Raw genomic sequence first — 72089 nt, forward strand, 5'->3', positions numbered from 1 at the left:
CTTTTTAGGAACTTTATGGTTAGTGTTTTTTTTATACCAATTAGTTAATAAGTTTTTGTGTTTACCAAACGATTCCAACAGCATATCAGAAGCATCATCATTAATAAGGTTTTCTTTCCTTAGTTGAGAAATTATTGTTTTTAATGATGCAATTTTTTTATTGGCTCGTCTCAGGTTTTGTTGTAGAACTTTCATTTTTTTGTTTTTAACTTCAACTTCATTCATTAATTTGCGAACTCCAAACTTCAAAAATTTTCGTTTTGGTGTATCTTGGTCAAAAATATTACTAGCAGCTAAGTAAGAAGACTTCCTATTTTTCTAAACAGAAATTATTAATAATTAATTGATACTTACTATGAATAGAAATTATTTACTATAATAAATTAATAAACTTACTTGAATCGTATAATCTTCAGAGTTAGTATTTGATTGCATAGTAACATCTAACTGCAATGACTCTTCACCAGATATTGACAGTTGTTTATGACCAATCTCGTTAGTAGGCAACTAAAATTAAATTAAAATGATTATATCAATATATCACATTAAAATCTTATTAAAATACTATGCATGTAATATAATTATAAGAAGAATTACTTTTACTGGAGAATTTTCATCTAATACGGACACTCCTTCACAACATATATCATTTCCATATACTAAAATAGGTTTATTTACATGGACATATTGTGTGGAATTTAAATTAGCTGCATTTGACTGCATAAAAACATCTAACTGCAATGGCTCTTCAGCAGATATTGATAGTTGTTCACAGCCAATCTCATTAATAGGCAACTAAAATTAAATTTGAATGATTATATCAATACCTCGCAAAATCATTAAAATGTTATTAAAACACAATACATATAATAAAATTAGAAGTAAAATTACTTGTACAGCTGGAGAATTTTCATCTAATACATCTGACAATGCTTCAAGAAAAAAAGAGCTTGACTGACCAAACGATTCCAACAGCATATCAGAAGCATCATCATTAATAAGGTTTTCTTTCCTTAGTTGAGAAATTATTGTTTTTAATGATGCAATTTTTTTATTGGCTCGTCTCAGGTTTTGTTGTAGAACTTTCATTTTTTTGTTTTTAACTTCAACTTCATTCATTAATTTGCGAACTCCAAACTTCAAAAATTTTCGTTTTGGTGTATCTTGGTCAAAAATATTACTAGCAGCTAAGTAAGAAGACTTCCTATTTTTCTAAACAGAAATTATTAATAATTAATTGATACTTACTATGAATAGAAATTATTTACTATAATAAATTAATAAACTTACTTGAATCGTATAATCTTCAGAGTTAGTATTTGATTGCATAGTAACATCTAACTGCAATGACTCTTCACCAGATATTGACAGTTGTTTATGACCAATCTCGTTAGTAGGCAACTAAAATTAAATTAAAATGATTATATCAATATATCACATTAAAATCTTATTAAAATACTATGCATGTAATATAATTATAAGAAGAATTACTTTTACTGGAGAATTTTCATCTAATACGGACACTCCTTCACAACATATATCATTTCCATATACTAAAATAGGTTTATTTACATGGACATATTGTGTGGAATTTAAATTAGCTGCATTTGACTGCATAAAAACATCTAACTGCAATGGCTCTTCAGCAGATATTGATAGTTGTTCACAGCCAATCTCATTAATAGGCAACTAAAATTAAATTTGAATGATTATATCAATACCTCGCAAAATCATTAAAATGTTATTAAAACACAATACATATAATAAAATTAGAAGTAAAATTACTTGTACAGCTGGAGAATTTTCATCTAATACATCTGACAATGCTTCAAGAAAAAAAGAGCTTGACTGACCAGTTTTAGATATTTCAGGATAGACATTTTTTGCCTGAAATAAAATAGAATACAATGTTTAACATATCAAAAATTTATTATATTCAAATCGAATATGCTTTTATTTTAATTAAGTGTTTAAGTAATATAATTATACATGAATTACTTTTATTATTCAATGCTATTAAAAACTTACGTTTATCACTCTGGATATTGTGATATTAGGAACAGCATTTTTGCATAGATGTCTAGTGTTTTTATGTACAAGGAACAAAGATTCATCAAAGTGACTTGAACACAATATACTATTTGTTGGCGCTGAAAATTTTATCGCGATATGCTAATGCGAGCGGTGCGCGGCAACGTGGAAGTTCTTATCGGTCTGTCCACTTTTTTCCGTCTTCCCCGAACACCACTCCTTCTTTTTGTGTTTTTAATTGTCAAATTATTATACCTGTGTATTATTTATTCTCTTTGTTTATATGTTCTCTGTGTTTTAATTAATGGTCGGTTATTGCCGTACGATTATTATCTTAAATACCATATGTTCCTATCAATTATTATTATTATTATTGTTATTATTATGCGGCCAACGCCCTAATTTTTATTATTATTAATATTGGCGTCTCGGTGTCTACGTGTTTTTTTCTTATGCCGTATATGGTTATGTTGATTTTCTCTAAGCCGCTACTGTAGCGTTGTTTTGTCGTGCTGAATTATGTAGTGTTTTCTTTTGTAAGTCGCATTGAGCGCAATCATCAATTATTATTATTATCTTCATATTGTTGTAAGATTTGGTTTATTCGTTGTCAATGCGATACGAAATTTCATTATATTTGTCTCGCCAGTAAGGCGTAAAATTCATTGGTGTTGTTTTTACTATTTTATTCATCACTCGATTTGTCGTGTGTGACTATCACTACTTCGACTCCTACTTAAGGTTAGTACGTACTCATATATATTGCATACCCGTCGATTACGACTTCGGACTGTTCACCGTTGCGTAAGACCGCCAGCACTAGCCGTGTTGCGTGGGAGGCCACCCAGGTTGACAAGGTCCTCAGCTTCCTCGAGTTCCTCGAGGCCATCTTCATCTAAGCATCGTGCTGTCCACACCCGCGTAAGACCGCCAGCACTCGCCGTGGTGTGTGGGAGGCCGCCCAGGCCGTCCAGACCAACGTCATTGCAAGCCAATCACCTCAAGACCTCATTAATTTAAGTTTAGTTTAAGTATTGTCCCTGACTTGTTGTGAGCTCTGTGGTCATTGCACCAGACCGGATCGACCACAGAGACCCCCGCCCATAACTAAACTGTCACATCCTCTTTCCATTGTACATTAGTTCCTGTCCACGTCGTCGTTGTTCGTAGTGCATTTCATATTGCCTATCCTAGAGAGTATAAGGCGACGGCTCTTTAGTTGCCTACCTACGCCCCTTAACAGAGTCTTATACTCTTCGCTCTCGGACGTTACCGAGTGGTCCTTCGGGTACCCCAACATTTGTTGGTCGCGTACACTATTGTTATTGATATTATCTACTTTTAAACAATTTTCAGCGACAAAATCATACCATTTCTCTCTTATTGTCTGATTAGTAGGAAACCTAAATAACATTTCAAAGTTTGATCAGTATACATTCAGTCATTTTCGAATCTGGCCACCCTTCAACTGAATAAAGAATAGGTAGGTGACTGTTTGGTTAAAAATTAAAGAGGTACTTACTTGTGGAATGTGATATTCTGCAATTTTGAAGCAGAATTTCTAGACCGCTTACATACAAAACAACTAGGCATTTTTTCGGAAATTTAAATTAAATTCAAAAGAATAAGAAAACTTGAATATAATTTAATACAACGGAAAACACTCGTGAAAATACTGAAAACAAAGTTATACAGAATACGCCGTCAAGTATTAAACATTTAATGCAGTCAGTGGCGTATTTACGGGGGGGGATCAAGGGGATCAATCCCCCCCCCATAGACTGTATACACACAATTAATTATAGTCGTTACTCGTTATAATTTGACGATTATTATTTAAAATAATATGATTTTTTTTTTTTTTTTTTATCAATAATTTATTACATTTGCAAGAATTAAAATATTATATTATTGTACAGTATTCTCATTGGTATCGCTGGTCACTGGTCTGTGGTCAGTGATTATACCGGGTGGCGGGTCATACTCTAGTATCATATGGTATTATGGTCTATGCGCTCTGTCGTTTCGATGCATGTAATCACAATTGTCTTATCATTATCATTATTTTATTTAATAAATTACAGTTTTGAGATTTTAATCTGAATTTTGATGACTATAACAATTTTTAAAAAAGTATTAGATTTAAAATATTAAAACCATGAAATCTTCAAAAATAACTAAATATTTCCATGACGATGAACCACTGCTTCAACATCAAGATAAATCTCTGGACACAACGAATGAACAAAATACTCTAATTGGACATGACATCGAGGTGGGTATAGTTTTATAATAAATTAGTTTATTTACTATTTACATGAACATGACATTGTTATGATTTATTTATTTTTGCTTATTTAATTTATTTTATCTCCATAATTATTATAATAGATGGAGAATGCTTATGCTGTTGATCCTTGTGCTAGTATTGATAATGAAAAAAAAAATATTTCTGAAATTAGTGACATTTTAGATATTGCTTTTTATTTAAACCGTCCATTAACAAATGAGGAAAAAGTATTGGTAAGAATTTTGATTTCTAATATTTGTATATGTTAGCAATCGAATTATGCATTATGCAGTTAATGATAACATTGATAACACCAACGTTGCGCCAAAATGGTTATCAATATTTGTTGAAGGGCAGCGCGGTCTAACGGAAAAAAATATCGGTGTTAGACTCCTCTTTTTCGGGGTCAATGACCGACAGTTTGACTTCAAATATGATAGGTAACGCCGCCTCTATATTACTCTATGATTACCACCGGGAGCACGCTCTTTTGCGACACTCTGTAGTTTTTTGCTTATTTCTTTCGCTAAAGTTAACGGTTTTTTGTGCGGTTTGGACCAAAAGCTTCGTCTGATTACAGTGCGTCTTTTGGTGTAAATCGCGAAAATCGGATAAGCAAATTTTGTGTAAGTACGACATTAAGTTAAATTAAATATACGGTGGTGAGCAGGACCATGCCCGTGTGTACACGAACCCGTTCACACGCCGCCGTATATATTATACACGGCCGCCCGAATTCCACGGATCTTTGTATCGCGATTTCTCCGTTTCTGTTAGAACTACAGCTTAGGTTGTGGTCTCTAACGATTCGTGTTGTCCATGCGAAGCCGTTGGTATCGGAATCTATGCGAAATTCGCAATATTTTGCAATATTGCAATATTTAATTTTTTGCCGATAGTGTCTAAACGGATTACTTCCCACGGAAAAAACCGGTATCACTGGATAGATCTCGCCAAGACGAATCTAGGGACACCTCAATCGGCACTGTGGACCATCCAACGGGTGAGTAATGATAATATTATTAACTCTATATTATATACGCGACTCTCGGCGGCGCCGCCGATGACCTAGTTTCCGCGCCGCACGAATTCCATTCTCGGGCGCGGTCAACGCGCACAACAACACAGCGCCTCCTGCACTCTGGCAGCCCGCGATTCACCGGTCCCGGCACCTCTGGCTGCCGTGGATCGTCGCAACAGTCCCGTGATAGCGCAGGGTCAATACGTCATTGCCAAATGCGACGGGCACAAGTACTTGATCAAAAAAAAGGTTAGGTTAGGTAAGGTTCCTCCCCATGGGATCCGCCTTGGCATGGCGGGGAGGCTTGCGGGCTCTTAATTGAGTCTTACTAAGCGATCCTGGTCCAAATTGGACTTACCAAAGAGCCTGACCTTAACTGGTCGGGCAGGTCTGGTCCACCTGCAAGCGCCTGCAAACGGACATATGTGAAGGTAACACTGACTTAAAATCCCCCTGGCGGCAGGGCTAAAACGTAAGGGAGAGCCACCCTTTCAAAAACTCTTTATGGAAGTGACTAACGGAAATATTGTTACCACCCAAGGGAATTCGGACCCCCAGTGGTCGGCAGCTGGGAGTGAGAAAGCGGGCTCCCGGGGGTCGTCATCCAACGACCGCAAGACTTCAGGGGTGGTCAGCCAGGCCCCTGATAGTCTTAAAGCTACTAGTGCTGAGACAGGCGTTTCCGGAACACGACAGAACCAGGCCCCGTGTGGGGAGCAGATCAGGAACACGGATACAGACATGGAGGTGGTCAACCGTACTGCCCCGAGGAAGGTAGTTGACATTGGGGCTCTCAGTGCAGAAGAGCTGCTAAGCGAGCTCCAGGGTTATATAAATTCAATGTGTGCCTTCGCACTGAACACAAGAAATGTTCACAAAGATTTTAAGGAGGCATTGGCGAACTCAAAAAGAATATTGCTGCAGTACGCCAGGGTGAGCAGGCAGGGGCGCAAGGAAGAACCCGAGGCTAAGGTGTACAAGCCGGCGCAAACGCAGACACATGGCCTTGACGATGACGATGCACGCAACGCAGGAAGCACAATTGTCTCAGTAGAGGTGGGAACCGACACTCCGTCGTGGGGCGAACTCCAGCTTGGAGGACAACAGTTACCCGTGAAGGAGACTTTGCCCCAATAGCGGCAGAAACCGATGGTCTCCAATCTGCAGCCGCAGCAATCGCAGCAGCAACGGAAACAGCAGAGGCAGCAGCAAGGGCAGGCACTACAGATGGTAACTGCAGTTTCAGGAGCAACAGATTACATAGCAGTAGACGCAGAAACTGCTGGCGTTACTGTCGCCCAAGGCTCTGATACGTTGCGGCCCAAAAGGCAACGGGGGTGAACACGGAAACATCTCAAAAAGGAGAAACAATCTCAGAACTCGGAGCAGAATCGGCCACTGCCACAGCGGCAGCAACAGCAGCAGCAGCAGGCACATCAGCCACAGCTAACTTAACCTGGAGCCATGTTATCCGTAGGGATCCCAAAAAAAATAAGGATATCCCATCTCCTTCAACTACATCAGAGCCCACAGCGGCTGACAGGATCACCATGCTTCGGCGCAGAGTTCCAAAGTCAGCGGCGATCACCATCGACCGTCCAACTGATGGAGGTCCACTCGCCACACTGATGAAGAAAGTGGCTAGCTCCATTGACCTGCAGTCGCTCGACGTTAGAGTCTTGACGACAAGGAAAACTAGAGCAGGAGGCATCCTTCTCGAAGTAGATGGAGCTGAGAAGGCAGTTCTTCTAGCAGAAAGGATCAGGGAAGAGACCGGGGATGCGGCTAAGGTCAGGCTGCCGGAACCTAGGGCACCAGTCCTTCTAAAAGGTATCCCGGAGTGGGCGGATGCCGAGAACGTCGTCACTGGACTAAGCCAGGCAGGCATTACTGGTGTTATGGGCGGAAATGTAACCATACGCAAAAATACCGGTGGTAGAGGTGAGTACGTGGCAAGCCTTAATCTGCCTCTGAAGGACGCCATCGCACTAGCAAAAAAGAAAGTCATCACTGTGGAGTGGACTAGATGCAGAGTCAAACTGCTTGAGAAAAGTCAACCCATCTGCTACCGCTGCCATGGCAAAGGTCACCTGGCTGCGGAATGCCTAAACGAGGCAAAGCCTCGTAGCTGCTTCAGGTGCAAGAGTGTCGACCACCTTGCCAAGGTTAGGTTAGGTTAGGTTACAACCCAAACAGTCATACTCACAGCTCCAGCAGCCGTCCTCCGCGTCCAGTCTCGGGGAAGAGGCTCTTCCGACAGTGGCAGCGGGAACTGTGCTGAGCTCATCGCCATGATGGAACTCAGCGTCATCCAGTGCAACCTCAACCATTGTAGTGCAGCTCATGACCTTATCATGCAGTACATGGTTGAGTAGAAGATCGACATTTCACTCATTAGCGAGCCTTATAGGGTGCCCAGCGAACCCAGCGCCTGGATCACGGGCACAGGGCCATGCAAAGCAGCCATCTATACTGCTGGTAACGGGCTGACCGTCGCCAACGTGCTGCGAGACGCAGATTTCGTCTCAGCCCGCATAAACGGCGTGCAGATATTCTGCTGCTACGCGTCACCCAACCGGCCGCTGGAGGACTTCAAAGACCTGCTCCATCGGCTTGAAGACTGCGTTAGGGCAGTGCAACCGGGTGTCCCTATCCTAGTCACCGGTGACTTCAACGCCAGATCTGCGTCGTGGGGGGACTGGGTCTACAACCGAAGAGGTGAAGAACTTGAACTGATGATCGAGTCCCTCCGGCTGGTCATCTCAAACGTAGGCTGCACCCCAACCTTCTCCAGGGGCGCCGGGTAGATGTTACGCTGTGTTGCGAGTCCCTGGCCCCCCACATCACGGTTTGGAGAGTACTCGAGTCTACATTTAATTATAGTGATCACCATTATATCAGGTTCTCTATGCACCGAAAGCGCGATTCTGTCGGCGGCGCTCCCGCGGATGACGTCGTCCCGACCGGCTGGAATACCTCGGGTGGCATCGACGCTGATACCTTCGCCACTGGGCTGCTGCTCGCTGAGTGGGTCGACCAGCAGAACCACCCTGACGGGCAAGGGGACGCAGAGAACGGAGCCTCTTCCCTCCGGGCTAGGATCACGGCGGCCTGTAACTTTACCCTCCTCACACGCCGGGCAATCAGGCCAGAGAAGCCGCCAGTCCACTGGTGGAACGCAGAAATTGATGCTCTTCGCTCTGCCTGCACTAAGGCCAAACGTCGCATGGTAAGGATGATAACCCGCGTCTCCCGGTTACGGCGACGTCAGATCGCCAGTTTCGACGAAGAACGCGCGGATACCGAGCTCGCTGCAACCGATAACATTTACCGAAAAGCCAGGAAACACTTGAAGGCCGCTATCTCGCGCAGCAAGAAGGCTTGTTGGCAAGAGCTGTTAGCATCGGTGAATGCTGACCCGTTCGGGAGGCCTTACAAGCTCGTCATGCGCAAGCTAAGGGGACCGTCTGCGACTGCTTCAATGGAGCATGAAACCCTGTTGAGATTTATTGGCACGCTCTTCCCCGCGCACCAACCATTAGCGGACAGCCCGCTGACCCCAGCTGATACCTTGATTCCCTTCACTGCAGGCGAGGTGAACACGGCTGTCGAAAGGCCGGGATCTAGGAACAAAGCCCTGGGGCCAGACGGAATTAACAGCAAGATTCTTCAGGCGGTGCATAAAACCGGCGTATCTTACTGGACCTGTTCAACTGCTGCCTCCGCAGTGGAATCTTCCCGTCCGAATGGAAGACCTCTAGGGTCGTTCTCCTAAAGAAGACCGGCAAGCCAGACGGCGTCCCTTCTTCATACAGACCCCTCTGCTTGCTTAACGACGCGGGTAAAATCCTTGAATTCCTTCTCACGCGGAGGCTAGAAGAACACGTAAATAGCCGAGGTGGGTTATCTACCAACCAATTCGGATTTAGGAAAGGAACATCCACTGACGACGCGGTATTGGAGCTCCATAACACCGTCTCGCATGGGGTTAACGATGGCCAGTTCTGCCTCGCGATAAGCATAGACATCCGCAATGCATTCAATACCATCAAATGGTCCGACATTCTGACAGCGCTGTCCAGGTGGAGTGTCCCACAGTACCTCCTCAACATGTTCCGTTCGTATTTCTCTGGAAGATTTGGAACTTTGTCTACCAACTACGGTCGCGGAAACTTGGTGGAAGTCGATATCACCGGAGGGGTGCCACAGAGCTCGGTCGTTGGTCCCCTCCTGTGGAACATCACGTACAACATGGTCCTAGAAACCAAGCTGCCGGACGGAGCCAAGCTTCTGGGTTTCGCGGACGACACTCTAATAGTTACCCAGGCCAAGACAATCCGGCAACTTGAAGACGTCACCAACACCGTGCTGGCCTTGGTCGAAGAGCGCATCGATGACCTCGGTCTCCAGATGGCGATAGAGAAAACCGAGGCAGTCTTGTTTACCTCCAGATACAAATATCTGGAACCGGAAATCGTGTTGGGCGGCAACCGGATTCCGCCATCTTCGGAGATTTCCTACCTCGGAATGATTATCAACAGGACCTTACTATTCAAAAACCACGTAAATAAGGCCTCTGAAAAAGCAGCGAAGATTGGCTCCCAGCTGGCCAGACTAATGCCGAACGTGGGTGGGCCCCGTGAGGACAGATGGCACCTCCTATCAGCTGTAGTGCACTCGGTGCTGTTGTACGGCGCTTCTGTCTGGGCACACACCATGGACCTCGTGCCAAACAATGTACGATTTCTCAACAGGGCGCAACGGAGGGTGCTACTCCGTTGCATATGTGCTTATCGTACGGTCTCCGAAGTGGCTGTGAATGTTATTTCATCGACTCCACCTGCCGACTTACTCGCCAGAGAACGTGAGACAGCGTTCCTGCTTAGGCGTACCGTCATAGCCACCACCCCGAGCCACGACCCGAGGACTGCCACCCTCGACGAATGGAAGAAGAGATGGGTCGCTGAAGAAGCAGGTAGCTGGACCAGACGCCTCATTCCTGACGTCCGCCCCTGGTGCAACAGGAAGCACGGTCGTACTAATTACCACCTAACCCAATTTCTATCTGGGCATGGGTGCTTCGGTCATTACCTACACCGGTTCCGCAAGGCTGATGACTCGAAGTGCGTTGATTGTTTGGAACCGCAGGACAATGCGGAGCACACCTTCTTCGTCTGTGAGAGATGGTGGCGACGTAGGATTGAGCTTGAAGCGGAAATAGGCGAATTCACTACAGAATCAGCAGTAAGAAAGATGCTGGAGTCTTCCCGCGGCTGGTTGGTTGTCGATTCCTTCGTCAACGAAGTGCTGTCTTCCAGAGAATCTGAAGAGAGGGAACGACCACACGCTGCATGATGGGGAGAAAAAAAAAATAATAAAAAAACATATTAGTATTAGAGTTTGTTGTGGGCCGAAGGCCAAACTAGATGGTGTAGGGCAATCATTATTGATAATTACCGTTGTCAGGGCCGGAAGCATATAATGTTAATATGCGCACTCCGGACACCTTTGTTGCTCACCACTAACACCTAGGTCTTAAATATGCGAGGACTAGCTGGGTGTGTAGTGGTGTAATAGCTCGAACAGCAGTGGTCGGGATTGCCGGGCAAATACTGTCGAGCTACGTAATGCGTGTTATGAATTGTGTGTATTTGTGTATGAATGTGTGTATGTATCCCACATACTAGATTCTAGAATTGAGTCGATTTGCTTCTGTAACTGGTAGCACTCATCAACTGTGCTGGCACCGGTCATTAAATCATCCATATAGAAGTTGTGGCGTATGACTTTTGACGCTTCTGGGTATTTCTGTTTTGCTTCTTCGGATAGCGATACAAGACAATTTGTTGCCATAAATGAAGCTGAAGTTGTGCCATAAGTTACGGTTGTAAGTCGATACAATTCTAATGCTATATCTGGCTGCGATCTCTAAACTATCCTTTGCCAGTCTTGGTCTTCTTCAGCTACCCTTATTTGTCTGAACATCTTCTCCACGTCTGCAGTTATGACAACCTGGTGTTTACGGAATCGCATCAATATTGTAACTAAATCATCTTGAACAGCTGGACCACACAAAAGCACATCGTTCAAGGATAAGTTTGAAGTACTTTTGGCCGATGCATCGAATACGACCCGTAACTTAGTTGTAAGGCTTGATAACTTCATCACTGGATGATGTGGTAGATAGAATGCAGCATTTGGCTGGTTCTCTTCCTTGCTCACTATTTCCATGTGTCCCATTTTTAAATACTCTTCCATAAATTGAGTGTATTGCAGACGCAGTTCTGGTTCACGCTGCAGCCTCCGTTCAACGCTGAGAAATCTTGCTGTTGCCATTTCTAGAGTTCTTCCACCTTTCCTTACGTCTGACTTCAATGGCAGTCGCAGAACGAATCTTCATGCCTGATCTCGCTTTGCAGTTTCATCAAAATGTTTGAGAGCTTTCTGTTCTTCAATACATTTCTTATTTGGTTTTGATGCAACTCCATACACTTCAGATTCATTATTGCTTGGTATCCTGAGATTGTCCTGGCAGGTTTCACCAATTGAACATGTAGCCAAAAGTGAGATAGTGCCCACCTCTCCTGTAACAAGCCACCCAAACTTTGAGTCTTGCAAGCAAACAGCTTCCTTTTGCGACCGGATCCTTGCCGGCTCAATTAAATCATAAAAGATACCGCCACCAATGAGCAAGTCAACACTTCCTGTTGAATCGAACGACGGGACGGCCAGTTGTGGTACTAGTTCTTCTGGAATCTCCCATCCACCTTTCGGTTTTGAACAACTTGGTAAGGCATCTATCACTATTGGTAGTATGTGACAAACCAAGTCGACTTCAAATTGCTTTACTCGAGATTTCACCTTTACTGATATACTTGAGACAGACTGTGTTCGATTTGTTCCAATGCCACTTATAGGGAGTATCGTTCTATTGCGTGGAAGTTGCAATAAATTAGCGAAGCATTTGGATACAAAGTTCATCTGTGATCCATTGTCCAATATAACACGACATGTTTTGAATTCACCGTACCGATCTTCTGCTAGAGCAGACGCTGTAGAAAGAAACACATGACCATTTCCTCCTTGTGAGGGACTTGCTACACTATGACTTGAATCTTGGCTTGAGGTAGTATCAATGTTGCTTTTAGCTTGATCTGAAACACTGATTTGGCCAGCTGTAAGTGGCTTCTCATAATGAAGAAGTGTGTTGTGCTTCTGCTTGCACCTTTGACACGTATAAGTTGATCTGCAGCTTTCAGCAGAGTGGAACGGACCTAAACAGTTGAAGCATAGCTGTGATACTCTTGCCATGCTCAAGCGTTCCGTTACTGGGAGAGCTTTGAATTGCTCACACGCAAACAACCTATGACTTTCAGAGCAACATGGACACGGACGGACTGGCCTATTATTAGTAGAAATTAACACCTTCCTTGTAAGCTGAGGTGTCTTAGAGAACATCGTCTTACGATTATTAATATTGGTGAGCTTAGTAGAAATTGTGTTTGGACATACAGTCTCCGAGCTTTCCATTGCTACGCATCGACTAGCCAAAAATGCTTCGAGATCCTTATATGCTGGTAACTCAGTATTTCTCAAATGAAGCTGCCAACTATGTCCGGTACCCTTGTCTAACCTACTTGTTATTATTGTGATTAACCATGCATCCCAGTGATCCACAGGTTGCCCTAGTGTCCTCAGAGCCGCAACATGTGTGGAAACGTTCGAGTGCAACCTTTGTAATGCTGTATAGATGCTGTATAATATACAATAATAGTAATAATACAAATATATAATAAAATAACAGCAACACAATAAGTATAAAAAATATAATAAATATAATAAATCAAGCCATTATGGCTATAACAGTATACAATATATTGTGGCCCTTCTGACCCAACAGAACAAGGTTAGGTTAGATATAAATATAAATGAGCGGCCCTTATGGCCAAGCAAATGACAATATAATATGACGGGAGCTATTAGAGCTGTAGCCCGTATATCAAGCATAAATGATACTAAATAATATATATAATAAAATTCACAGCAAAAATTAATAGATAATAAAAATAAAGGTATAATTCACGGTAGTGTAGCGTCCCAGCATACAGGAGGACAAACGACTGGTGTTGAGGTAGATGGATTGGGTGTAATAAGTATAACAACTTAATTTGTGATTAATTTATTAGATATTTATTTGATTAATATGTAAATAAAACACTTTTACTGCACAAAATGATTTGGTTGCAAAATATTCTAAGTCCGAATAATTAAATTGGACTGGTGTCTGGCGTGAAGGTGCTTGTTCTGACTCTGGTGGCTCACGTCTGAATTGGGTCTAATCGGGGCTCTCCTATATAGTCCAGATAGTCCTACTCTCTGCATTTCATCTCCTATCGATAAGACACGTATGTGTCCATGGCCGAGTCGTGCAAAAGCGTACGCGTGTATTATTTTAATATCGCAGCTTCCCACGCCCATGCGACCGGTCGGCCACATCCTGGTTATTCGCGACACGTAATCTCCATAACCCGACGACATTAATGTTATCTCTAGATACGCCTGCCAAGACTACGATTTCATATTTAATATTTCGTATATTTAATTCCAATTATGGTAATATTTTGGAAAGGCTAGAAGTTTGACCTTCGATATAACTATTGAGGTCCTACACAATATAATTGGTTGGCGAAATCATACGCCCCAGGGTCACTTATACATATCTACGTGTATATGCGTGTTTAGATGTCTCAGCGGGACGTCAGTACATAGCACCTCCCCCCTAAAAAAAAGGTTTCTGTCCTCAAGACAGAAATCTTTAAATAGTATATGTAACAGTTACTTTACATTTTTACATTTACAAGCTTTAGCTTGTGTACAAATTCAAATGTTATATGTTTTACAAGTTCTTACAATTTCATAGTTTTACATGCAATGATTATAATGTATAAATATATCTATATGCTTATCGCATTTACAATAATTAGATTACAATAATAATAATGTTTTATATAATATGATATATTTTTGGTTAATAGTTATATTAATAATATATTTTTTGTTTTTTTTTTTGTTCGTACTTATATAATAATAAAGATTGTGTTAGTAGTACATGTATATTCCATTAATTGTTTATTTATTTGATTAACATAATTGTCCTATAATACTAATAATAATATTTTCCCATAACCATAGTTTACATTATTTTTTTTTCATTTTTTTTTTTTTTATAACAATATTAATAAAGTTCCTTTAACTAACTTATCCCTTTAATTTAATTCCCTTAACCATACATTCTATACGTTTTAAGTGTATATATATATATTCTAGTCTATAGGTACTATCCGGTTTTTCCGGTGTTCTTTATCTATTCCAACCTATGGACATATCCGTTACGACTCTTTTGCATAGGTCTCAAGTCGTAGCGGTCCATCCATAGTTTTCTATTCTCTACCTATAGTTATCTAAAATGTTTAATTAAATTATCATATCCCCATTTTTCTTATTACGTGGTCAAATATACATTTTGTAAATTGTACATCAGTCCGAGGATCATGGGCATGTGTTATATTATGCGTCTTTTTACAAACTACATCATGCGTTTCTTGGAGGTTCAGTAATCTCCCTATTTTGTCGAACTTTCCGATATCGGTTTCGAATATTATCTCTTTATTTGCTAGTTTTTCTAACCTTATATTGAAATTTTGGTCGAACCTCGTGTCGTAACAAGTAATGTTAAGAACCGGAACCTGGTATATTTTTAATTTATATAATACCCTTACATCCGAATGTCCGTTCCATAGTACGATTATATTAATTTTATCCCCATGTGCTAAATATTCCTCTATATATTCCGTATTTAAATTATTTAATTCTGTGTTTAAACTTAACTCTAACTGTCCTAAACAAGTATCTCTCAACACTTCCTTACATCTAAAAATACGTTTAATTTCTCTTCTTACTACCACAACCTCTCGGACCTCGGTCCAATATAGGTCTGACCTCCGTGTTGGTTGGTAGTATTAACGGTCTTCCTTCCAATTTCCTTATTTTGTATCTGTCCAAACTATTGGATGTGGCCCCGGATATCAGAACCATATGACAAACTTGTGTGTTTCTTTTCTGTTGATTAAGTTAATAGGTCATTATTTTTAATATGTATAGTTTTAAATCTATTCTTACCGCCTATTTTATACTATACTTTATTGTAGCATCCCAGCATACAGGAGGACAAACGACTGGTGTTGAGGTAGATGGATTGGGTGTAATAAGTATAACAACTTAATTTGTGATTAATTTATTAGATATTTATTTGATCACTATGTAAATAAAACACTTTTACTGCACAAAATGATTTGGTTGCAAAATATTCTAAGTCCGAATAATTAAATTGGACTGGTGTCTGGCGTGAAGGTGCTTGTTCTGACTCTGGTGGCTCACGTCTGAATTGGGTCTAATCGGGGCTCTCCTATATAGTCCAGATAGTCCTACTCTCTGCATTTCCTCTCCTATCGATAAGATACGTATGTGTCCATGGCCGAGTCGTGCAAAAGCGTACGCGTGTATTATTTTAATATCGCAGCTTCCCACGCCCATGCGACCGGTCGGCCACATCCTGGTTATTCGCGACACGTAATCTCCATAACCCGACGACATTAATCATATCTCTAGATACGCCTGCCAAGACTACGATTTCATATTTAATATTTCGTATATTTAATTCCAATTATGGTAATATTTTGGAAAGGCTAGAAGTTTGGCCTTCGATATAACTATTTAGGTCCTACACAATATAATTGGTTGGCGAAATCATACGCCCCAGGGTCACTTATACATATCTACGTGTATATGCGTGTTTAGATGTCTCAGCGGGACGTCAGTACATAGCATTATTATATTATACTTATATCTTATTTACGAATTATACTTAATTATTATCTTTATATTTTTTTTTTTTTATAATTTTATTACTTTCTAATATTGATTATTTTACATTTCCCTTACAGTAATTTAATCTTTTATTCTTGGTGGAGATAAGGACAATCTGTCCGGTGTATCCCCCAGTAGTGGACTTTTAGGTCTTTCTTCCGCAATTATCGGTGTATCAACATAAAATGTACTTCGACTTGTTGGTATAGGGTGTGGAGTTATATTATATCGTGGTTTAATCGGTTCCCAAGTGTTTAATCTACACTTATACGTTATATATATAAATAACAATAGTATTGTCGCAAAGGTCATCAATCCTATTATTATATATATCAAGTAATTATTATTTTCATTATCGGTCACATGTCCCGATTGCCTAAATATTTCGTCATCGATCATACTTTGTACGTCGTCTAAAGAATGTGTTAAATCGTTTACGTTATCTAATTTATGTGAATCATGTCTGGTCTTTATATTAGGTAGATTCAAGTTTTTAATTTGCCTAGGAAGCGTTGCTACCAACTTCCCTTCCCCTACTCGTGGTATAAAGTTAACGTAGTATTTAGATTTAATATCTCTCGTTGGATTCAATATGATATCTTCGGCATATGCCCTACAGTCTTGATTTAGATTGATTAACCCCTGATGTTTTAGCTTTACTATATATGGTTCTCTATTTCCTTGGCATGTTATTGTTAAGGTTTCCCCACTAGTTGTATAGATCCATGCATTTGCATATTTTAATTTATGAAATATATTTTTAGATAATATGATATTACCTGCCTCGCATGAGCTTGGTAGAGTGTCCGGATTTTTAAATAACGTTATTTCACATGGTTGGTTTTCCGACTCATGTTGGATAGGTTGAAATTCTGGACAAATTGTAAAAACTTCGGTTTCCTTACATTGAAGTAATTGCGTTTCCGTAAACGTGGTGTATTGCCTACGATTTCTAGTAATACCGATGTATTGGAATTCTGGTTTTAGAATGATACTGTGTTTATAATCTATATTTCCGTTTAATTGTGTTTCTATCGGGTGTGGTATAGGTAAAATCCTGTATAATGTTAATTCTATTTCCGTGATCCTTGTATTCTAATTAGAAAAACTATTTGATTACCGCTATAAAAAACTGCCATTTTAGTAATTTTGCTTAGTTCATATATCTCGCTCGGTTTTGTACCCATTGGTAAATTAAAATTGAGTGGTAAAACTAACTTAATTTCAGTTAGATGTTTTGCAAGTTCCCGTGGCGTTATAAGCGACGGATGAAGTACCCCCGTTCTAGCTGCGTTTATAATCGCACTGATCGTGGTGGTTTCGTATGCGTATTGTGTTAGTAATGCCGTGAAAATACTATGTATTCTATTCGTGAGAATCAGAGTTTCTAGCGTGTGTGTATTGTTTGCTAATTCGCTAATCTTTTTATATAACATCCCTTGTTTTTCTTCCAACTCCCCGTATAATTTATTTATTTCGACGGCAGCCGTACTTACACCTATTATGGCTGATTTCACTACTGTCGTTTGATTTTTAAGTATATGGATCATATTCTCATTACTATGTTCTATCTGACCTATGTGTTCGGTTGTTTCCTTCGTACAGTCGTCATCGCATACTCCGAATAACGTTTTCATAGCCGATCCTATAAAGTTTACTAAACCTCGCTTAGCCCTATGACCTCTCGTAGTCGACTCCCCCTTGCTATCGGACACATATCTGCCTATAGATTCATACATTTGCTCTCGTTGTATAGAGATTTCTTGGAACATCGTTTTCAATATATTATCAAACCGTGAACAGATTTCATATTCCATCAGCTTATCCTTGCAATGGCTGGTCATTGACATAATTTCATTATATAGTTTATCATGCCTAGCATCGTAATTTTCTAATGGTACATATGTTACGAACTCCCACATAGCCCCTTCGATTCTAACTACCCCTCGATTTTCGCAAAACATTGTTGTTTGATTTTTAAATTCTTCGATGGTATACGGAAGTTGTCCTTGACTCATTGTCACTAGTGTTAACCTACGTAATAATATACTTATTAGTACATGTTAGTATACATATACCTTATATTTAGTAACTTAATTAATTCCTATATTCCCGCCATTATTATTTATTTACTTTATTACTTTTTTTTCTACTTAATCAATTACTTCCTACAGCGTACCTATTGTACATCTCTATCAATATTTACTAATTCTACTTCCTTTATTAATTTATTTATCTACGTGATTAATTTATAGTTTATTTCTTATATTATACTATCTTTCGTGTTACTTTCATATTTTATTCAGCATTCTGTTTGTCTCATTTCCTGACCTTCACTTAGCGTTTGTACCATATATCTGTACCTACTTTTATGTACACATCTATAATTACATTTAATAAAAAGTGCTAATAATATAGTCGTCATTAACAATGATCCTGTTAAAACGTAGACCATGTAGTTTAAAAGATTTATATTCCCATTAGTTTTTGCCTTTTTATCGCTCTTTTCTTTCTCTGTATACCCAGTTTCGAATATACTATTCGTGTTATTGATACCGTTGTCGTCCGTATTCAATTTATTAATTATTTCATCATCAGATGCGTCGTAAAATTTAGTATGCTTGTGACTGTTCTGTCCAGCGTCCGTGGTTCTTTGTGGTACCTTGATCATAAAACTTGGCGTATATTGCGTGGTCCCCCTCTTTACTCTAGTTGTGGGTGGATTTTCGGTCGTAAGTTTAGTGGCATTATCCGTTCGTGTCGTCATAGTAGTGGTCGTCGCGTTGTCTTGCTTAACCAAACTCGTTCCATTAACTGGTCTCGTTGCTTCAGCTATTGATAATGTCGAATTGATGATTGATTCTGTCCTTGCTGTTTCATTCATATTATTCGTAGCGGTGGTAGAGTTCAGACTATCAGGTAGGGATCTCTTCTTCACTTCAGTTCCCCCTTGTGTCACTTCTGTTGCTTCTGTAGTCTGTATTTCCATTACCGGTTCCAAATCCAATATGTGGTGCATTAAGTAAAGGTTATTAGCAATAACGGTCGTATCCTCTTTACCATCTAAACTCATTATAACCAATACACACTTCCTTTCTAGCACCATCATTCTTGGGTGATCTCTTACTCCTACTTCCATGTCATCGCCACTTGACGTAGTACACTTAATTCGCAACTTGTTTAAGTTACACCTCCGTCCATACATATAAGGTATTAATATATCATTATGTTGAGTTTCCGTCACATTTTTGATAACTACGTTACCCGCCGTGTATTTATAATATATTTTAGTTTGCACACTTGACTCGTCCGGAATGTCTGAGTCCCCGTGGGCTGCCATTACGATCATTAATCTATAATAGTACATTTTCTTATTACTATTTTGGGTTTATACCTATTTATTTATGAAAATATCTTCTTCTTATGATTATTCCATTTCTTCACTTATTTACTACTTATATCTATATCTAATTTCGCTAATTACGTACTACTCTATTATTACTTACGTCTATTACTTTTTCTTTACACAATATTTAATTATCTATTTTTTTTTTATTTACTTTATACCATGGTCTCATAGTATTTCTTTACATCGTTCTTATGCACGGTGACCCGCTGTCTACCTCACGCTATTACCACGTTTTCACTATCTAGGACTTCTAGAATTTCATATGGTCCTTTCCATAACGCGCTCAATTTATTCTTTTGGGTTTTATCTTTAAGTAATATTAGATCTTTTATCCTTAAGTCCTCACTGTGAACCTTTTTATCATAATGATTTTTAGATTTTATTTTCTTTTGTATTAACCTTTCTCTCGCGATTTTATGCGACTCTTGCATTTTCTGTTTTAGATCGAATACATAATCGTCATAATTATACCTAGGTTCTGGATTACATTTTAATTTTACTGGTATATCTAAATCTCTTCCATATAACAACGCATACGGTTGGTAATTAGTTGCGGTGTGTTCTGTCGAGTTATATACGAATAGTGCGTAAGGCAGTAACTGATCCCAATTATTTAAATCTTTATCTACGTAATGTCTTAGATATTCGGCTAAAGTTCTATGTGACCTTTCTAAACTACCGTTGGTTTGTGGATGATAAGGACTTGTATTTATTTTGTTAATCTTTAGTAATTTACATACTTCGGAAAAGATTTTGCTAAGAAAATCAGTGCCCTGATCTGTTAAAATCGTTTGAGGTATTCCATGCACGCATACGAACTTAGTAACAAATTCTTTCGCTACCGTATTCGCCGTGTGGTCATGTAACGGGACTCCCAACGAATATTTTGTCAAATCGTCCTGAAAAGTAAGTATGTACTTGAAACCTGACTCAGTTTCTATTAATGGTCCTACAATGTCCATAAATAATTTTTCGAATGGTTTAGAACTTGTCGTAGTGATTACCATGGGACTTCTATGATGTTTGTTAGTAGTTTTATTCGCCTGACATGAAGCACAACCTTTTATGTAATCTTTTACTTCCTGCTTTAAATTTGGCCAGTTAAATTGCCGTTTAATTTTTTTATATGTTCTATGTATTCCTGCGTGACATCCTAGTAAAGAATCATGAAATTGTTTAAAAATAACTAATTTTTCCTCCTTACTGTATTCTAATTTAGTACAGATTATTATCTCGATGTTTGTGTTACGAAATACATATCGTATCATACATCGAACTTTTGCCCAATCTAAACCGTCTTTCCGCCCTAACTGGTTCATAGCTAACTTAGTTAATGAATGTTTTTCGCAGAAATATTTTAAATTCAATAATGCGAGATGCATATTTTCATACGTCGCTAATTGCTTTTGTTTACTTTTTGTTATCAAAAATATTATATATCTATCGTCCGTTTTAAATTTTACAACGCCCCCGATATCCTTATTCGATTTTAGCGTTTTATCCTTTCCGAATCTTTGTTTTAGTTCGTAATTTATTCCTGACCTAAAATTATAATACTTTTCTATTTCGGACACTATATTGTATTCATTTGGTGACTCTATTAGTTCACCGTGTACCTCTTTTACGTTTCTATCGGTTATTATCATAGTTTCCGATTTTTCAAGAAAGTTTGCGTAACTTTCATCTTTTATTTCTTTAATATTATACATCCGACTTAACGCGTCTACATTCGCGTTTTGTACACCTGGTTTATACCTAATTTCATATGTATATTGTTCCAATTCGATTCTCCACCTTGCTAATTTAGATAAAGCATCTTTTAAGTTAAACAACCAAGATAATGGTCGATGATCTGTAAGAATCGTGAACTTTCTACCGTAGAGATATGGTCTGAAATGTTTGACCTCAAATATAATTGCCAAACATTCTAATTCCGTTGTTGAATAATTCGCTTCCGATTGACTCAATGTCCTAGACGCGTATGATATAGGTAGATCGCTCCCTATCTTTCCTTGTGATAATATTGCTCCTAGCGCTTTCCCACTCGCGTCGGTCGTAAGTATAAATTCTTTCGTAAAATCTGGATATTGCAAAATTGGTTCTGAACAAAGTAATGTTTTTAATTTATCAAACACTTGTTGACAATCATCGTCCCAATCGAACTTTACATCTTTCTTTAACAACCTAGTCATCGGTCTAGCTATCGAGCTATAATTTTCTATAAACTTCCGGTAATATCCACTAAGCCCTAGAAAACTTTTTATTTGTTTTACATTCTTTGGTATTGGAAAATCTAGAACTGCAGTAACTTTCTTAGGGTCTGGTTTAATTCCATGTTCCGAAATTATATGTCCTAGGAACAGGCATTCTCGTTTGAGAACCTCACATTTATCTGGTTCTATTTTTAGATTATGTATACGTAATCTTTCGAATACACTAATTAATTTATTGTTATGGTCACTTAAGTTTTTCGCGTATATTATTATGTCATCTAGATAAACTAAACACTTTACTCCAATCAGTCCCGATAGAACGTTTGCCATCATATGTGCGAATGTACTGGGTGCTGACGCCAATCCCATCACTAATCGCTTAAAATGGTAATGACCTTGACCTGTTGAAAAGGCCGTAAGCTCTCTAGAATCTTTTGCTAAAGGTACCTGATGGTATCCCGCTCGAAGGTCGAGTAGAGTGAAAAGCTGACATTGACCTAGTTGGTCTAGAATCTCTGTGATATTCGGTAAAGGGTGGAATTCGTTTAAGGTAACATTATTTAATGCCCTGAAATCTATAACTACTCGAAACTTTTCCTTCCCTGACGCGTCTGCCTTCTTTTTCACTAATAAAAGTGGTGCGTTAAACAGACTCATACTCCGTTCTATGATATCGTTTTCTTCCATTTTCGCAAGTTCTGCCTCAATTATAGGTAACTGCGCATGCGGTAGCCTATATGGTTTTCGATGAACTGGGGCTTGGTCAACAGGTAATTTGATTACGTGTTCCGCCGCCGTTGTCATAGTTAAATAATCGTTCTCTAAATAAAATATGTCGGCATATTGCTCACAAATTTTTATTATCGTTTCGCGTTCTTCTGTATTTAAATGGTCGCTCCTAATAAGACTTTTTATTTTATCTACGCGTGCATTATCATGAACTATATTTTTTATTTCGTGATTATCTGTATCCACGTCGTATTCATATGATATTTTATTAATCTGAGCTACTTTCACTTCCTGTGTTACTTCTGATATATTTAATACACTAACTGTAATCTTGCCATTTTTAACCGTATTATATATATTTGCACAATACACATCCTCTGTTAAATGTTGTTTATTTATTAAAATATTTTTATTTTCTATATCGGGATCTGCAATCGGTATGCAAACCACCGTTTCCGTTCGCGGTTTTAATGTGAAACATATTTTATTTTCGTTAAAGTCATTTTTATCTTTTATTGTTAATGTACTATTTGCGATATCGATTATAGCGTTATTTTCCATCAGAAATTTCTGTCCTAGTATTCCGTCTTTATCGACCGGAAACTGTTTATCTACTACAAAAAAGTCAGTTTTAAATTCGTTTTTATCTATTATTAATGTAATTATTGTACGTCCAATTGTAGGAACTATTTTTTCGTTTATGCCTTTTAGATAAATTTTTTCATTTTCATTTATTATCGTGTTACCACTTAATTTATTTATTTTTATTAAATTTAAATCGCTACCCGTGTCTAATAGTAATTGAACATTTTCTGTATTAAAACTAGGTGATTGTAACATTATATGATGTTGAATTATAGCTGTTGAAATGCGTAAGCATCGCTCTGTGAGGGTTCTGAATCGATTATTTGATGTACCAATCTCACCCCACTCGAGGTTGGCATCTGAGCGTTTCCCGACAAATTTGCGTTATTCCTATCGTTTCGCTGTTTTGTGTAACAACTCGAAATTTCGTGTCCTCTTTTATTGCAATATGTGCAACTCAGTGGTTCCACGTTATTATTACTATTGTTGTTTCTACGCGGATTGAAATTTGGAATTTGTTGTCTATTCATATTAATGTTTTGTCTCAGATTTTGACCTGCCTGCCTACAATCTCGTGCGAAATGATTTGTGCCGCCACAGATATAACATCCTGCGTTATTTGGCGATATCCTGTTTTGATTATTATTACGCTGATTAAAATTGCTCTAGTTTTGTCTTCCGTTATTATATCCGTTCCGATTAAAATTTTTATCAAATGCATTATTATATACGTTATTATTAGTTCGCCTAGGTATTAGAATCGTTAATCCCGTTGTTATAATTATTGTATCTATTATTTCCGAGATTAAAATTTTGTTTGTTACTATTATTATCATTTCCTTGTTTCCTAAACTTATTTTCAAGTACATTTCCCCCGTTTAAATCTTGCCTTTCCAAGTTTTTCCGTAATTTTTCTACATCTAAATTAGCGTTATATTCGGTTTCTTCGTCTTTCGCTACCTGCATAGCATCCTCTAAAGTTTTTGGATCCCTAGCTTTTAGTGCAAGATTTAAATGTTTTGGTAACCCATTAACAAAAATTATTACTGCCTGATTTTTAAGTTGACTTTTATAGATTTTGGCTTCGGCTTCATTTAATTTCTCTGTTGCAATTGTACATAATTTATAATAGATTTCCTCGATTCGAAGTGTAACCCTAAAGTCAGTGTCCTCTCAGATGACTTATGTTCAAAAGCTCCCTTTAAAATTGACTTTATACTATTCCATGTACTAGTCTCGCGGTATTTACATGCTTCTAAAGCATTTCCGGCTAACTTCGAATTTATTACTTTAACTAATAAGTCTAATTTATCCTTATCTACTGCTTTTACAACAATATCACACGTATTAATAAATTTCGCGACATTGTTAGCGCCCGTACATATCGGTATAAGGGACGTAGCTTTATCGAATTCCATTTCTAGTGTAGCGTTACTAACTTTTCTGATTCGGTTTTCTGCGACTAATTCCGTGTGTACTACCCCTAGTACCGCTTGCCTCTCCTACCTGTACGCCTATGTCCGCAGTACTATCGTTATTTATTTCCGTTAAATTCCCTGTCGGATTCTCTGACGTATCTCCCAAATTTTTATTCATCAATGTATATTTTATTCATTTAGTAAAATTAAATAATAAAATTATTTATTTATTTTATGTGCCTAAAATTTAAATACCTAAATTGTATTCTAATTTCGCTAACTATTCTATCACTATTTATAATAACCACTATTTATTATTAATTCTATAACTGTTCAAAATATTTATTTTGAAATTCTTAATTTAATTACCTACTAATAGTAACTATAATATTTATTACCCAATACTCCAATATTCACTACGATTTATTTCTCACTAATTTATTTAATATAATGCTTATTCTAGGGCCCCTAAGCTACTCTATTATATATCTTTTCTCAATTACACTTTATTCAATTTTACTCTTTAGTATTTCTCTTTTAATTCAACTTATATATGTATGTGCGCACATTTATTTCAAATATTTATTCACTTATTTATTTCTTCTTTTTAAAACTCAATTATCCATTTATATCAATATTTCTCAAAATCACAAAAATTATGGTTTAACTACCATTTAATAAACTCTCAATTATTTTTTTAACTCAATATCTCTTTATTTCAATTCACTCTATTATATGACATTGCATTATATGACATTACGCGCGTAATTCCAATTATATATATACTCTTTATTATTTCCTCAATTATATTATATTCACTTTTATATCTCAAAATTATTCTCATTTATTTTCACTTATATTCATTTTATATTAATTTATACCACAAAATTATTCTCATATAACATTTATTTAAATTCACTTTATACTCATTTATTCTCTTTATAACACTTTTATCGGTACATATACCCTTTATATACTCAAAATTATCCTACACTTTTATACATTACCTACCATATTATTTCTTTAAGTAGATAACATATATATATTTCTCAAAATTTTCCTACACTTTTATACATTACCTACCATATTATTTCTTTAAGTAGATAATATATATATATACACCTTCACAATAAATTTTATACGATGGTCCTAACAGATCCAAAGGAGACGTGACAGAGCCTTATAATTAAAATTCCTACATAAGTACCCCAAAACTTAAATTACAACTCACAATACTGTCACTGCTTGAGTTGCTTCCATTGTTGCTCTTGTTGTTGTCCTGACTGCTCTAGCTGCTTGCTACGTAGATTCTCTTTTTCCCAGAGTTGCTGGAAGGTGACCAGTCCTCCAAACGTGACTCTTGGGTGAGTTGCCTCCGTGAAGTTGAAAATAAAAAATTTTCAGCTTCCCGTTGATGGAAAATCCTACCGACTGCGCCAAATTTGTAGCGTCCCAGCATACAGGAGGACAAACGACTGGTGTTGAGGTAGATGGATTGGGTGTAATAAGTATAACAACTTAATTTGTGATTAATTTATTAGATATTTATTTGATCACTATGTAAATAAAACACTTTTACTGCACAAAATGATTTGGTTGCAAAATATTCAAAGTCCGAATAATTAAATTGGACTGGTGTCTGGCGTGAAGGTGCTTGTTCTGACTCTGGTGGCTCACGTCTGAATTGGGTCTAATCGGGGCTCTCCTATATAGTCCAGATAGTCCTACTCTCTGCATTTCCTCTCCTATCGATAAGACACGTATGTGTCCATGGCCGAGTCGTGCAAAAGCGTACGCGTGTATTATTTTAATATCGCAGCTTCCCACGCCCATGCGACCGGTCGGCCACATCCTGGTTATTCGCGACACGTAATCTCCATAACCCGACGACATTAATCATATCTCTAGATACGCCTGCCAAGACTACGATTTCATATTTAATATTTCGTATATTTAATTCCAATTATGGTAATATTTTGGAAAGGCTAGAAGTTTGGCCTTCGATATAACTATTTAGGTCCTACACAATATAATTGGTTGGCGAAATCATACGCCCCAGGGTCACTTATACATATCTACGTGTATATGCGTGTTTAGATGTCTCAGCGGGACGTCAGTACATAGCATTATTATATTATACTTATATCTTATTTACGAATTATACTTAATTATTATCTTTATATTTTTTTTTTTTTATAATTTTATTACTTTCTAATATTGATTATTTTACATTTCCCTTACAGTAATTTAATCTTTTATTCTTGGTGGAGATAAGGACAATCTGTCCGGTGTATCCCCCAGTAGTGGACTTTTAGGTCTTTCTTCCGCAATTATCGGTGTATCAACATAAAATGTACTTCGACTTGTTGGTATAGGGTGTGGAGTTATATTATATCGTGGTTTAATCGGTTCCCAAGTGTTTAATCTACACTTATACGTTATATATATAAATAACAATAGTATTGTCGCAAAGGTCATCAATCCTATTATTATATATATCAAGTAATTATTATTTTCATTATCGGTCACATGTCCCGATTGCCTAAATATTTCGTCATCGATCATACTTTGTACGTCGTCTAAAGAATGTGTTAAATCGTTTACGTTATCTAATTTATGTGAATCATGTCTGGTCTTTATATTAGGTAGATTCAAGTTTTTAATTTGCCTAGGAAGCGTTGCTACCAACTTCCCTTCCCCTACTCGTGGTATAAAGTTAACGTAGTATTTAGATTTAATATCTCTCGTTGGATTCAATATGATATCTTCGGCATATGCCCTACAGTCTTGATTTAGATTGATTAACCCCTGATGTTTTAGCTTTACTATATATGGTTCTCTATTTCCTTGGCATGTTATTGTTAAGGTTTCCCCACTAGTTGTATAGATCCATGCATTTGCATATTTTAATTTATGAAATATATTTTTAGATAATATGATATTACCTGCCTCGCATGAGCTTGGTAGAGTGTCCGGATTTTTAAATAACGTTATTTCACATGGTTGGTTTTCCGACTCATGTTGGATAGGTTGAAATTCTGGACAAATTGTAAAAACTTCGGTTTCCTTACATTGAAGTAATTGCGTTTCCGTAAACGTGGTGTATTGCCTACGATTTCTAGTAATACCGATGTATTGGAATTCTGGTTTTAGAATGATACTGTGTTTATAATCTATATTTCCGTTTAATTGTGTTTCTATCGGGTGTGGTATAGGTAAAATCCTGTATAATGTTAATTCTATTTCCGTGATCCTTGTATTCTAATTAGAAAAACTATTTGATTACCGCTATAAAAAACTGCCATTTTAGTAATTTTGCTTAGTTCATATATCTCGCTCGGTTTTGTACCCATTGGTAAATTAAAATTGAGTGGTAAAACTAACTTAATTTCAGTTAGATGTTTTGCAAGTTCCCGTGGCGTTATAAGCGACGGATGAAGTACCCCCGTTCTAGCTGCGTTTATAATCGCACTGATCGTGGTGGTTTCGTATGCGTATTGTGTTAGTAATGCCGTGAAAATACTATGTATTCTATTCGTGAGAATCAGAGTTTCTAGCGTGTGTGTATTGTTTGCTAATTCGCTAATCTTTTTATATAACATCCCTTGTTTTTCTTCCAACTCCCCGTATAATTTATTTATTTCGACGGCAGCCGTACTTACACCTATTATGGCTGATTTCACTACTGTCGTTTGATTTTTAAGTATATGGATCATATTCTCATTACTATGTTCTATCTGACCTATGTGTTCGGTTGTTTCCTTCGTACAGTCGTCATCGCATACTCCGAATAACGTTTTCATAGCCGATCCTATAAAGTTTACTAAACCTCGCTTAGCCCTATGACCTCTCGTAGTCGACTCCCCCTTGCTATCGGACACATATCTGCCTATAGATTCATACATTTGCTCTCGTTGTATAGAGATTTCTTGGAACATCGTTTTCAATATATTATCAAACCGTGAACAGATTTCATATTCCATCAGCTTATCCTTGCAATGGCTGGTCATTGACATAATTTCATTATATAGTTTATCATGCCTAGCATCGTAATTTTCTAATGGTACATATGTTACGAACTCCCACATAGCCCCTTCGATTCTAACTACCCCTCGATTTTCGCAAAACATTGTTGTTTGATTTTTAAATTCTTCGATGGTATACGGAAGTTGTCCTTGACTCATTGTCACTAGTGTTAACCTACGTAATAATATACTTATTAGTACATGTTAGTATACATATACCTTATATTTAGTAACTTAATTAATTCCTATATTCCCGCCATTATTATTTATTTACTTTATTACTTTTTTTTCTACTTAATCAATTACTTCCTACAGCGTACCTATTGTACATCTCTATCAATATTTACTAATTCTACTTCCTTTATTAATTTATTTATCTACGTGATTAATTTATAGTTTATTTCTTATATTATACTATCTTTCGTGTTACTTTCATATTTTATTCAGCATTCTGTTTGTCTCATTTCCTGACCTTCACTTAGCGTTTGTACCATATATCTGTACCTACTTTTATGTACACATCTATAATTACATTTAATAAAAAGTGCTAATAATATAGTCGTCATTAACAATGATCCTGTTAAAACGTAGACCATGTAGTTTAAAAGATTTATATTCCCATTAGTTTTTGCCTTTTTATCGCTCTTTTCTTTCTCTGTATACCCAGTTTCGAATATACTATTCGTGTTATTGATACCGTTGTCGTCCGTATTCAATTTATTAATTATTTCATCATCAGATGCGTCGTAAAATTTAGTATGCTTGTGACTGTTCTGTCCAGCGTCCGTGGTTCTTTGTGGTACCTTGATCATAAAACTTGGCGTATATTGCGTGGTCCCCCTCTTTACTCTAGTTGTGGGTGGATTTTCGGTCGTAAGTTTAGTGGCATTATCCGTTCGTGTCGTCATAGTAGTGGTCGTCGCGTTGTCTTGCTTAACCAAACTCGTTCCATTAACTGGTCTCGTTGCTTCAGCTATTGATAATGTCGAATTGATGATTGATTCTGTCCTTGCTGTTTCATTCATATTATTCGTAGCGGTGGTAGAGTTCAGACTATCAGGTAGGGATCTCTTCTTCACTTCAGTTCCCCCTTGTGTCACTTCTGTTGCTTCTGTAGTCTGTATTTCCATTACCGGTTCCAAATCCAATATGTGGTGCATTAAGTAAAGGTTATTAGCAATAACGGTCGTATCCTCTTTACCATCTAAACTCATTATAACCAATACGCACTTCCTTTCTAGCACCATCATTCTTGGGTGATCTCTTACTCCTACTTCCATGTCATCGCCACTTGACGTAGTACACTTAATTCGCAACTTGTTTAAGTTACACCTCCGTCCATACATATAAGGTATTAATATATCATTATGTTGAGTTTCCGTCACATTTTTGATAACTACGTTACCCGCCGTGTATTTATAATATATTTTAGTTTGCACACTTGACTCGTCCGGAATGTCTGAGTCCCCGTGGGCTGCCATTACGATCATTAATCTATAATAGTACATTTTCTTATTACTATTTTGGGTTTATACCTATTTATTTATGAAAATATCTTCTTCTTATGATTATTCCATTTCTTCACTTATTTACTACTTATATCTATATCTAATTTCGCTAATTACGTACTACTCTATTATTACTTACGTCTATTACTTTTTCTTTACACAATATTTAATTATCTATTTTTTTTTTATTTACTTTATACCATGGTCTCATAGTATTTCTTTACATCGTTCTTATGCACGGTGACCCGCTGTCTACCTCACGCTATTACCACGTTTTCACTATCTAGGACTTCTAGAATTTCATATGGTCCTTTCCATAACGCGCTCAATTTATTCTTTTGGGTTTTATCTTTAAGTAATATTAGATCTTTTATCCTTAAGTCCTCACTGTGAACCTTTTTATCATAATGATTTTTAGATTTTATTTTCTTTTGTATTAACCTTTCTCTCGCGATTTTATGCGACTCTTGCATTTTCTGTTTTAGATCGAATACATAATCGTCATAATTATACCTAGGTTCTGGATTACATTTTAATTTTACTGGTATATCTAAATCTCTTCCATATAACAACGCATACGGTTGGTAATTAGTTGCGGTGTGTTCTGTCGAGTTATATACGAATAGTGCGTAAGGCAGTAACTGATCCCAATTATTTAAATCTTTATCTACGTAATGTCTTAGATATTCGGCTAAAGTTCTATGTGACCTTTCTAAACTACCGTTGGTTTGTGGATGATAAGGACTTGTATTTATTTTGTTAATCTTTAGTAATTTACATACTTCGGAAAAGATTTTGCTAAGAAAATCAGTGCCCTGATCTGTTAAAATCGTTTGAGGTATTCCATGCACGCATACGAACTTAGTAACAAATTCTTTCGCTACCGTATTCGCCGTGTGGTCATGTAACGGGACTCCCAACGAATATTTTGTCAAATCGTCCTGAAAAGTAAGTATGTACTTGAAACCTGACTCAGTTTCTATTAATGGTCCTACAATGTCCATAAATAATTTTTCGAATGGTTTAGAACTTGTCGTAGTGATTACCATGGGACTTCTATGATGTTTGTTAGTAGTTTTATTCGCCTGACATGAAGCACAACCTTTTATGTAATCTTTTACTTCCTGCTTTAAATTTGGCCAGTTAAATTGCCGTTTAATTTTTTTATATGTTCTATGTATTCCTGCGTGACATCCTAGTAAAGAATCATGAAATTGTTTAAAAATAACTAATTTTTCCTCCTTACTGTATTCTAATTTAGTACAGATTATTATCTCGATGTTTGTGTTACGAAATACATATCGTATCATACATCGAACTTTTGCCCAATCTAAACCGTCTTTCCGCCCTAACTGGTTCATAGCTAACTTAGTTAATGAATGTTTTTCGCAGAAATATTTTAAATTCAATAATGCGAGATGCATATTTTCATACGTCGCTAATTGCTTTTGTTTACTTTTTGTTATCAAAAATATTATATATCTATCGTCCGTTTTAAATTTTACAACGCCCCCGATATCCTTATTCGATTTTAGCGTTTTATCCTTTCCGAATCTTTGTTTTAGTTCGTAATTTATTCCTGACCTAAAATTATAATACTTTTCTATTTCGGACACTATATTGTATTCATTTGGTGACTCTATTAGTTCACCGTGTACCTCTTTTACGTTTCTATCGGTTATTATCATAGTTTCCGATTTTTCAAGAAAGTTTGCGTAACTTTCATCTTTTATTTCTTTAATATTATACATCCGACTTAACGCGTCTACATTCGCGTTTTGTACACCTGGTTTATACCTAATTTCATATGTATATTGTTCCAATTCGATTCTCCACCTTGCTAATTTAGATAAAGCATCTTTTAAGTTAAACAACCAAGATAATGGTCGATGATCTGTAAGAATCGTGAACTTTCTACCGTAGAGATATGGTCTGAAATGTTTGACCTCAAATATAATTGCCAAACATTCTAATTCCGTTGTTGAATAATTCGCTTCCGATTGACTCAATGTCCTAGACGCGTATGATATAGGTAGATCGCTCCCTATCTTTCCTTGTGATAATATTGCTCCTAGCGCTTTCCCACTCGCGTCGGTCGTAAGTATAAATTCTTTCGTAAAATCTGGATATTGCAAAATTGGTTCTGAACAAAGTAATGTTTTTAATTTATCAAACACTTGTTGACAATCATCGTCCCAATCGAACTTTACATCTTTCTTTAACAACCTAGTCATCGGTCTAGCTATCGAGCTATAATTTTCTATAAACTTCCGGTAATATCCACTAAGCCCTAGAAAACTTTTTATTTGTTTTACATTCTTTGGTATTGGAAAATCTAGAACTGCAGTAACTTTCTTAGGGTCTGGTTTAATTCCATGTTCCGAAATTATATGTCCTAGGAACAGGCATTCTCGTTTGAGAACCTCACATTTATCTGGTTCTATTTTTAGATTATGTATACGTAATCTTTCGAATACACTAATTAATTTATTGTTATGGTCACTTAAGTTTTTCGCGTATATTATTATGTCATCTAGATAAACTAAACACTTTACTCCAATCAGTCCCGATAGAACGTTTGCCATCATATGTGCGAATGTACTGGGTGCTGACGCCAATCCCATCACTAATCGCTTAAAATGGTAATGACCTTGACCTGTTGAAAAGGCCGTAAGCTCTCTAGAATCTTTTGCTAAAGGTACCTGATGGTATCCCGCTCGAAGGTCGAGTAGAGTGAAAAGCTGACATTGACCTAGTTGGTCTAGAATCTCTGTGATATTCGGTAAAGGGTGGAATTCGTTTAAGGTAACATTATTTAATGCCCTGAAATCTATAACTACTCGAAACTTTTCCTTCCCTGACGCGTCTGCCTTCTTTTTCACTAATAAAAGTGGTGCGTTAAACAGACTCATACTCCGTTCTATGATATCGTTTTCTTCCATTTTCGCAAGTTCTGCCTCAATTATAGGTAACTGCGCATGCGGTAGCCTATATGGTTTTCGATGAACTGGGGCTTGGTCAACAGGTAATTTGATTACGTGTTCCGCCGCCGTTGTCATAGTTAAATAATCGTTCTCTAAATAAAATATGTCGGCATATTGCTCACAAATTTTTATTATCGTTTCGCGTTCTTCTGTATTTAAATGGTCGCTCCTAATAAGACTTTTTATTTTATCTACGCGTGCATTATCATGAACTATATTTTTTATTTCGTGATTATCTGTATCCACGTCGTATTCATATGATATTTTATTAATCTGAGCTACTTTCACTTCCTGTGTTACTTCTGATATATTTAATACACTAACTGTAATCTTGCCATTTTTAACCGTATTATATATATTTGCACAATACACATCCTCTGTTAAATGTTGTTTATTTATTAAAATATTTTTATTTTCTATATCGGGATCTGCAATCGGTATGCAAACCACCGTTTCCGTTCGCGGTTTTAATGTGAAACATATTTTATTTTCGTTAAAGTCATTTTTATCTTTTATTGTTAATGTACTATTTGCGATATCGATTATAGCGTTATTTTCCATCAGAAATTTCTGTCCTAGTATTCCGTCTTTATCGACCGGAAACTGTTTATCTACTACAAAAAAGTCAGTTTTAAATTCGTTTTTATCTATTATTAATGTAATTATTGTACGTCCAATTGTAGGAACTATTTTTTCGTTTATGCCTTTTAGATAAATTTTTTCATTTTCATTTATTATCGTGTTACCACTTAATTTATTTATTTTTATTAAATTTAAATCGCTACCCGTGTCTAATAGTAATTGAACATTTTCTGTATTAAAACTAGGTGATTGTAACATTATATGATGTTGAATTATAGCTGTTGAAATGCGTAAGCATCGCTCTGTGAGGGTTCTGAATCGATTATTTGATGTACCAATCTCACCCCACTCGAGGTTGGCATCTGAGCGTTTCCCGACAAATTTGCGTTATTCCTATCGTTTCGCTGTTTTGTGTAACAACTCGAAATTTCGTGTCCTCTTTTATTGCAATATGTGCAACTCAGTGGTTCCACGTTATTATTACTATTGTTGTTTCTACGCGGATTGAAATTTGGAATTTGTTGTCTATTCATATTAATGTTTTGTCTCAGATTTTGACCTGCCTGCCTACAATCTCGTGCGAAATGATTTGTGCCGCCACAGATATAACATCCTGCGTTATTTGGCGATATCCTGTTTTGATTATTATTACGCTGATTAAAATTGCTCTAGTTTTGTCTTCCGTTATTATATCCGTTCCGATTAAAATTTTTATCAAATGCATTATTATATACGTTATTATTAGTTCGCCTAGGTATTAGAATCGTTAATCCCGTTGTTATAATTATTGTATCTATTATTTCCGAGATTAAAATTTTGTTTGTTACTATTATTATCATTTCCTTGTTTCCTAAACTTATTTTCAAGTACATTTCCCCCGTTTAAATCTTGCCTTTCCAAGTTTTTCCGTAATTTTTCTACATCTAAATTAGCGTTATATTCGGTTTCTTCGTCTTTCGCTACCTGCATAGCATCCTCTAAAGTTTTTGGATCCCTAGCTTTTAGTGCAAGATTTAAATGTTTTGGTAACCCATTAACAAAAATTATTACTGCCTGATTTTTAAGTTGACTTTTATAGATTTTGGCTTCGGCTTCATTTAATTTCTCTGTTGCAATTGTACATAATTTATAATAGATTTCCTCGATTCGAAGTGTAACCCTAAAGTCAGTGTCCTCTCAGATGACTTATGTTCAAAAGCTCCCTTTAAAATTGACTTTATACTATTCCATGTACTAGTCTCGCGGTATTTACATGCTTCTAAAGCATTTCCGGCTAACTTCGAATTTATTACTTTAACTAATAAGTCTAATTTATCCTTATCTACTGCTTTTACAACAATATCACACGTATTAATAAATTTCGCGACATTGTTAGCGCCCGTACATATCGGTATAAGGGACGTAGCTTTATCGAATTCCATTTCTAGTGTAGCGTTACTAACTTTTCTGATTCGGTTTTCTGCGACTAATTCCGTGTGTACTACCCCTAGTACCGCTTGCCTCTCCTACCTGTACGCCTATGTCCGCAGTACTATCGTTATTTATTTCCGTTAAATTCCCTGTCGGATTCTCTGACGTATCTCCCAAATTTTTATTCATCAATGTATATTTTATTCATTTAGTAAAATTAAATAATAAAATTATTTATTTATTTTATGTGCCTAAAATTTAAATACCTAAATTGTATTCTAATTTCGCTAACTATTCTATCACTATTTATAATAACCACTATTTATTATTAATTCTATAACTGTTCAAAATATTTATTTTGAAATTCTTAATTTAATTACCTACTAATAGTAACTATAATATTTATTACCCAATACTCCAATATTCACTACGATTTATTTCTCACTAATTTATTTAATATAATGCTTATTCTAGGGCCCCTAAGCTACTCTATTATATATCTTTTCTCAATTACACTTTATTCAATTTTACTCTTTAGTATTTCTCTTTTAATTCAACTTATATATGTATGTGCGCACATTTATTTCAAATATTTATTCACTTATTTATTTCTTCTTTTTAAAACTCAATTATCCATTTATATCAATATTTCTCAAAATCACAAAAATTATGGTTTAACTACCATTTAATAAACTCTCAATTATTTTTTTAACTCAATATCTCTTTATTTCAATTCACTCTATTATATGACATTGCATTATATGACATTACGCGCGTAATTCCAATTATATATATACTCTTTATTATTTCCTCAATTATATTATATTCACTTTTATATCTCAAAATTATTCTCATTTATTTTCACTTATATTCATTTTATATTAATTTATACCACAAAATTATTCTCATATAACATTTATTTAAATTCACTTTATACTCATTTATTCTCTTTATAACACTTTTATCGGTACATATACCCTTTATATACTCAAAATTATCCTACACTTTTATACATTACCTACCATATTATTTCTTTAAGTAGATAACATATATATATTTCTCAAAATTTTCCTACACTTTTATACATTACCTACCATATTATTTCTTTAAGTAGATAATATATATATATACACCTTCACAATAAATTTTATACGATGGTCCTAACAGATCCAAAGGAGACGTGACAGAGCCTTATAATTAAAATTCCTACATAAGTACCCCAAAACTTAAATTACAACTCACAATACTGTCACTGCTTGAGTTGCTTCCATTGTTGCTCTTGTTGTTGTCCTGACTGCTCTAGCTGCTTGCTACGTAGATTCTCTTTTTCCCAGAGTTGCTGGAAGGTGACCAGTCCTCCAAACGTGACTCTTGGGTGAGTTGCCTCCGTGAAGTTGAAAATAAAAAATTTTCAGCTTCCCGTTGATGGAAAATCCTACCGACTGCGCCAAATTTGTAGCGTCCCAGCATACAGGAGGACAAACGACTGGTGTTGAGGTAGATGGATTGGGTGTAATAAGTATAACAACTTAATTTGTGATTAATTTATTAGATATTTATTTGATCACTATGTAAATAAAACACTTTTACTGCACAAAATGATTTGGTTGCAAAATATTCAAAGTCCGAATAATTAAATTGGACTGGTGTCTGGCGTGAAGGTGCTTATTCTGACTCTGGTGGCTCACGTCTGAATTGGGTCTAATCGGGGCTCTCCTATATAGTCCAGATAGTCCTACTCTCTGCATTTCCTCTCCTATCGATAAGACACGTATGTGTCCATGGCCGAGTCGTGCAAAAGCGTACGCGTGTATTATTTTAATATCGCAGCTTCCCACGCCCATGCGACCGGTCGGCCACATCCTGGTTATTCGCGACACGTAATCTCCATAACCCGACGACATTAATCATATCTCTAGATACGCCTGCCAAGACTACGATTTCATATTTAATATTTCGTATATTTAATTCCAATTATGGTAATATTTTGGAAAGGCTAGAAGTTTGGCCTTCGATATAACTATTGAGGTCCTACACAATATAATTGGTTGGCGAAATCATACGCCCCAGGGTCACTTATACATATCTACGTGTATATGCGTGTTTAGATGTCTCAGCGGGACGTCAGTACATAGCAGTAGCTATTAGAGCTACGTAAAAACATAAAAAGGTTAGCCCTTCTGGCTCAACAGATTAGAAAAATAATTGGTGCAAATTAATCTGCGGTCCTTATGACCAAAAAAATATAATACCTTGCAAATTTGCAGTAACTATTAGAAATATAGAAATAATATAAGGTCCTTATGACCAAGAATAATATTATAATAATACTATGCGCCCTTCTGGCACATCAGAATAATACAGATATATATTATAGCCCCTTATGGCCAACAGCTAAATAAGTATAATAAAAACAATAATTATAATAATATAAATATGCGGCCCTTTTGGCACGACAGAAAAATAATAAATAGGTGGCCTTCTGGCCTAACAATTGAATAATAATAATTATAATAGTAAAACTCACAGTTTGTGGAGCGCAGACTGGCCAGCTGGTCCTGTGCTAAAATAATATAAAATAATACACGGCAAAGATAATAACTTATCAATAATATAATAATATGCTGCCTTTATGGCTTACAATGATATAATAGGCATACGATATAAAAATGCTCTTGGCGTTTAGCAGCGAAATATAATAAAAATTACAGAAGCCCTTCTGGCATTCACATTTATTAAAAAACAATAAAATAATTATAAATTGCACTTAATAATATTTTTTGTATGTGTTGAAAACGATCGAAACAACGTATCAGCAGAGACAGAGAGTCACGGCGGCCGGGTAAACTCATATTCGCGTAGCCAGTGCGGCGGCATACGATAACGAGCATAATCTACATATAGGCATTATATAACTCACAAAACACATTTAAATAGATATAAAAATAAAATATTATAATGACAACAGGTGATAGTGTGTGTGTGTGTTTGTGTCCAGCTATCCTCGCTGTCCGTTGTTAATTAATTGAATACTATTATGCTATACCTATAATTATGTTGCGGCGGCAACAACCGTTGTAACTGAAATGTATTTTATTCTTGTTGTTGCCGCCATAAATTAATATAATATAATATAGTAAAATACTATCGGTTACGGAGGAACAGCCGATCGACACAATCACACACATACACAAACACTCGCGAGCACCAGCCGTTATTTTTATATTTATTTTGTTTTAATTATATTTTGTGTCTTGTGAATTATATAATATTATGTGAATCTAGTATCGGCGCGTTATCTACTGCCGCCGGCTCACCGGTGCGCGCAGCTTAACACGGCCGCCGCAGTTTTGTTCTCCTCCGTCCGTCGTCGTGATGCTAGGCCGTTGCGAATAATATATTCTTTTTTATGCACGAATTGCTATTTCTTGTTATTAACTTATAATTATTTTTTGTCATATTATTATGCCTTTTATATTTGTTGCGTGAATTTATATACGCGTAATCGCCATATCTTTTACTTTATATTATATACGTGTGCGACATTACTAGTCATTAATTTCATTGTAATTATATTATATTTATTGGGTGTGAATTTTATTTAGTGTATATAGGCTTAGGTAGCAGCTGGCCAGCAGTGCACCGACAAGCCGTGAGTTATTGTTTATTGTTATTTATTTATTATTATTATATTATTAAGTATTGTAACATCTATTCTGTTGAGCCAAAAGGGCTATGTATTTTTTATATCAATTACCCGAGCTTTCAGCTCTAACAGCTGTTTTTATATATTATAATTGTGTTATTGAGCCAGAAGGGCCTTAACTACTTTTTATTATTTATCATATACCTGTATACTAATATTTTATTCTATTCGGTCATAAGGACCATATAGTTATCACGTTTGTTTTTTTTTACCTTTTAGTGTGATTTTTTATATAATTGCACTTTTTTCATATCTATATACACCTTTTATACCTGGTTTTGCCGAACCGGCATTTTGGTTTATTATATACATTTTTTACTTGTTGGGCCAAAAGGGCCGTAATTTGCTTATTTTATTATTATATCATATTTTATACCATATTTGCATTTGAGTTACCATTATTTATTATAGAGTTACCTATTCGTCTTAGATTTAAGTATACACACAAACATATATACACACTTACACACCACCACATTACATAGCTCACTAGTATTTGCGCGGCGAACCCAACCAATTCTAGTTGAGCTATATACAACTAACACAAATTTACAAAGGTCGATCGGTGTGTTAGTATAATACTTATTAAGCGCGAAGTATTTTGGTAACCGGGCGCACGGCCTATTATTGTTCGTTCCCGGCCCATACACTTGTTGTTCAATAAACGATACGGGGGAGCTGAAGAATTGCCCCATCGGGTACTCCCGGCCCCCTCTGATACCGTTAAAAAAAAAAAGGTTAGGTTAGGTTAGGTTCAGTCGCGCGTATATATTACCACCGGGAGCACGCTCTTTTGTCAGTCGCGCGTATATATTACCACCGGGAGCACGCTCTTTTGCGACACTCTGTAGTTTTTTGCTTATTTCTTTCGCTAAAGTTAACGGTTTTTTGTGCGGTTTGGACCAAAAGCTTCGTCTGCTTACAGTGCGTCTTTTGGTGTAATCAACGCGGAAATCGGTTAAGCAAATTTTGTGTAAGTACGACTTTAAGTTAAATTAAATATACGGCGGCGAGCAGGACCACGCCCGTGTGTACATGAACCAGTTCACACGCCGCCGTATACATTATACATGGCCGCCCGAATTCCACGGACCTTCGTATCGTGATTTCTCCGCTCCTGTTAGAGCTACAGCTTAGGTTGTGGTCTTTACGGATTCGTGTTGTCCATACGGTATCTAACCTACCAAAATTCGCGAATTTGCAAAATTACTTGTTACTGCAACTCACTGGAGGTTCACCCACACCGGAACTGGATATTGTTGGATCAGCCTCTACGAGACGAATCTAATGATACCTCATACGTCTACGTGGGATAAATAATGGGTGAGTTATTAAACAATTTCTAATAATATATTATACACGCGACTCTCGGCGGCGCCGCCGCACGGAGACCGGTTCGCGCCACGGCGCGCGACCGCGCGGTGACCTAGTTTCCGCGCCGCCCGAATTCCATTCTCGGGCGCGGCCTACGTGCATACAAACACAGCGCCGCCTGCACTCTGGCAGACCGCGACACACCGGTTCCAGCGCCTCTGGCCCGTTGTATCGCAGGGACAATACGTCACTTCCAAAAGCGACGGTCACAAGTACTTGCTCGGACAGCTGTACGTCACGCCGACAGGCGAACACGTCTTGTTCGACAAGTATGGTGATCGGCTGGTGATCGGGCTACCACAGAGCAAGGTCGCGTCGAATGACCGACCGAGAAAGAAAACGTTTGCAGACTCGGAGTCTCCTGTCTGCGAAGAGGAAACAATCATGCTGGCGGCTAGGAGTCTCTCCAGGGACCTGTTTGTTGCAACAACACACAGGCTTGGTCAGATCGCAAAGTCTCTGGCGGACACTCCATACGGGGAGGAGGCTCAACAGATGCATGACATCCTTGTCTCCATCCACCTTAGGATGTTTGATTCTGTTGTACGACCTCAGAAAGAAGCTACTGCTGTCGTGGTTACTGGCACCCAGACCAGCAGACCTAACAGTACGCTGGCACCAATCGTCAACACCATCGCAAGCGCTAGCGTCAAGGCCACTGATGATGGCAAGACTACCATTCGGGCAGTCCCTGAGGGTTGCTGCCCTGCTTGCCAAAAGCCTAACGGAGGAGGCTCGATGATGGATATAGACACGCCCGTCGCATCTAAGTCAAAGTCGAAAAAGAACAAAAAAAAGAAGGCATCTGCGGCCGCCCCACGGGCTCCAACCGCTCCGCAGAAGCCCTCTCAAAGTTCTACTGAAACCCCCACTATTACCAAGGACTCTACGTGGACAGAGGTGGTCGGAAGAAAAGCCAAGAGGCACGCTGGGGCTGAGGCTCCAGCTGCCGGCAGCTCCAACTTCCCTGCCCTCCCTCCACCGAAGGCAGTCCCCAGGAGGCTCCCCCCTCAAAGAAACGCTGCACTAATTGTCAGGGTCCCCTCTGGCTCCTCATATGAGGAAACAGTAGCTAAGTTGCAACAGTCGGGGATTAACCCTGACGATTTTGGCGCTACAGTCGCAGGCATGCGCAAATCCAAAAAGGGTGACGTCGTGGTCGACCTTGGCAGGAGCAGCAAGTCCAGGGCCGCAGCTGTCCCTCTGAGGAATGCGCTGGCCGATAAGATTACTGGAGTGGTAGCCACGGTTGCTCCTTCAGGCTTTAACGTGGAAATGGAGGTAGTAGACCTCGAATCTACCTCCACTCCTGAGGCAGTGCTGGAAGCCGTCAAAAGCGCTATTCTTACGGCAAGTAAGGACGATGCGTCTGTTGCAGCACTATTAGGTGATATATCCGTAACCTCTATGTGGAGATTGAAGAACGGTCAGCAGGTGGCCTAGGTCAGCGTGCCAAGGGCTGCTAAGCCAACCGAGGTCAGTCGTGTCAGGGTGGGATGGACCAGCTGCAGGTTCAGAATCCGGCGCCCTGACGCCGTCAGGTGCTACAAGTGCCATGGTTTCGGACATTCACAAAGTAGCTGCATGGGCCCTGGCCTCAGTGATGCCTGTCGCAAGTGCGGCGAGAAATCGCACAAGGAGAAGGACTGCACTAGGGACTCCAAGTGCGTGGCCTGCGATCGGGCGTGTTTGGTGACCAGTCCCCATCGTCCGGGTACAGCTGCCTGCAAGGCCAGATGTGCGGCTGAGCCGTGGCACGTCTCAAACCACCGCAATGATTAACTTCCTTCAAGTTAATTTAAATGGTAACTGGGACGCCCAACAGCTCCTAGACCAGACGGTGGCGCAAAGGGACATAGACATTCTCATCCTGAGCGAGCCCTTTGCGAGTACAGTCGACAGCCCTCGGTTGCGCTTCAGCCTCGACAGGAAAGTTGCGGTCGGTACAACGCCTGGGACGGCCTTTGTCCACGATGACGACGGCGCAGGCCAAGGTTATGTGTTGATAAGGCTGCGAGATTTGGTAATCTTCAGCTATTACTGGAGACCCGGCACCACTTTAGGGGAATATGAAGCTTTCTTGGGGGATCTCGATTCCATGGGCGAGGTCAGGTTAGTAGTCGGAGGTGACTTCAACGCCTGGAACGTGGAGTGGGGCTCTCGGTGCAACAATCCGAGAGGCGAGCTTCTTGCCGACCTGGTTGCTAGCCTGGGACTAACTCTATCCAACACCGGAGACACCCCAACATTTGTCAGAGGTGAGGCGACCTCCATCATTGATGTCACTTTCTCCAAAGGCATTGAGATCCATGGCTGGACGGTTTTGGGCGAAGCGAACCTGAGCGACCACGCTTACGTGACCTTCTTCACGGACCCTCCTCCCGTCGATCCCCACCCCGGCTGGCCCCAGGCAGCGGCTACAGCTCCGGGACATCCAGGTTGGGCGTTGAAGAAGATCAACATGGAGACATTCTACAAGCATGTCAACTCGAGACAGTTAGCTCTCCCGAGAAGACGCTCTGGAGTCAACGTTGCATTGCACGCAGCCGAAGCGCTGGACAAGTACATTGCGGATGCGTGCGACGCCTCCATGCCTCCCAGGACCCCTGGTCCTAGTGGTAGGAAGCCGGTGTACTGGTGGAACGAACACATCGCCGAGCTGAGGGTCAAAACTCTATCTCTCCGGAGGGCTTATCAGTCTGCCTTGAGGAGACTCGGTAATGATGGAGCTGCGACCGCTAGAGCCGACTTCTCCGCGGCCAGGAAGGACCTACACAGGGAGATCAGAAAGGCCTAGGAGCAGAGCTGGAAGGAGCTCTGCAACCAGGTCGAGTCTAACCCCTGGGGAAAGCCCTACAAGCTGGTCATGAAGAAGTTTGGTGAAGGTTCCACCAGGCTGGCAAGCAAAGGCAGAGAGCTAGCCATCTCTGACCATCTGTTCCCGGAGGCTCCTGTCACCAATTGGGACCTCATGCCTCGCCCAGAGGTCAGGAACATCTTCGAGCCCTTCGACCCTAATTCGGATGAGTTAGTCTTCGGCACCATCATTCCTGAGTTCACGGTCGACGAACTGCTAAAGGCCACCAAAAATATGTCTTCGGGAAAAGCGGGTGGCCCTTCCAGCATCCCAAACGGAATCCTCAAGAGGATCATTCATGCTCGTCCTTCGTCCACGCTGAACGTCTACAATAAGTGCCTCACCTCGCTGACCTTTCCAGTCTGCTGGAAAAAGGCGAGGTTGGTACTTCTACACAAGGGCCCGGGGAAACCGGTCGAGGCACCTTCCTAACCTTCCGACCCATCTGCCTCCTAGACACTCCTGGGAAGGTTCTGGAGAGACTCCTTCTTCAGAGGTTGGACGAACATCTGGACTCTCGGTACGGCGGCCGAGCGCCAAACCAGTTCGGGTTTAGAAGGGGCATCTCGGTCGTATCTGCGGTGGAGGTCGTCACTAAGCTGGCAAAACATGCCGCCGAGGGCAACCATAGGCAGGTTGAGCTCTGCGTGCTGGTCACCCTTGACGTCAAAAACGCCTTCAACTCGCTCCGCTGGCCGGTCATTGATGAGGCACTAAAGAAAAAGGACACCCCTGAGTACCTGGTGCGAATGATTCGATCCTGGCTTTCGGATTGAGAGCTACTGGTAGGTGATAACAGGGTGCCTAAAACGGTGACGTGCGGTGTTCCTCAAGGTTCGGTTCTAGGACCTACCCTTTGGAACATTGTTTATGACGACCTCCTCACCATGGAGGTTCCTCCGGGCATACAGATGATCGGCTTCGCGGAAGACCTTGCAGTTGTAGGTTTGTCCAGGACAGGTGAACAGCTTGAGAACCTCGTAAATCCTGTACTGGAACAGATCGACGGATGGATGGTGAGACATGGACTACAGCTGGCTCATCAAAAGACTGAGGCTGTAATGCTGACGAAGAGAAGGGCCTACAACCCTCCCCGCCTCAGCATTGGAGGTCAGCTGATCGACCTAAAGAAGCACCTTCGATACCTAGGAGTCATCCTGGACACCCGTCTCTCTTTTGGGAAACACGTTGAAACGGTCGCCAAAAAAGCGGCCACTTCGGCGGCAGCTCTTCCAGGATCATGTCCAACATCAATGGGCCTGGGCAATGGAAGGGAAGACTCTTGGGATCTGTAGTCGAGAGCCAGCTGCTCTACGCTGCCCCGGTGTGGGCAGCTCCTGTCTGCGGCACCGCTAAGTCCACCTGAAATCTTAGTAGACCACAGAGGGTGGCCGCCCTGAGGGCCATCAGAGCCTACAGGACGGTCTCGGACGAAGCCGCCTTCCTGTTGGCGAACATGCCGCCTGCTGACCTTATCGCCCGTGAGAGGGTGACCACCCGTCTCCAGAAATAGGATCAAGAACGAAGAAAGGAAGGCTACCATCGTAGAATGGCAAACGAGGTGGTCCAGCTCAAGCAAGGCCGCTTGGACTCGCCGCCTCATCCCCAATCTGGTTAGGTGGTATAACAGGACGACTCCAGTAGTCCCCTGGACTTACAACATGACACAAGCGCTCACTGGACACGGCTGTTTTAAGTTCTACCTACATCGCTTCGCGAGGGCCGCAACCCCAAGGTGTGTCCACTGCCAGTGTCTTTCGGATACAGCAGAACACACCTTGTTCCACTGCGAGAACTGGAACGGTCTACGTACAGACCTCCGTGAGCGATTCGGGCATCTACCAACAGCAGATGATGTACCTAATATACTCTGTGGTCCTCTAGTTGAAGACCTGCCGGCAGACAGCCAACAAAACAAAGGGCGATTTTACTCTACGACGCTGAAGAAACCCTCAGACTCTTCTACAAGATGGTAGAAAACATCCTTACCGTCAAGGAAGAGGAGGAGAGGGCTCGACAGGCCGCAGAAGATGATGGATAATATCAGTACGGGACTCCAAAGTGGCGGGCTTAGGCCGGCTTGAGAAGAGGATATCAGATCGTGATGTCTAGAATGGCTGGCTTAGCCCGGTCCGAGAATAGGCGACAGAACGAGATGTCTAGGGTGGCGGACTTGGTCGGCCCGAGAAGACAGACTAAGGAAAAAAAAAACAAACTAATAAATGTGTAATTTGCTGTGTGGGGAGTAGCGGGCATCCTGCTTATCCCTACTCAGCGCTGATGTATTTGTAAAGTCAAAACAGGATTGGGGCACTTGCATATATACCGGGTTACTGAGGATTGGGTATCTCAAAACTGTTATGACTACTTCTTCGTGTTTAAATTTATGACTTATATAAATAAACGATGCTGCATGGGGGTTTAGCAATGTGAAAACAGTTCGGCCTCCATGCAGTGATTTAACCAGAAAAAAAAAAAGGTTAGGTTAGGTTAGGTTCCTCCCCACGGGATCCGCCTTGACGTGGCGGGGAGGCTTGCGGGCTCTTAACTGAGTCTTACAAAGCGATCCCGGTCTAAATTAGACCAAAACACAGAGCCTGACCTTAACTGGTCGTGCAGGTCTTGTCCACCTGCAAGCGCCTGCAAACGGACATAGGTGAAGGCAACACTGAATTAAAATCCCCTGGTAGTAGGTAAAATGCAAGTGAAGGAAATTACTTTAAAAACCCAATATGAACGTTAACAACAGAAATATTGTTACCGCATCAGGGGATTCGGACCCCCAGATGCCGGCAGTCAGGAATGAGCAAGCGGGCTCCTGGCGGTCGTCATCCAACGACTGCAGGGATACGGAGGTGGCCAGCCAGGCCTCCGTTATCTTATCTGATACTAGTGCTGCGAGTGGGCAAGAGAGCTCAGTGAGGTCGATAGACGATCACAAAACCGCAAGCGTTGCTGCACAGGCTCCGGTAGGCACTCAGCCGGGTGTTCAGAGATGTGCCACAGAAGATAAATCAGCTGAGAACGAAGACATCGTCATAGAATCCAACAACTTATACGCGGCCATGGAGAACCTTATCCAACGCTTCAAAACGCAGGACAGGGGTATCAAACTGCTTATAAGCGAAATCTCGAACCTGAAAGCCACACAGACGCTGACTAGAAGTGAAAAGGTAAAAACTTGCACATAGGATATCTTTAATATGTCTAAAAAAGTAGAGACAAGTAGATATGAAACCATCAGGGCTTTCAAATCTCTTCCACTTATAACAAGAGACATGGTGTTAACTCACAAGAAAGAAGAAGAAATTAAGGAGAACCAAATCTCTCCAAAGGAGACAGTCGAAGCATCCACATCAACTCCCTGCTGGTGGGACATGGACGAAAACCCACGAAGAAAACAAACAGGGAGCGACGTGGTTAAAACAAAAGAGAAAGGGAAACCTACAAACCTCACAACAGATAATAGGAACAGCGATGAGAAAACGGGAGAGACAATCCGCACAAAGCCTCCTGAAAACCAGGGGCTACCTAACAACAAAAAGAGGAAAAATAAGGCCAAGCGAACAAGACAAGCTAAGCCAGACTCAATTGCAATCAAGCCGAGCGACGGAGAATCAAGCGAAAGCATTCTATTGGCAATAAGGAAAGAAGTCAACATTACAGAGATAGGCGTCGCCGTGAATAGTATTAGGGAAAGCAGAGGAGGAGAACTCCTAATCCAGTTAACGAAAGAGAACAACAAGAGGAAAGAACTGGGAGCAGCCCTCCAACAAACGCTGGGCGAAAAAGCCAAAGTTAGAGAACTCATCCAGTTTCGGAAATAGAGATCCTCAGACTAGACGGGGTTACAACGGAAACCGAAGTGCTGGACGCTCTAAGATCAGCCGCAAAACTAGCAGATGAAGATACTAGTGTCAAGATCAGGAGCCTCAGGAGGGGACTTGGTGGCATGAAGAGAGCGACAGCAACCCTAAGAACGTCGGACGCGTATCACATCGTGACAGCGGGCAAGATAGACGTAGGATGGGTAAAGGCGAAGGTAAGACTGAAGATTACAGCCACGAAATACTACAGATGCCTATGCTTCGGCCACACAAAACATTTCTGCAGGGGACCAGACAGAACAAATACGTGCAGCCTCTGCACAGAAAAGGGACACAAAGCTATAGACTGTACAGCCAACCCGAGATGCACGGCTTGTCTGGACAAGAGATTCCGCTGTATATCTGCCGCCTGGTGGACGACTACCTTTCAGAACGTAGTATTATATACGAAGCAGAAGGGCAAAAAACAGAGGTGAAGCTGTCGAGCGGAGTGCCACAGGGATCAGTTCTAGGCCCAACTCTCTGGAACGTCCTCTTCGACGACCTGCTCAGGGTACCACTGCCGGAAGGGGTAGAATACCTTGCATTTGCCGACGATGTGGCTCTCGTGGCAACAGCAAAAGAAGCATACGAGTTAGAGGCAATACTCACAACGGCAGCGGAAAAAGTAAGTTCCTGGCTAGATAGCACGGGGCTAAAACTAGCGGCACACAAGTCTGAAGTGGTAGTCATTACGAGGATGAGAAAACACAACGATATAAAGGTCACCATAAAGGACACACAGATTAAATCAAGCAATAGCATCAGGTACCTGGGAATACAGATCGACACAAAAATTATGTACACGGAGCATGCTAAAACAGTAGTGACCAAAGCGGGGAGCACACTGAACAATCTGGTGAGGATCATGCCGAACATGAGTTCTGTGAGGCAAAACAGGAGGAGGCTGCTTGCAGGCGTAATCCACTCTCAATTGCTATACGGAGTCGAATCATGGGCTGAAGACATGAGCCAAGAGGGATGGAAACAACTAAGCAGAGTACAGAGGAAAGTGGCACTAAGGGTTGCTTGTGCATACCGTACGGTATCAAGAGAGGCAGTCCTTGTAGTATCCGGGATAATTCCCATCGATATTATGGCAATGGAAAGACGGAAGGCTTACATCCAGAGGAGAGGAGAACAGGAGCCACCCGGAATAGAAGGAGAACCACAACCGACGGCACTGGACGAATGGCAAGACAGATGGGAGACTACAGAAGAAGCAGATGAAAGACAATGGACAAGGCGTTTAATCCGGGACGTCAGAGCATGGACCGGCAGAAGACACGGGGAAGTCGATTTCCACATAACGCAGGCATTGACGGGTTACGGCTGTTTTGCACAATACCTGCATAGGTTTGGCCTGCTAAACGAAGTCTGCTGCTGGTTCTGTGGACATCCAAATGACGACCCAAATCATACATTCTTTGAATGCGATGCTTGGCACAATAAGGGAAGAGAGCTCAACACGCTTATTGGAAAAGAGGTTGCGGAGAACATGGTGAGAAACATGATCCATTCCAAGGACAAATGGAATGCAATATCCAACTACATCCACCACGTGCTGATGAAGAAGGAGAACGAAGAGAGAAGGCGGAAAGGATTACCAGACTAACCTAGTTAAGTCACAATGTACGCTGAAAGCAAAAATTGAGGGGATAGAGCCCCTCGTAATATGTACAACACTAAACGTAAGGTCAACTCACAAGGGGACTGTCCCTGCGAGTGACCAACGACTGTGAAATTGAATTTTTTCAATAAACGATGGACACTGAGGGGTGAAATGACTGACGTCAGTGCCACCCTCAGCTGGCCGATACCATGTAAAATTAAAAAAAAAAAAAAAAAGGTTAGGTTAGGTTAGCCCCCCATAGGATCCGCCTTGTCGTGGCGGGGAGGCTTGCGGGCTCTTAATTGAGGAGTCTTACTAAGCGATCCCTGTCTAAGTCAGACTTATTTCAGAGACTCACCTCAACTGGTGGGTCAGGCTTGGTCCACCTGCAAGCGCCTGCAAACGGACATAGGTGTAGGTAACACTGACTTAAAATCCCCCTGGCGGAAGGGCTAAAACGCAAGGGAGAGGCACCCTTTCAAAAACTCATAATGAAAGTCGACTACGGAAATTTTGTTACCGCACCAGGGGATTCGGACCCCCAGGTGCCGGCAGCAGTGAGTGGATCCGGAGTAACAGCCGGGTCCAACGTAGCGGGCTCACTGCGGTCGTTACCCGCAAAATATTTTATGACAACTGCTGGTGAGGTTCAATGGCAATATCAATTCATAAGTTGAATAATTATAAGTACATACAATTTTATTGACATAAATACAAATTATTTAAATATTATACTAATGTAGTGATCACGTCGCCTACAGGTATCAGTAGTCAAGGATGATGTTTGGAAGGTGACTCTTGAGTTAATTACACAACGTAGAATTCTTCTTAATTAGATTAATTGTTTATTTATTGTGATAAAACATATATTTATTTATAACATGAAAGCTGAATGTAAGTTAAGTATTCTGAATGATAGAATAAATTCGGTTTGATTCGAATATTTTCTAAGTTCAAAATATTGTTTATAAGAAATTTTCTAAGTCCAATGAATTAAATTAAACAACAGACTGGCGTGAAGGTGCTCTGGCTAGTCTGGTCAAGTCGCGTCTGAATACAGGCCGTTTCGGGGTCCCTTATATAGTGCTACCCTCTACTCCCCATAGTCTACTTGCTCTTGTCGCTGTTCTCACGGATGTGGTAAAGTTATCTAGATTGACGGAAATGCCACTCGCCCACGTACGAGCTAAATGCGTATCCCATGCGGCTACAGACTTCGATAATTTATATTATTATTAACATTATTATTATGAAAAAATATACATTATAATATTACTTTATGACATTGTTTCTTGTAACTTTTGTAATGATACATAACCCCACATCCTGTGCACACCTATCAACGATCTTTCATAGTCGTCTAACCACATGATTTCGTGTTGCCCTAACGTTAATGATTTCCACGAAATGCTTTCTCTCTTATAATTACAAAGTTGGTCACACCCTACCCTATCTTGGTTCGGCTGGTACCTAGTTGACCGTGAACTAGACAATGCGGGACGCTAGTCCATAGCACTAACCATGTTTTATGTAGTTTTTGTTGGTATAAAGCAGGGTACAATGAACTTCAATGCGTAGAAAAACTTCCATTTACTTTCATATCTGTCATCTGCACCATCACCACTCTTCATCTTTTGAAGTTCGTGTGAAACCTGAAAAGTTCAATTGAATAAAAAAAATATTAAACTACTATAATAAACTATTATATAATATTATTAATTATTTTTAAATTATTTTATATTAGATATACAATTTAACAATCAATATACACACCTGATTACGTAAGTTATGTATCTTTCTTTGTACCTCATTTACATCACAATTAAATTTTGTCACGATTTCTTCAAACGCACTCGTTTTCTTGTCACGATTCCTATACAACTTGTGATTAACATTCCACAAAAATTCCTTTTCCTCGTAAAGATTAATTAACTCAAAAATGTCGTGATCTGTCCATTGTCGTGCGCTCATTTTAATTTAATTTAAATAAATAATAATTTAAAAAAATTATATATTATGGTATTCCGGTATTTATATATTAACACGGGTGCTCTCAGCTCTTCAAACACTGTTGGAAGACTGGAGACTAGATCTCAAGAGCAGGAATGAACGTGTCCACTCGCGACACATACAGTCTCGTTGATTAGTAATGACTTGTCTCTGCGAGTACTCTCAGGTTCATATACATTTGTGACTTAAGTCTCGAGACTGCTCTCGAGACTTTTTAATCTCAAGTGGACACTTACCATAATATTGTATTACTGTTTAGTATCATAATTTTTTATTATTCGTAATAACAAATTACATTATTTCTTGGAAAAAAAATAATTCAAAATCAATAATCGCTGTAACACTGATAAATAAAAAATCATTTGAATTTAAACAAACTTTAAAAATTGTTTAAAAATTATTGATTCAACCTTAGTAAAATTTTTGAGCACCAAAATTTTTCTAAAAATCGGATTTACAAAATAGCTATCTTGATTTTTTTAACTATCAAATAACAAATTTTTTAATTTTTAATTTTACATACTAAATGTTAAAAAAAAATTGAAAAATATTTGAAATGTAGCGCAGACGATAATTTACAATTAAAAAAAAAAAGTCAAAAATGTTAAATAGATCAAATGTTATTGCAATTGTCAGTTCATCGTGAAACACCCTGTATATATATAAGATAACTACTATCACGATTTAAGATATACCTAATTCTTAAATCGTGTCTACAATCATGCTTTGGTATACCAGCTGGTATATGTATATCTATGATAATATAAGGTATTATGAATGATAACTACATGCAATGTTTTTGGAAAAATTGATTTACCCATGACAGTAGTATAGATGTACCATTCCTGGCGCACTTTTATTTTATCAGTAAAAGATCACAAAGAAAACAATGTGCAAAAAGATCAGACAATTGAAATGCAATAATTATTAAAATATTTTTATAGAACTTATGTTATTAATAATTGAAAATTTAAATGCAACATACAATCGTAAAATATTTTAATATATTATATTTTCAATCTTTTTTATTTTTATTTTTAATTAATGTATTGAGATGGCTTACAAAATCATTTCTATCTATATTTGTTTTATAATGTCCCCAAGCAAATGTATCAATACTATTTTCCAAAATAAATCTTTTATCATCATAAGCACTTAAAGCTTTTTTGTTTTGTTCTACAGTAAAAATATCATGCAGCTTAGTTCTGAATAAATTTTGTTTAACATATTTTGATTTTTTTGTTAGTAAACAATTTTCAAAATCATTAAAACATATTTTATTTTCCACAACATTTTTTTTAACACCTTTAGATTTTTTAATTTCCTTTTCAGTATCTAAGATTCGATGTGAATATAATTTGGATCTTAAACCTATAAATTCAGTCATAATTTTTCCGTTTAACTCATCTTTAAACTTACCTAAGACTTTTTTGTTAACTAAAGGTAAACCATAACTATTATCTTTTGAATAATCTGATGTATTATAATAAAAATCATACATTAACAATTTAGATAAATCTAAAATACACATTCCTATATATATTGGTTGTTTGAAAGATATTTTACATCTTTTCATATGGATTGCAGCTAAATTCTCTGTAAAAATTGTTCTTTTATCAAAATTTGGTCTCGCAATTAATTTGTCTAGTTTTGAAACATTAGAACATAATTTTATATCAACATGATTTCTCACATTCATCATAGTACGTCCATAAACACTATTGTTCATTAATTTGAAATATTCTTTTTCAAACTCATTCTTAGCTTTTGATCTAAGATTAGTATTGAAATCAATATACACTTTTAACCAAGGAGATTGACTAAATTCTAATACTCTATGAATTTTCTCTATCTTTAAACCTAGTTTAATATATAATTTTAGTGTTTCATAATGTATTATATATTTTTTCTTATCATACAAAGTTGTTAATAATTTTGGGAGTTGTTTGTCATCAAAATGTCTTTCTGGTGCTAAAGGGAAATCTGAATGTAGATCATGAAGTTCTTTAGGGTAAGATAAATCGACTTCTAAAATATAGCCTTTACATGATTTATCAGAAATATTCATTACATCAAAATCATTCAGATTATCAACTCATTTGAAATCTCCAGTAGGTAAATATTTACTCATTGCCCAACCATAAAGATTATTTGCATCCAAGTATTGTAAAAATATTGATTCATTATTTTCTTTAAATTTATCTCCCATATATTTATTATTTGCTTTTGAATATCTTTGACTACATTGAGATAAGCCCCCTCTTATTCCGGATTCAAACATCAATATTTGATCGATATCTGTTAATAAATCTAGCTTTACTTTTGTCATTCTTAACATGCTAACCCACGCAAATCCTAGTGTAGTGTAATACCACAGAGGATCTAATTTATAATTTTTTAAAGAAATGTCTCTAAAATTTTCCACTATATCTGTTAATAGTAAAACATCAATCTTATTATATAAACTGGTGAATTCACGAAGATTTTGTATATTAAATACTTTCCAAATTTTTTGTGAGTTTTCATATTCCTCTTTGGTTATATTTTTATTAGTAAGAGAACTATAGAATTTTTCTATAGGTGGTAAACATGTTTCATTAAATTTATCTTCAGAATCCATATACTCATAAGGATAAGCTAACTTTCTAGTAACTAAATCTAAATGTCCTTCAGGAAAATATTTACTAAGTTCTTTAAATTGATGTTTTTCAAGATTATTTGCTAGTTTATCTAAAGAACTTGGTAAAAATTTAAATGAATCAATAAATCTTAATTCTGTTTTTAATATTGTTTCTTCATCTTTGATCACTTTTGTACGTTTTATAATTTTTGAAAACGAAATATATTTTTCCTCATTATTTGCAATTAATTTTATATCATTGTCATCATTCCCAAATTCTTTTATAAATAGATGAGCATCATAACCTGATAGATTATGACAAACGATTGGAATAAATTTAGGGTTTTGATAAGTAAGATTACATATAGAATGAGCCGCCCCTCTATATTTACCAGTCAAATGATCATGATCGCAAACTTTTCTCATATTAATGTTTTTATTTTTTATTTATTTTTTCCTTAGATATGATATTTTTTAATATTTTCATCATCATTATATTGTTTATAATATTCAATAGTATTATGAAAGATTTTTAATTTTTTCTCTAACCTTGGAGGTAATTCACTTAATAATCTTTCACATATATGACATTTGTTAGAATTATTAAAATTATTTTTTTGGTCTGCAGTCATCAATTCCATTGGAACTATTTTATCATATATTTCTGAAATAGCTATTTCTTCATCATACATACATCTTAAAAATTCTTGAGCTGCATTTGGACCAGAATATACTACAGGAGGTTTATAATCACCATTACTATATTTAATATAGTAACAAAAATTATTAGGTATATGTTTCTGATAACATTTTGTAAAAGACTCTTTATCATTTTGTTGACAAGTGTATATTGGTACGAGTGTACATTCATAGTCAAAAATAATCTCAAAAGGGATTCTTAAAGAATGATTATACTTCTCAAATTCTAAAGTTTTATTAAAAGGTTCTGGTAGAATCATTTTAGCAGCTTTATTATTACCACAATAATGTTTATGTTTATTTATATTATTTTCTGTATCAAAACTATTTAAACACATTTTACATAAAAATCTTTTATGACCATCTTTTGTCATTTGACTTCCTACTAATTTCCATAAATCCTTAATCCAACAATAATGACCTTTGTTCTCATTATCCTCTCTTGAATACAACAAATCTATATGATTAGTTTTTTCAATTTTAGTTATTTCTAGTGGTAAAATTATATGTGTATATTGTCCTTGTTCTTCTAGATAGTAAATATTAATAGAAATATCCTCTGTTTTTTTAACAAATTTTGGAACGTCTGTGGTTTTTACTGGAAAAGCAATACCTTTTAATTCTTCATCAAATTCATTTTCCCATTTTTTATATTTTGTAACTCTTTGTGCATCTTTTTTAACATCTTTACTATGTAAAGCAGAGAGTATTGACCAAAGAAAACATTTATCATCTTCATTTTGAACATTTATAACAGCGTGTTTATTTTGAATATCTTTAGGTAATGGAATATATGAAGAACCTTTAAAAGGAACATATTTATTTATATTTATTCCCAAACTTAAAATTTGATCAAGTCTCCATTGAGATTCTTTCATTACAAAATCTTCTATTTCATTTACAATTGTAATTTTTACATTTGTATAAAACTCATTTAAGTTAGAAATTTTTGTTAAAATTTCATTTTGTGTTTTAAATTTGCATTCTTTATATATCATATCTTCTTCAGATTTACCTTTCTTATATATAGCTAACATCATAATATTTACTTTTAAATCTTTCTTTTTTAATTCATGTTTAATGCGTCCTATTACTGGGTTATCTAAACGATTTAAAAACACTTGTGGATCTTTAATACCCATGTTATTTTCAATAACATAAGTTTGTAATCTACTTTTAAATGCAGTTTCTTCAATTTTTAGAATAGGTAGATTATCTTTCTTTTCAAACATTTTTGCACTAAAATTAAAAGCCTTATGTGGTTTTGGAATTCTTTCTTTTTTTAATCTTATTTGTTGTTGTGGTTTTGGTATTCTTTCTTTTTTTGTTCTTATTGGTTTTGTTGGAATTTTATTGTACATTTTATTAAATTTAGGTTTAATTGTTTGATCTACATCATTTGTTTGATGACGAATAGATTTCAAATGTCTAGACCAATTTTTGTAAGTAACTGTTAAGTTACATTTATCACAAGTTTTGTTAGGATATGTTTTTTTGTTATCCATTTTATTAATATTAATATTTCCTTTAACTAAGGAATCAATTTTATTTAAACTTTCCATTCTTTATTATAGAGGATATTATTTTTTTTTACATTCAAATTTTTAATAGAAATTATTCTATTAAAAATATACTTTTAAAAACAGATAAGAGTTGACCTACTTACTATCCCAACTCTCGTCTGTTGTATTATAGATATCACTTCCTTTAACTCATGTCATTTAAAAACAATGTGAAACATATAGTCGATTTATTTAATTTAATATTATTTTAATATTGAGATCCCATAAAAAATTTACACATTTTAAGATTTCCTAAATCTTGAACAACCTTAACATCTTCTAGAAAACGATGTCTATAATTACCTGTTGTAATTATCATATCATTGGCTATTCTACAAAGTTCTAACCAACTTGGTGAATGTAATAGTTTAGAAATATAAGGATTTCTAGTATTATCATCTTCTTGATCAATAATGAAAATATTTCCATAAATTGGAATTTTATGTAGATTATATTTAATTATTTCAGTATTATCATGATATTCAAAAGCACAAAATTCAACATATAAATTATCTTTTTTTGAAAATTTTTTCATATATTTTTTCATATCATTTTTCATTAATTTCAAATAATTATATTTGTTTTGTTTTTCTTGATTAATTGGTAATCCTTTGTAAGTTTTATTATATCTAAAAGGTACAATTGTTTGATCTATATCATTTGATTGATGACGAATAGTTTTCAAATGAGCAGCCCAATTTTTGCTATCAACCGGAATTTCCTGCCACGATTTTAGATATAAAAAAAACATTTTATAGAATTTTTAAATAACAATTAAAATATTGATTTTTGCATCTCTTCGTTATAAAAACTCCCTTCAACCGCTTCATTGTTTAAATCTATAATTTTATAGGTTATAGGATTTGTGTTTAAAATTTCATTAACTATAAATATTTCTCTTGTTCAATTATTACTGTATTTATTAGCAAATGTTTTTTTATAAGCTTTTATTCTGACTCTATCACCCACGCTAAATTTTATTTTTAATTTAGGTTTGTTTTTTGTATAAAATAATTTGCGTAGAACAAGGTCTTCGTTAGATTTATTTACTTCACAAGGTTTCATACCAATAGATCTATGTATAATGTATATCATCAAAATTATATTCATCTATTAAAGATTGTAAAATGTTAAACCATTTTTTAGATTTTTGCATTTCAAATTTTATTCTCATTTTTTTGTTTAATGTTCTATTAAATCGCTCAATAATTGCAGATTTTTCTTTGTTTTGAGTATGATACATTTGAATATTATATTTTTCCAAAGTTTGTTTAAAATGTTTATTTACAAACTCCAAGCCTTTATCAACATGTAGTTTTTTTGGTGGTTGATGTTTTTGTGATTTAGCTTGTTTTATTATTTCTTCAAATGTTTTTTAAACACTAATACCATCTTTATTTTTGAGTGGTAATGCCCATACAAATTTTGAAAAAGTACCTATAACAGTAATTATATAACAATAACCTTTATTTTCATTTGAATAATTTCTCATTATAACTAAATCAGCAGCCCATAAATCATCAATACCTTTAGTGATAATCCTTCTTTTAGGAAATTTAATCTGACTGGTTTATGAAGTTCTTTAGCTAATAAAAATTTGTCTGTATTATTTGAAATATTTTGATTTATAGATTTATTGGTGACGGGTTGTTCAATTTCAGATGATGTTGTAAATTTACTTTTATTTGTTTTACAATCCAAACATTTTGTTGAAATTCTCCATCGACCATTAACTGTTTGTATTTTAATAGGATTTAAATTTTTTGTTCTTTTTTTACATTTAAGACAATATATAGTTTGTGATAATTCATCGCTCATTTTATATTGCAAACATTTTTTTTTTTTTTTTCAAACGTCTGTACAGCAGAGACTACCTTCCACCATCGTTGTAGCACAACACAATGAGAAGTCGTTATTTGTAGACTCCAGGGACCAGTGAGGAGAACATTAGTAATGATATTACAACCCACTGCGTCTTAAATCCAACTATACTTAGCATATAGTTGAACAAGCCACATGTTGTAGCATTGTAATTATCACGACTAAATTCCCCCCAGCCAGTATCGAACCTACTATGAATGCATTCAAAGCCTAACTCCTTACCCATTGAGCCACACTACTCAAGTATGTGTAATAGTATAAAACACTCTATTTAAATAATATAATTGGTATTCGACAAATGATAACATCCTATAAATGTATACAATAAGTATTATTGTCACCCTATATATTAGATAACACTGCAATAACGGATGTTAAAAAAAATAATCAGTCTAGCTACACAAACGTTGATATATTATATATTATTATTATTATTATACGTAATTATTCACCTTATACTTATACAGTTATACGTAATTATTCAACGTAGTTATGTTGTTATGCTTAAATGTATGTTTTAATGTTTCGATGTTTAAAAATTTTTATTTTTATTATAATAAATAATAGAAATGGGAAATGAAAAGGTTGAAAGTTATAGTGATAGTTCTACTAATTTGATCATCGAATGTAAACATGAAAATAAACAATGTCTACGTGAAAATGGTAAATATGATATAGTGATAGTTCTACTAATTTGATCATCGAATGTAAACATGAAAATAAACAATGTCTACGTGAAAATGGTAAATATGATATAGTGATAGTTCTACTAATTTGATCATCGAATGTAAACATGAAAATAAACAATGTCTACGTGAAAATGGTAAATATGATAGTGATAGTGATAGTGATAGTGATAGTGATAGTGATAGTGATAGTGATAGTGATAATGATAGTGATAGTGATAGTGATAGTGATAGTGATAGTGATAGTGATTATAATGAATATAATATATTTAACCTGGTATTATCTCAAATCGAAATACGTAAAAAACAGTGTGAAGAATATGAACAAGAAATCAAGAAACTTAAGAAACTTAAGAATATGCTTTATTTCCGCAATGTGACAAAAAAGATAATAGAACAACGTGAATGTGAACGTGAACGTGAACGTGAAAATCAACAACGACAACGTAAAAACACTAAACGTCGACGTGAACATAATTAATTGATTTACGTAGTTATGTTGTTATGCTTAAATGTATGTTTTAATGTTTCGATGTTTAAAAATTTTTATTTTTTATTATAATAAATAATAGAAATGGAAAATTTTAAAGCATCTTTAAATAAATGCGGCAACACTCAATATGATTTTGTAAAATTAGATACATTAGAACAAGGAAAAAAATATGAGGTGACTTTTTTCGAATATTTTGATACAGAGCATGGTAAAACAATAACTGTTGTATTAGATAATAAAATTAGAGTATTTTTACCAAATAGATATTTAGATAATGATGAAATGATAGATGAAAATATATCGTTATATAAAAATTCGAAAACAAAATTTAATCTTATTTATAAAGGAATGAAAAAATTAAACAAAGGAAAATCAATGCATTTGATTGATTTTGAATAAATTAGAAAAAAAAATATATAAACTTTTATAAATGGTATTTATAAAAGTAAAAAAAAATGGTTATATTCATTTACCACAACCAGAATTCAATGATAATAATAAATTCAAAATAGGTCTCGAATCAATGTATTTAAAAAGTTTAAATTTGATTAATATTGAATCAGATTGTAAAATAGAAATTGAACATAGAGAATATATATAAAAAAAAGGTATATATAGCATTTCATATTTAAATAAATTAATTGAACCGGTATTCTTATCTTATAATAATAAAAAAATTCAAATTGAATCTCCTTGTTATTATAAATTAGATGAAAAATTTAAAAAAAAATTAGGATTTGAAAATACAGAATTTGATTTTTCATTAGTTGGTAATACTTTAATGTATTGTCCTACTTCTGAAGAAAAATATATAAATATAGATCAAGAATGTATAATTAGATTAGGTAGAAATGGTGAAATACCGAAGATTGAAATTCCAATAGGAATATACACAATAAATGAAATTGAAAATTTAATGAATTGTTATGATTTTCCTAAAATAAGTCTTGAATTAATTGATGATTTTTTAAATATTACATCCTCAATCGGTCTAAGTTTTGATGAATATTTATCAAATTGTTTAGGTTTTGATTATATGGGATATTTAATCCCTATAAATAGGGTATGGCCTGATTCATGGAAACTAGGTCCTGATATTGAATATAAAATAACAGGATCAAACAAACCAATTTTTTATACACAATGTTTTTTAAAAAATATAAACGGTGTTATATTTAGCCAAACAAAAAAATCTGATAAAATATATAAAACTGAAATTGAAGGTAACTATTCAATTGATCAATTGAATAGTATATTACCTTCAAATATCAAATTACTAAATGATAATAATTTTATTAAATTAACTTCAAAAAATACTTGTTTGATAGACGAAAATTTAAAATTAAGTTTAGGGATTGATAATAATTTTTTATATAAACATGTAGGAGATTCTGAAAAATTAGATAATAATATAAATAAACAATTATTAGAAGTACATTGCAACATAATTGAAAAGTCTGTTTCATCTATTGATGAAAAAGTTATCGAAGAGAAACTTTTGTTTGTTTTTTATTATGATTCAAATAATCTTTTTATAAGATGTAATCCAATAATGTACAGACAAGTAAATGTAAGAACAATTCAAAAGATAAATATATATATTCTTGATCAAAATGGTGATATTGTTAATTTTGGTGATGATTTTATTGTTTATCTTGATCTAATTGAAGAAAAACAAAATAAATATTAAAATTATTTTTCAATAGAAATATTTCTATTGAAAACATAAAAATAAAAACATTATTTAATTAGTAAATTGTTCATTAATTATACCTCTTTCAATATCAAATAAAAATTCATCTTGTGTGATGAAAAAAATATAACAAATTGTATTACTAGGTAAATTTTCACTAAAATCAACATGTAAAATAATATTTATTCTAGTTGCAGAAATATTTGGTGGTTGTCTACTCATGTTAACAAGAAATATTGATCTAAAAAGTTTAAAATCAATTGGATTATTATATATCAATGGTTGTTCTCTATGATTTTTTTGAAATAATCTCTTATACTCCATCAAATTGTCATAAGCTTCACAGTATTTATTATTCTTAAAATCTAAATCTTGAAGTTCTTCAGGATAACGTTTTCCGTTTATTTCAAACCAATAATTTTTAACATGACAATGATCAAATTCAGTAGGATCATGATCTTGAGTATTTAATTTGTTTGTTTGTAATCCAAAACCTGCAAAAGTTGGTGTATTAGAACTTCTTTTTAGATTTGTTAAATCAATATGTAAAGTCTTTCCTGTTATATTTTTTTCTTCAATACATTGAAACGAATTAAATTTAATAGTATACTGTTTTTCTTGAGAAAATTTAGTTAACTCATTTAATAATAAAAATTTTGATTCATTGTATTTTACAATTGGAATTCTAATTGTAAAGTCATCAATAATAATGTTTCCATCTTGTACTCCTGTAAAACTTTTCCATCTCCTTTAATAACTTTCCCATTTATTGATCTTGTAATAATTCTTTTTAACAAAGCATCATCATCTGTATTTCTCGTAAAACTTATTTCCATATTAACATTGAAAACTGGATATGGATGGTCTTTAAAGATTCCTAAAGCTAGTTGTGATAAGTAACCATAAGCCTCAAAATAACCACCACCATGAAAATTGGTTACAAATCCTGAGTTTATAGTTGGTCCGTTTTCATCAACAGAATAACTTATAACACCTTTAAATGTACTCATTCTTCCCATATTTTCAATTTCATCTATTCTGACACTTTTTATTTTAACTTCGCCTTCCGTAAAAAGATTTGCAACATAATTATCATTTAGTTGTATATTTGAATTTTCGGGATATTCTTTTCCATCTTTTTGCAAATATCTACCACGAATATAAAACTTTGAATTTTGAAGTAGCAGAAAATCATTCATTCTATCTATTCTAAAAGTTGTATTTTTATTAGGCATATTAAGTTGATCTTTAGTCACAGGTCCAAAAGTTTTATATTGAACACTTTCAATATCATTATCGTATTTTTTAAAAATAGTACTCAACATTATTTATAATAGGAAAAAAAAATTTTTTTTATTATAAAATGGATTATCTTAAAATAAAACCAACTAAAATAGGTAAAGAGAAAATAAAAACTTTATTTCATTTGCCTTTGCGTGGGGCATGTTGTGGTCCATCAGGAAGTGGTAAATCTGAATTGATTAAGTGTATCGTTCTAGCCCACTGGACTAATTATGAAGTTTTATATGTTTTTACAAAAAGTCTCGACCAACCATGTTATAAAGAACTAATAGAAGTATTTAAAGGTGATATTGATATTGACATTGAAGCTCATTTCTCTGATACAGATATAATATCTATAGATGAATGTAAACGTAATAGTACAATTATTATTGATGATTGGCCACTTAAAGATCTAATTGAAGTTTATGAGATGTTTAGAAGATCAAGACCAAAAAATATTTCAGTTATTTATTTAACACAATGTTATACTACTGCAAATTCACAAAATATAAGAAATAATTTATCTATTTTATTTCTTTTTAAATCAACTCATTATACTAAAAAAATTTGGGAGGATTTTTTAAGTAATACTATTACTTTTAATGATTTTAAATCTTTATGTGCAAGTTGTTGGAAAAATAAATATGGTTTTATAACAATCGATCTAATCAATAATCGTTTCTACTATAAACTTGAAAAATTAATAAATATGGAAAATTAATATTTTTTTATATAATAAATGAATGTTAATCAATCAAGAAAGCATTTAAATGATATTATAAAAAAAAAAAATTAAAAAAGTTGTATTTGCAGAACCACCAACAGAACTATCAGAAACACAAAACATTTTTAAGAAAGAAACCCATTTAGAAAACAAAACAGAAAAAATAAAGCAATTAATTCGTGTTAAACAAAATGTAGAAAATAGATTTAAAAAATCAGGATTAGAACATTCTGAAAAAAAGTTAAATGTTATAGAAAAAGATGAAGATGAAGATGAAGATGAAATTAAGATAAATAAAAAACAACCAGCAGAGCTACATAAAATAATTAATCTTAAAAAAAATTTACAAAATATCTATAGAAAAACAGTTTTAAACGATAAATATACATCAGAAGAAAAAGTAAAACATTATGAACCAATATTAAAAGCCTTATCAAATGTTGAATCATCTGTTAATGATGTTAAAGAGGTTGCTATTAAAACCGATAATGATATTCAAAAGATGATAATACCTACTCCTTATAAACCTCGTAATCCAGAATTATTACGACTAACAGAAGATCAAGATAATATGAAAACACCTAAAAGTTCTCCACGAATAACAACAAATAAATCTCCTATGCCTAAAAATATAATAATATTAGGTGAAAATGCGCAAAAATATTTACCAACTTTACCAAATGAAGCTAAAGGTGTTAATCCATTTGGAATATATCATATAAGTAAAACTGATGAATTCATGATCGGAAAATACCCTATAATATTTGACTTTGATGATATAATTTTAAATGGAAAAAAACATATACTAACCCCAGGTATGTGGAGATTATTAACTCATACAGATGTTACAAAACCAGAATTTTATACAAAAGAAGATTTTGAAAATTATGAAAAAATATTAATTGAAACAGATTCAATATACCAAAATAATGATATTAACACAGGAAAACCTAAATCAAGTGGAAGTGCTAAATATAATGAAATGATTAAACCTATTTGGGAAAAAATTAAACTAACATCAACAAAAACTAAAGAAAGTAAACCAAAAACATTAAAAAAAGATAAATCACCAACACTGAAAGAATCACAAAGTTTACCCAAAGGAGAAGGTTTAATAAAATATACAAATAATCCTATTGAATTTATTTATATCGATAATATAATAAAAATAATTGACAGACTATATTTTATATTAGCAGAAGAAATAGCGGGAAATTATGGTTTTCATAATGAAAAACTTGGTATTGTTCATTTGCTTAAACAAAACATGGAAACACTGATTGATACTCCCAAAAAAGGTGTTGAATATTTACTACAATCTTTGTTAAATTTACCAAAAGAAACAACAAATAAGTTAGAATATAATATTAACCAATTAATTGACAGACTACATGTTATATCATCTGCAGAAAGATCGGGAAAAAACACTTATCATGATGAAAAACTTGAAATTCTTAATTTTTGTATTAAAAAAATAGAAAAGATAATTGATATTCCCGTTAAAGGTGTAGAATACTTAATTTCGTATATTTCATATTTACCAAAGGATATTATAAAAGGTTCAGGGTTTTTTAATGATTTTTTAAATTGTTCAAAATTACCTCCGATACATTGGCCTGGATATAATTATCTAGGACCATTTACAAATTTAGATGAAAATATTCCCCCGATTAACAAGTTAGACGAATATGCAAGAGAACATGATTATTTTTATAAAGATCATAAAGATACTAAAACAAGACATATCGCTGATAAAAATTTACAACAAAAAGCAATGGAAAGATTTTATGCTTCTGATAGTTCTTTGAATGAAAAAATTGCTGCTTTGACAACTGCAAATGTAATGAAAACAAAAAGATATTTAGGAATGAATTTAATATTTGAATAAAATTTAATATTTTTAAATAAATATTTTGTATAATAAAATGCATTTTAAATTAACTGAAAACCATAAAAAAAAGTTTAATTAATTATATGAAAAGCCGAGGCTCAGATCTGAGCGGCGGGTTTTCATATGAAAAGCAAACATCTAATTACAAATTAGAAAAATTAATATCAGGTACTTATTTATGCAAGCATAGAGATATATAGGAATGAATTTAATATTTGAATAAAATTTAATATTTTTAAATAAATATTTTGTATAATAAAATGCATTTTAAATTAACTGAAAACCATAAAAAAAGTTGGCTGAAGCTTATAAAAAAAATTCTAATGCAAGAATTCATATTGCTAGTGATAAAATATATAAAGGAGAAAATAAATATTATTTAGATCAAAATCAAATAGATAAATTAAAAAATGCCAAGAAAAAAAATTCTGGAGTAAGGTTGGAGATTACACCGAAGCAAATTAAAGGTGGATTTTTACCATTAATTTTACCTTTTCTAGAAGCTGCAGCAGTAGCTACTCCAGCTTTAATTACAATGTATGATAGTTATAAAGATAGTAAACATAAGAAAAAAATAGAAGAGGAAATAATTTGACACAATAAAGAAATGGAAAAAAATAAAGGTTCTGGATTGAAGACAAATAAAAAAAAAAAATCGAAAAAATGATTAATTTCGATATATCAACATTTAGAAAAAACATTAAAAATTATCCAGGTTGTTATACAACTTTTTGGAGTAAAGTTAAAAATATAAATATCGAACCGTTAAGTAATTTTGACATAATAAAATTTGGAAATAATATAAAAAATTTTAGAGGTTGTTTCATGATAAATGAATTACCTAAAAAACCTTGGTTAAATGAATGTGGGATATTTAATTTAAATAATTCTACTCAAAATGGTTCTCATTGGGTTGCGTGGAAAAAAAATAAAAATATTTTGATTCATTTTCGAGTACTCCTCCTCCTGAAATTTTAAATTATTTAGGTGTTGATAATCTGTGGTATAACAATGACAAGTTTCAAAACTATGATGATCCTCCTATATGTGGGCATTTATGTTTAGAATTTATTGACAATTATAAAAAATTTATTTAAATATAATATATTAAGATATTTTTAATAGAAATATTTCTATTAAAAAATGATGATTATTAAAATGTTACACATACTTAAAATAATTGTATTTCACGTTCTTTGATTTGATTTTCTAACAGTTTAAAAAATGCACAATCGTTATATTTTCCATTTCTATTATTTATATCACATTTCAATATTTTCTAATATTGAAATGTTGCATTTAAATTTTCAATTATTAATATCATAAGTTTTGCGAAAAATATTTTAATAATTATTGCATTTCAATTGTCTGATCTTTTTACACATTGTTTTCTTTGTGATCTTTTACTGATAAAATAAAAGTGCGCCAGGAATGGTACATCTATACTACTCATGACAAAATATTTATTTTGTCATGGATTAACCATTCCTTATGCAAAATGCGTCCTAATTGAAAAATAAAATATTTGTTTAAAATAGAATATATGATAATATTTAAATATTCTAACCTAACCTAACTGACAAATCATCTCCGTTCAGAATCGTTTTTCGTATACAATGATACCTATCATTGCATTCAAATATAACCTACCCTAGTCAGAGGTCCAAGGCCCACCCCACTACCTAATGTACAGCAGAGCGATACCCACTTTCCCGCTTTTTTTTTCTAATTCTTGCAGAAGTTGTTGAATAACATTACTAATAAAATAAATTAAACGATCATTGGTTAAAACAAAGCAACTCAAAATTGCACATTTTTAAAACTTTTCCGAGACATCGTAGCTATCATCAGCTAATGAATGACTATCACCTATATCAGCTATTAAATTATTATCATCGGCTAATAAGATGCTATCCATATTCATTAAGGGACTAATTCCACAACTATTAATGAACTATTTGCAGCGTTAAATTCATTTAACAATGACCTATTTGATTATTTGCTTCCAATTTCTGTATCTGCTTGTTCCTAAATAAAAATAGATTATGTACCAAAGAAATTTATATTTTTTAATATATTAAATTGTTTTAATTTATCACTTTTGTAAAAAATGATAAAAGAATTATTAAAGAATTTGGAGACACTGAATGATACCTCTGATTTATTTGGTAGTGACTTAAACTCTAAAGGCTGCTGCTTTTCTTCTTCGTTATACATTCCTATTTCCTCGATGGATAAATATTTAGTTGGTATTGCATTAGGTTTTAACTTTCTTCTTTTGCATGGAGAATACTTAGAAAATCTTTGAATTAAAAATTTTTAACCAGTGCATATCTTGAAAAGTGTATAGAACAAATCCTCCTTGGGATTTTCACATTACAAAATAAAAACATAATATATAGATAGATAATACAAAATGAACTAATTAGTAATAAAATTAATGAATACATATTAAAATATATAATATAGCTTTTTTTATCCATTAGATTTTTAAACATTTTTAATTCTTTTACATAGTCTTACATTATCTGTGGTTATAATTTAAAATATAATTCAGATGTTAAACATTATTTTTTATAAATATGTAACATTAACTTTGTATTAAATTAAACAAAAAATAATTATATACCAACCATCTTTCAACGTCCTATTTTTAATATTACAAACATCAAACCATTTCTCCTGAATACTAGGAGACTTAGGCAGTTGATAAAAACTTATATTTTTATTCGGCTTCCGAAAGGAATTGTTTGAACACCAAGGAAACATACAATTGGGCATTTTAAAAAGAAAAAAAAACAAACAATTCTTAACTAACAGTTGTTGGAATAATATTAAACGACAGGTTGGGAACAAACTATTTGAGTTGTTATGTTTTAGATATTATTTTATAAATTCATCAATAATAATAACATAAATTATACTGCTATATTTAGAACATGGATTAATTATTAAGTACTTATCATTTCCCTATCTCTCTTTATTCAATGTTTTGTCCTTTATTTTAGCACTAAAAACATGTCTCCTGATTTCCATCAGTACATCCGTTTGTAATGTACCTACATCTATTATGAGAATGTGCAAAATGGGTAACGCACATAGTGTTATTTAATTCTTTAAACAGTTTACAATATGTAAAATGGATCAACTTTTCAATCGTACTGATGGAAATAGCAAATCTTTTGAGCACATGGAATGTAATTAAAAGGATTTTGATAGGCAAAAAATAAATACAATGTATTATTTGTTTCAATAAATAAAAATTATTTTATTATACAAATAAAATTAACAATATAATAAATAAAGTGATTCTAATCAATTTGTATACATTTAAATTAAAGCGGCAATATTCTTCCATGATTATTTCGCTTATTCCAAGTCTGGGGCACGGCTACTTGCGCAGTAGAATCTTGCTGACATGCCTGTTTATTTAGCCATGGGATACCCATTGAACTATATATGATATCATATAGTTCAATGGGGATACCTAATAAGGTACAGGTGTAAAGTCCTATTCAATGTGCGTGTCACAGATATATATATATGTTACCGTTAAAGTATTAATCCAGTTATTTTATAATTTAACGTAACATTCTAGTTAAAGGGTTTACATTCAAATTATATAAAGACTTTATCTAGAAAATGCATAAAATAACTAGTTATATTATAGAATTACAGATAATGAATCGTTAAAGTGTTTACATTTTAAATTGATAACTAGTTAAAGTGGATAAACGAATATTATTAATATTAATTGATATTATAAATTATTCTAAAAAAATCTAATAAATCATAAAAATGAATAAACATTTAAAAAAAATATTTTATACAAGATTGGTTTTGGATCTATCTTATAGTCATATTTACAATTTTTTTTTATATTACGTTACAATGAATAACAATTATATTATCTACACTATTTGTCAAAATTAGTACACGATTGATTTTGGTGACATTTTGAATTGCACAAAACACCATTTTTACGGCATATACATCGATTAGTGGTGCATTTAGTGATACAAGTACATTTAAAAAAACCTTGTCCATTTCCAATTGATTGTTCTGTAGCTGCAGATCGTAGAGAAATTTGTTTTTCTTGAGGAATATCACTTAATGATATAAGATTTTCGGAACACGTAGTGAATTGGGAACGTGCATATAGCTGTTTTAAAATACCTATAATTTTAAAAATTAAGGTATAATTTAAATGTATAAATTTAAAAAAATTTATAAATCTTATACATACCACTTTTACATCCAAGTTGATAGAACCCGTCTTCAGTAATTTTGAGAACCACAGCAATTACCGATCGAGGATCTCCCCTCCCTCTATCAACATCAGGAATTTTAAGTTGAACTGTTGAACCTTCTTTTGCTTCTGTAAATTTAACATTTGATAAATTCTTCATTTTTTTCGCTTGTATTTCTAAGTTGTCTCTTGCATTTTGTCGTTCTTCTGTTTGTTTGCGTTTTCTATTTTCGGTTGATGGTATTTCTTGTAATATAGTGTGTGGCAATATACTTTACGTTAGGCCAGTTTTAGGGTCAGTTCCAAACATCGCATTGTATGGGCTTCGTTTAATTCCAGAATGATAGGCTTTATTTTTCATAAATTGAACGAATCTGAGTCCTTCACTCCATTTATTGGTGTTATTATCTTGCATCCAAGTTGTCAATATATTTTCAATATCTTGATTGGCCCGTTCAACACTGCCCTGCGACTGACTATGCCGTGGTTTCCCGTGAACGATATTTAAATCAGGCCACATCTCACGCAATGAATTAATTAGTTCATTACAAAATTCCCTGCCATTGTCAGATTGAAGAGAAGCGGGCGCACCAAATAAACAAAAAATATCTAATAACACACATGCGACTTGTTCTGCTCGTTTTGAAGTTAAAGGTTTTAAAATACAAAATTTTGTTAAATGATCTTGATAGACACATATAAATTTAAAATCTCTATCAGGTTGTGATTGAAAATCTATAAGATCAATTTGACAGCGACTATTAAAATCGTTAAAAACCATTGGTTTGACTACAATACCTTTTTTTTGTGATTTTTTTTTTTGTTGACATGGAATACACAAATTTAAATACAACTTCACATCAGCTTGGGTAATATTTTTATATTTTTTATTAAGTTCAAATAACATTCGGTCCCTTCCTCCGTGTCCAATTGACTTATGAACACTGTTTAAAATGTCAAACATATCGTCTATCATAACGTATATTTTGAAATTAGGATTGTTTTCATTAAATGGGTAAATTAATGTTTCAACGCCATTTATTGTTATTAAATCGTAATGTTTCGCAAGCCAATAATCACGGGTTTGAGTTTTTTTAATTTTCATATTTTTGACGTCAGATATCAAATTGAAATATTTTTCACTAGATAAAATAGCACTATTATTTTTGTACTCACGTTTTTCAATTGATTCGTAAAATTGTTGTTTCATAAGAATCATTGTTTCATCCATATTGAATATAATTTCGAATTAAAAAAAAATTAAAACACGTGTAGGTAATACAGCTGTATAATGCGTTAAATGTATAACTATGGTGTACTGCAAACAACTGGTTGAGAAACAAACATAATATTATATGTTCTACCACAACGAAATAATAAATTGATCGGAACGTTGGGTTAGATTTGACCGTCACTTATTATTGACGTTATCTCGTCTTATCTTAACGAAATCTAATATATAAACTATAACTGAGCAATCACGGGAAATTCATAAAATACCTAGTTAAATTTAATATTATATGTTTTATCGCATTGATTTGGTTAATGTATGTAATAGCTAGGTATTTCATGAAATATTGCCATTAAATACTTTAACGCTAACATATATTATATACAATACCGGGTGATTCTTTTATCATTGGAGGACACTCATTATTTCAAACATTATTGTTAGCGCCGAAATGACAATTCTATATTTTTATTGTAAGTTGGTTGATTATATTATTATATTTGTTCGTATCACACATCGCTGCAGCACGGTCGACGATGGTGACAGGTGTCTTGTGATAAATTCTATTATTCAGTGGTTTTATCACCTAATGTCGTTTTTTTCTTTTTATAGTGTTGGCGACATTGGCATTCTTCGTGTTTGAATCTCCTTCGTAAAAATCGCCGTTTTTTGTCGTTATACTCGTTCTGTTCTTTTTTTTTTGACTTTGCACTGTAAATTCTGTCATGTTCTCGTAAATGCTAAATGGTCATCGTCTTGTCTTGTTCCTGCTAAGAACCACGTTTTTTCTTCATTGTATCTCTAGTGAGTATAGTTCACATGACAGTTAGTTTCTCGCATTAAATTATTTCATCTTTATTGGTTGTATTGCTCATTCGTGTGTGTTGTTGGCATCTACTCGATTTTTCCGTTGTCACATTTTATGCAACTGACCGTTGTCGGTGTTGTGATAGGTTCTAGTAGTCGCACGTGTGCGGGTTGTATTACTTTATATTTATTGCTTACGTCCCCGGCACGGTCGCGTGTGATAAAATCCGCTACTTGACCTATCACTAGTGAGTTTTGTGTATTTATTATAGGCCAACGAGCCTATTTATTATTACTATACTTATACTATCTAATATTAGAGTTTATATGAAAATATTATCCTGTTGTTAATAATTATTTGTATGCTATACTGTTTGTTAATAATTCATATTATGTAACAATAAAGATTAAAATGTTATCAACGCACAAGTGTTGTCAATAATATAGTTCCTACACGGATAGCGGCATCTTGTGTTGCCTATCCATTAGGCCGTTAAGGCATTTATCTATTAATATTGTAGATTGCTGAAAGCGAGCCAACAATTATTAGTGCTTTGAAAATATTATTTTACATAGTTTAAAGTTGTTAAAAAACCAACGTTTTTATTAAAAAATTATAATTTTAAATATTTTTTGTTCTTATAATTTTTTAAGTTTTTTACTTTTTTGAATGACAACATAGATTTTTAATTTCATATTCCAAAGCAGAATATTTTTCTAAGTATTTTGATTCATAAAAATCGAATTTAGGACGAGTAGTTAATGAGTTATAAGTATTTAGATTGGCAAAGTGGAGTGGTACGGGGTTACCCCGCAAAATGAATGTTTGTCCACTAATCCGCTTGTCTAAACTTTAAATACATATAACTCATAAACTACTCCTCTTAAATTCGATTTTTATGAATCAAAATACTCAGAAAAATATTCTGCTTTGGAATATGAAATTAAAACTCTATGTTGTCATTCAAAAAAGTAAAAAACTTAAAAATTATAAAGATAAAAAATATAATTTTTTAGTAAAAACGTTGTTTTTTTAACAACTTGAAACCATGTGAAAAAATATTTTGAAAAAGTCAATATTTTTTGAAAGAATGAGTGTTCTTTGATAAAAAAAATCACCTTGTATATGTAGTATAATGTTTGATATAAGTAATCGAAGTATTAATAATAAATAAATAAATAAAACCTAACCTAACCTAACCATACGTTTAAGCCAAAATAACAAGAAGCCTAGATCAAATGTGACTTCCCATGTCGCCGAAACCCAATTTGCCGAATCCCAATTCGCCGACTTATTAAAAAAATAAAAGTAAGTACAAATTTGTCATGTATAAATGGTTATGAATACATGAAATCAGTAGATATATTATATAAAAATGAAATTAGGTTAGGATATTATATTATTATATGCAAAATAAAAGTAAATAGAAATAGAAAATTATAAAGTTATTGTATTATTATAATATGATATTTTATTATATCGACATACTCTATTAAAGAGATTTCTTCTGATTTCAATCTATTATTATATTGTGTCCACTAGATGAATAAAATTACCAACAACTAGTAAATCTCGATCTTTTTCATATTTTGTTTTAAACCATTCCATTTTTTATTCAATTTTTAATCAGCACTTTTCAATAGTTATACTAGAGTTCACTATAAAATCAGCTGGTATGAACTAAATACACCAATGGATTTTATATTTTTTTA

General features: G+C 35.1%; 4 protein-coding genes and 2 pseudogenes across 4 annotated transcripts; 1 reads left to right on the forward strand and 5 right to left on the reverse strand.

Annotated features, from left to right (window-relative positions):
* Window positions 1–11270: 11270 nt before the first annotated feature.
* Window positions 11271–11678, reverse strand: LOC149059363 (uncharacterized). The gene has a single exon (XM_089223794.1). It carries the CDS (start codon window positions 11676–11678, stop codon window positions 11271–11273), a length of 408 nt encoding a protein of 135 aa, XP_089079920.1.
* Window positions 11679–11738: 60 nt separating this feature from the next.
* LOC149059364 (uncharacterized) lies at window positions 11739–25931 on the reverse strand. Its single transcript, XM_089223804.1, has 3 exons — window positions 25854–25931; window positions 17372–18302; window positions 11739–12356 (listed from the first exon to the last, which is right to left on the reverse strand). The coding sequence occupies exons 1-3, from the start codon at window positions 25880–25882 to the stop codon at window positions 11739–11741; spliced, it is 1578 nt and encodes a 525-aa protein (XP_089079930.1). The 5' UTR covers window positions 25883–25931.
* A 1930-nt stretch (window positions 25932–27861) lies between these two features.
* On the reverse strand, window positions 27862–36451 carry LOC149059365 (uncharacterized). Its single transcript, XM_089223813.1, has 2 exons — window positions 36374–36451; window positions 27862–28822 (listed from the first exon to the last, which is right to left on the reverse strand). The coding sequence occupies exons 1-2, from the start codon at window positions 36400–36402 to the stop codon at window positions 27862–27864; spliced, it is 990 nt and encodes a 329-aa protein (XP_089079939.1). The 5' UTR covers window positions 36403–36451.
* Window positions 36452–41985: 5534 nt separating this feature from the next.
* On the forward strand, window positions 41986–45396 carry LOC149059366 (uncharacterized; annotated as a pseudogene).
* Window positions 45397–68005: 22609 nt separating this feature from the next.
* On the reverse strand, window positions 68006–68498 carry LOC149059367 (uncharacterized). The gene is made up of 2 exons (XM_089223822.1): window positions 68336–68498; window positions 68006–68265 (listed from the first exon to the last, which is right to left on the reverse strand). Exons 1-2 carry the CDS (start codon window positions 68496–68498, stop codon window positions 68006–68008), a joined length of 423 nt encoding a protein of 140 aa, XP_089079948.1.
* Window positions 68499–68612: 114 nt separating this feature from the next.
* On the reverse strand, window positions 68613–69569 carry LOC149059368 (KRAB domain-containing protein 2 pseudogene; annotated as a pseudogene).
* Between the last annotated feature and the right edge of the window lie 2520 nt (window positions 69570–72089).

Source organism: Diuraphis noxia, unplaced genomic scaffold, assembly GCF_037042655.1.
Source record: "Diuraphis noxia isolate RWA-SAM2 unplaced genomic scaffold, SU_Dnox_SAM2 contig0001, whole genome shotgun sequence".
Taxonomy (NCBI): Eukaryota; Metazoa; Arthropoda; class Insecta; order Hemiptera; family Aphididae; genus Diuraphis; species Diuraphis noxia.

What these genes read in the sequence shown, in the direction of transcription:
- LOC149059363 (XM_089223794.1), bottom strand. Translation starts at nt 11,678, where the DNA reads ATGGCAACAGCAAGATTTCTCAGCGTTGAACGGAGGCTGCAGCGTGAA.
- LOC149059364 (XM_089223804.1), bottom strand. Translation starts at nt 25,882, where the DNA reads ATGGAAGCAACTCAAGCAGTGACAGTATT. An exon ending in ACTCAAGCAGTGACAGTATT is followed by an intron (nt 18,303 to 25,853) that starts GTGAGTTGTAAT and finishes ATTATTACGTAG; the next exon opens with GTTAACACTAGTGACAATGA. An exon ending in GCGGTAATCAAATAGTTTTT is followed by an intron (nt 12,357 to 17,371) that starts CTAATTAGAATA and finishes GGTGAATTCAAA; the next exon opens with ACATGTCGTGTTATATTGGA.
- LOC149059365 (XM_089223813.1), bottom strand. Translation starts at nt 36,402, where the DNA reads ATGGAAGCAACTCAAGCAGTGACAGTATT. An exon ending in ACTCAAGCAGTGACAGTATT is followed by an intron (nt 28,823 to 36,373) that starts GTGAGTTGTAAT and finishes ATTATTACGTAG; the next exon opens with GTTAACACTAGTGACAATGA.
- LOC149059367 (XM_089223822.1), bottom strand. Translation starts at nt 68,498, where the DNA reads ATGAAGAATTTATCAAATGTTAAATTTACAGAAGCAAAAGAAGGTTCA. An exon ending in TCAACTTGGATGTAAAAGTG is followed by an intron (nt 68,266 to 68,335) that starts GTATGTATAAGA and finishes TTAAAATTATAG; the next exon opens with GTATTTTAAAACAGCTATAT.